The sequence below is a fragment of the Pongo abelii genome, chromosome 11, assembly GCF_028885655.2.
Source record: "Pongo abelii isolate AG06213 chromosome 11, NHGRI_mPonAbe1-v2.0_pri, whole genome shotgun sequence".
In the NCBI taxonomy this organism is placed as follows: Eukaryota; Metazoa; Chordata; class Mammalia; order Primates; family Hominidae; genus Pongo; species Pongo abelii.
The window spans coordinates 105,531,241-105,602,660 of NC_071996.2; the positions used below are offsets into that span (position 1 = coordinate 105,531,241).

Below are 71,420 nucleotides of genomic sequence, written 5' to 3' on the forward strand. Positions count from 1 at the left end.
CAAGTTCGCACCACTACCCTCCCGCTTGTGGGAGAGAGCAAGACTCCGTCTCAAAAAAAAAAAAAAAAAAAAAAAGAACAACCGATTTGTTGACAATTATGGTGAATCTGTGGTGTGGTAATCTGTGGTAGGTAGAATAATATCCCCCAAAAGATATCCATGTCCTAATGCCCAGAACCAATGAATATGTTACCTTATATGGCAAAGGGGACTTTGCAGATGGGATTAAATTAAGGATCTTGACATGGAGTGCTGAATTTTCTACGTAGGCCAAATGTTATCACAGGTTCTTATAAAAAGGAGGAAGAGCCAGGCACGGTGGCTCACGCCTGTAATCCCAGCACTTTGAGAGGCCGAAGTGGGCGGATCACCTGAGGTCGGGAGTTTGAGACCAGCCTGGCCAACATGGAGAAACCCCGTCTCCACTAAAAATACAAAATTAGCTGGGTGTGGTAAAGCATGCCTGTAATCCCAGCTACTCGGGAGGCTGAGGCAGGAGGATCGCTTGAACCTGGGAGGCGGAGGTTGCATTGAGCCGAGATTGCCGCCATTGCACTCCAGCCTGGGCAACAAGAGCGAAACTCTGTCTCAAAAAAAAAAAAAAAAAAAAAAAGGAGGAAGAGTCCGGACGCGATGGCTCACGCCTTTAATCCCAGCACTTTGGGAGGGCGATGTGGGCAGATCATGAGGTCAGGAGATTGAGACCATCCTGGCCAACATGGTGAAACCCCGTCTCTACTTAAAAAAAAAAAAATTAGCTGGATGTGGTGGCGCATGCCTGTAGTCCCAGCTACTGGGGAGGCTGAGAGAGGAAAATTGATTGAACCCAGGAGGCAGAGGTTGCAGTGAGCGGAGATCACACCGTTGGACTCCAGCGTGACGACAGAGTGAGAGTCCATCTCAAAAAAAAAAAAAAAAAGGAGGAAAAGAAGGCAAGGCAGTCAGAGTCCAAGAAGGAGCTGTGACAAAGGAAGTAGGACCATGAGCCAAGGAATGCAGGAAACTTCTCTTAGTCTGTTCAGGCTGCCATAACAAAACACCATAGACTGGATGGTTTAAACAACAGACGTTTATTTCTCACAGTTCTAGCAGCTGGGAAACCCAAGATCAAGGTGTTGACAGATTTGGTTCTTGGTGAGGACTTTCTTCTTGGCTTGCAAGCAATCGCCTTCTTGCTGTATCCTCACATGGTAGAGAAGAGCATGTGATCTCTTCCTCTTCTTATAAAGGCATGAATCCCATCATGGGAATTCTACTCTCATGACCTCATCTAAACAAAATCATCTCCCAAAAACCCTACCTCCAAATATGATAATATTGGGGATTAGGGTTTCAACATATGAATTTCAGGGAGATATAAACATTCAGTCTATAACATTCTAGAAGCTGGAAAAGCTGAGGAAATAGAGCCTGTCCTAGAGTCTCCCCACTCTAGATGCCCTGTTAACACATCTATTTTAGCTCATTGAGTCCCATGTCACACTTATGACATCTAGAAGTGTAAGGTAATAAATTTGTGTTGTTTTAAGCTATTAAATTCATGGTAATTTGTTACGGCAATAATAGGAATCCATTACACTTGTTACAGATGGTTAGACAGGCATGAGCAGGGTAGGAGAGGGCTCTCTCCTAACCCACCAGAAATGTCAGACTTCACAATTATCACATTGCCTCTCTAAAAGTGATAAATTAGCAGCAGGTCCCAGGGAGAGGCCATTTCCTGATGGTCTGCACCTGTTGTACTAAAGTGTTAATTGAATGCAGACACCAGAAACAAGGAACTTCCCTGGCATGTGCATTAAGAGACAAAATGGTGGAGTATGACCTTTGGGACACTCCACTGGAAAAGGGAAGAAAGCTTCAGATGGGCATGCATACAACTTCCTAAACACAGCGCATGTGCTCACTTCCCAAACATAAAAAGGGCAGCATGCAGCCCACCCTAAAGGAAGAATCATGGAAAAGGGGTGCAAGACACCAAAAGTGGGGCAGCCTACAAAGTCCTAGGATCACGGTTAAAGGCAGCACTTGACCTTCACATGCCTGCCTGGATCTCTTCCAAGCATACTTTCCTGTTCTACAGCCTTTTTAAACAAACTTCAGGCTAGGCACGGTGGATCACGCCTATAATCCCAGCACTTTGGGAGTCCGAAGCAGGTGGATCATGAGGTCAGGAGTTCAAGACCAGCCTGGCCAACATGGTGAAACCATGTCTCTACTAAAAATACAAAAATTAGCTGGGCGTGGAGGTCCACACCTGTAATCCCAGCTACTCGGGAGGCTGAGGCAGGAGAATTGCTTGAACCCGGGAGACACAAGTTGCAGTGAGCCGAGATCAGGCCACTGCACTCCAGCCTGGGCTACAGAGTGAGACTCTGTCTCAAACAAACAAACAAACAAACAAACTTCAACTCCTTCTCTATAATTTGCTTTGGTCTCTTTTTCTGCCTTACACCCTTCAGTCGAATTCTTTCTTTTGAGGAGGCAAGAATTGAGGTTGCTGCAGACCCATATGAATTCGCTGCCAGTAACTCAGATACCTTTTGCCAGTAACGCACTGTCCTTGCTTGTGAACATAAGTGTGTTTCCATCCAACCTGTAAAGTATACAGTGAGGCCAGGCTTGGTGGTTCACAATTGTAATCCTAGAATTTTGGGAGGCCAAGCCAGGAGGATCGCTTGAGACCAAAAGTTCCAAACCAGCCTGGGCAACTGTATTAGCCCGTTTTCATGCTGCTGATAAAGACATACCCAAGACCAGGAAGAAAAAGAGGTTTAACGCACATGTTCTCACTCATAGGTGTGAATTGAACAATGAGAACACTTGGACACAGGGTGGGGAACATCACACACTGGGGCCTGTCCTGGGGTGGGGGGATGGGAGAGGGATAGCATGGAGATATACCCAATGTAAATGACAAGTTAATGGGTGCAGCACACCAACATGGCACATGTATACATATGTAACAAACCTGCACGTTGTGCACATGTACCCTAGAAAATAATAAAAAATAAATAAATAAATAAAAAGAGGTTTAATGGACTTACAGTTCCATATAGCTGCGGAGGTCTCACACACAAGGCGGAAGGCAAGGAGGAGCAAGTCATGTCTTACATGTATGGCAGCAAGCAAAGAGAGAGCTTGTGCAGGGAAACTCCCCCTTAAAAACTCCCCCTTAAAAGACTTATTCACTATCATGAGAACAGCACCAGAAAGACCTGCCCCCCCATGATTCAATTACCTCCCACCGGGTCCATCCCACAGCACTTGGGAATTCAAGATGAGATTTGGGTGGGGACACAGCCAAACCATATCAGCAACATAGCAACATCCTGTCTCTATAAAAAATTTAAAAATTGCCAGACGTGGTGGCTCACGCCTGTAATCCCAGCACTTTGGGAGGCTGAGGCAGGCAGATCACCTGAGGTCAGTAGTTCGAGACCATCCTGCCCAACATGGCGAAACTCTGCCTCTACTAAAAATACAAAAAATTAGCCAGGCGTGATGGCAGGTGCCTATAGTCACAGCTACTGGGAAGGCTGAGGCAGGAGAATCGCTTCAACCTGGGAGGCAGAGGTTGCAGTGAGTCAAGATCATGCCACTGCACTCCAGCCTGGGTGACAAGAGTGAAACTCCATCTCAAAAATAAATAAATAAATAAATAAAAATTAGCCAGGCATGCTGATGTGACCTGTAATTCCAGCTACTCCACAGGCTGAGGTGAGAGGATCACTTGAAACCAGAAGTGAGTTCAAGTGAGCTGTGATCATGCCATTGCACTATAGCTTGGGTGACAGAGTAAAACTTCGTCTCTTAAAAAAGATATATATATATGTATATATATACAATTACTAACATATACTCATTACTCATGTCAATAATTGATATCATTTTTACAATATATAATTAACTTGTAGACGTTGAGCTTTTCTTTTCTTTTTGAGACCGAGTCTCACTCTGTCGCCAGGCTGGAGTGCAGTGGGGCGATCTTGGCTCACTGCAACCTCCACATCCCAAGTTCAAGCAATTCTCCAGCCTCAGCCTCCCAAGTAGCTGGGATTACAGGGGCATGCCACCATGCCCAGCTTATTTTTGTATTTTTAGTAGAGACGGGGTTTTACCATGTTGGCCAGGATGGTCTCAATCTCTTAACCTTATGATCCGCCCTCCTCTGCCTCCCAAAGTGCTAGGATTACATGCATGAGCCACTGCACCTGGCCCCTGAGCTTTTCTTTTTTAAAAAAATTCCCTTTTTTTCTTTTGACACACAGTCTTGCTCTGTCACCGAGGCTAGAGTGTGGGTCTTTCCCTATGTCATCATGTACTGTATTGTATAATACTCATTCAATCAGATTATGAGTTAATCTAACTAGGGGCACAACTCTTTTTTAAAATAAAGATGGGGTCTTGCTATGTTGCTCAGGCTGGTCTGAAACTCCTGGGGTCAAGCGATCCATCCAAAGCGATCCATGGGCCTCCCAAAGTGCTGGAATTACAGGCATGACCTACAGTGCCCAGCCTAGGGGCACAACTTTAAGATTAATTAATTATTTAATTTTTTAATTTTTTATTTTTTTTCAGATGGAGTTTCACTCTTGTTGCCCAGGCTGGCGTGTAATGGGCAATCTCGGCTCACTGCTGATACCTCCCCTTCTCTTAGTCTATTTATTTATTTATTTATTTATTTTGAGACGGAGTCTCGCTCTGTCGCCCAGGCTGGAGTGCAGTGGCACGATCTTGGCTCACTGCAAGCTCCACCTCCCGGGTTTGTGCCATTCTCCTGCCTCAGCCTCCAGAGTAGCTGGGACTACAGGCGCCTGCCACCACGCCCGGCTAATTTTTTTGTGTTTTTAGTACAGACGGGGTTTCACCCTGTTAGCCAGGATGGTCTCGATCTCCTGACCTCGTGATCCGTCTGCCTCGGCCTCCCAAAGTGCTGGGATTACAGGCGCGAGCCACCGTGCCTGGCCTATTTTTTCTTAGGTTTCTTAAGTATTCTTTTGTATTTTCCATGAGTCTGTGACTCATTTGAAGTACTTTTTTTTTTTTGGAAACAGGATTTCTCACTCTGTTGCCCAGGCTGGAGTGCAGTGGCCTGATCACTGCTCACTGCAGCCTAACTTCCCAGCTGAGATAGTGTCACTGCACTCCAGCCTGGCGACAGAGCGAGACTCCATCTCCAAAAAAAAACAAAAAACAAAAATTAGCCGGGCACGGTGGCACGTGCCTATAAACCCAGCTACTCAGGAGGCTGAGGCAGGAGAATTGCTTGAACCTGGGAGGCAGAGGTTGCAGTGAACCGAGATCAAGCCATTGCACTTCAGCCTGGGGCGACAAAACAATACTCCGTCGCAAAATAAAGAAAGTCTTTATTTTATGTTTATTTATGAACAAATCATTTTGCTGGATATACAATTCTAAGTTGAGTTACTCTTTTTCCTAACACTTTGAAGATATTCTTCCACTATTCTCTAAACACTATTATTGTTGTTAAGATCTCCCTTAGTCTAATGGTTTTACTTTGTACGTTGCAGGTCATCTGACTTTTCTTTCTGGCTGAATTTAAGATTTTTCTCTTTTTGATATCTTGTGGTTCTGATATAACCATTCTGTGATTATGATATTCTACAACATCCTTAGGTATGAACTTTCCCTCTGAATTGTGTTTCCTGTATCTGTGAATTTGTGTCCCAGGTTTAAGTGATCCTCCCAAGTAGCTGGGACTAAGGTGCATACCACCACACCGGCTAATTTTTAAAATTTTTTGTGAAGACAGAGTCTCACTATGTTGCCCAGGCTGGTCTTGAACTGAGCTCAAGCAAGCCTCCTGCCTCAGCCTCCCAAAGTGATGGGATTACAGGTGTAAGCCACTGTGCCCGGCTGAAGTACTTTATGTTTATCTGCAGAGTACTAATTCTCTTTTTTTGTCTATGTTTTAACTTGTTTTCTAGCAAATCTGTCGAGTTTTTATTTCAATGTTACATGTTTTATTCTAGAAGTGCAATATGATTCTTTTTCAAATATGCCAAATCATTTTCATACTTACATCTTGCTCTATTTACCTGATTTCACGTTTTTTTCTTTAAACATTTCAGATTAAGCAATGTAAAATCTATATATGATAAATTTAATATCAGAAGTTTTTGAAGAGGACCTACTGTGGTTTTTGTTCTGAATCTGTTCTTTGTTTTTGTTTCTTTATTTGTATTTGTTAATTTTTTAATGTAAGCTGATATTTGGGTTTCAATTTGTGTCAAATTTGAGGAAGTTGGCCAGTATTTTAAAGAGCTTGCTCACCACAAAACAAAAATGAGGCCGGGTGTGGTGGCTCACGCCTGTAATCCTAGCACTTTGGGGGGCCAAGGCGGGTGGATCACGAGGTCAAGAGATCGAGACCATCCTGGCTAACATGGTGAAGCCCTGTCTCTACTAAAAACACAAAAAATTAGCCGGGCATGGTGGCGGGCACCTGTGGTCCCAGCTACTCAGGAGGCTGAGGTAGGAGAATGGCGTGAACCTGGGAGGTGGAGTTTGCAGTGAGCCAAGATGGCGCCATTGCACTCCAGCCTGGGCGACAGAGCGAGACTCCGTCTCAAAGACCAAAAAAAATGAACAAATAAACAAAACATGTATTTAAAAGAAACTACCCACAAGGTAACCAAGGTTACCAAGTTAACAGCTAGTCTGTTAATAAAGGAAAAATAGCAATTTTCTCATGTGATTATTTTATCTATGAAGCCCCTCCCATATCTTCAGTTATTTGCTTTATAAAAACAGTTGTTTTTGTCTAGGAATCAGTAATTTACAGGAAAGCCCAAGGTTTTATTTAATTTGAGATATTAAAATTAGAGCCTGCTTTTGTTTCTGTTTTCTCAGGGTGCAAAGTGGGGTGTATGTGTGTTTCCCAAGTGTAGACCGTATATGCTTACCTTTGGTGGAAGTATACAGTGTCTATTTTGTTCTACATTTCTTTTTTTTTGGAGACGGAGTTTCGCTCTGGTTGCCCAGGCTGGGGTACAATAGTATGATCTCGGCTCACTGCAACCTCCACCTCCCAGGTTCAAGCGATTCTCCTGCCTCAGGCTCCCAAATAGCTGGGACTACGGCATGCACCACTAGGCCCGGCTAATTTTTGTATTTTTAGTAGAGACAGGGTTTCACCATGTTGCCCAGGCTGGTCTCGAACCCCTGATCTCAGGTGATCCACCTACCTCGGCCTCCCAGAGTGCTGGGATTACAGGCTTGAGCCACCGTGCCTGGCCCTTTTTTTTTTTTTTTTTTTTTTGAGACAGAACCTTGCTCTGTCGCCCAGGCTGGAGTGCAGTGGTGTGATCTTGGCTCACTGCAACCTCTGCCTCATGGATTCAAGCAATTCTTGTGCCTCAGCCTGCCAAATAGCTGGGATTACAGGCATGTGCCACCATACCTGGCTAATTTTTGTATTTTTAGTAGAGACAAGGTTTCACCATGGTGCCCAGGCTGGTCTCAAACTCCTAGCCTCAAGTGATCTGCCTGCCTCAGCCTCCCAAAGTGCTGAGATTACAGGCATAAGCCATCACACTGGGCCTAGTTTCTTATAATTGTTTAATATGCATAGATCTTGTTTTTCAAAAAATTCTAAGTTCCCTAAGAGCAAGTAATCTTGAAGTTGGAGCAGAGATGGTGATGTCAAAAATAGAGGCTAATTATTAGTCTGCTCAGGACCATACCATGATATGGTCGAGGGTCTGGACCTTAGCTTTACAAGCCAAGAAACTAAATTTTTATCATTAACACAGATTGATTAGTTCAGAGGAAATGGCTCATTTTGTCCAAGCTCACAAGACACCGATGAACGGGTATCACTATATTTTAGCTGGTCAGGCAGAAATGAGACTTTCTTGAGCTGCTTTACCACACAACTCACCAGACAGCATCTATGTTTTCTGGGTAGACTAGCCTCCACAGTTTTATGTTCAAATGTTCAGGAAACGGGGTCTTGCTCTTTCACTCAGCCTAGAGTGCAGTGGGGTGATCATAGCTCATTGTAGCTTCGACCTCCCCGGTCAGCCTCCCAAATAGCTGGGACTACAGGCACATGCCACCTTGCCCACCTAATTTTTTTATTTTATTTTATTTTTTTGAGATGGAGTTTCCCTGTTGTTGACCAGGCTGGAGTGCAATGGCGAGATCTCAGCTCACTGCAACCTCCGCCTCCTGGGTTCAAGCAATTCTCCTGCCTCAGTATCCCTAGTAGCTGGGATTACAGGCGGATGCCATGATGCCCAGCTAATTTTTGTATTTTTAGTAGAGACAGGGTTTCACCATGTTGGTCAAGGCTAGTTTCGAAGTCCTGACCTCAGGTGATCTGCCCGCCTCGGCCTCCCAAAGTGCTGGGATTACAGGCGTGAGCCACCACACCTGGCCTTTTTTTTTTCTGTAGAGACAGGGGTCTCACTTTGTTGCCCAGGCTGGTCCCAAACTCCTTGCTTCAAATGATCCTCCCATGTGTGCCGAAATGTTCAGGAAACTTTTTATTTATTTATTTATTTATTTATTTATTTATTTATTTATTTTGAGACGGGGTTTTGCTCTTGTTGCCCAGGCTTGAGTGTAATCAATGACATGATCTTGGTTCTCTGCAACCTCCGCCTCCTGGGTTCAAGCAATTCTCCTGCCTCAGCCTCCCGAGTAGCTGGGATTACAGGCATACGCCACCACGCCTGGCTAATTTTTGTATTTTTAATAGAGACGGGGCTTCTCCATGTTGGTCAGGCTGGTCTTGAACTCCTCACCTCAGGTGATCCGCCCGTCTCAGCCTGCCAAAGCGTTGGGATTACAGGCGTGAGCCACTGCACCCGGCCATATTCAGGAAACTTTTTTTAAATTTATTTTTATTTTATTTTTTTTTTTTTGGAGACAGAGTCTTGCTGTTTCCCAGGCTGCAGTGCAGTGGCGCAATTTCGGCTCACTGCTACCTCTGCCTCACAGGTCCAGTGATTCTCCTGCCTCAGCCTCCTGAGTAGCTGGGATTACAGGCGCCTGCCACCATGCCCGGCTAATTTTTGTATTTTTAGTAGAGATGGGGTTTCACCATCTTGGCCAGGCTGATCTTGAACTCCTGACCTCGTGATCCACCCACCTGGGCCTCCCAAAGTGCTGGGATTACAGGCGTGAGCCACTGCGCCCAGCTTCAGGAAACTTTTAAACTGAAATAGAAACTCAACTGAAACAGATACCCTTGATTTGCATAGGGCCCACAGGGTAAAGTGAGGGAAAGACATTGAGGTTCATACTAGACTGATTTGATGGCAAGAAGTCCTCGGAAAATGCTGGACTGCCCAGAAAGACAATAGCATCACGAGAAAAAACCATCATGCATCTAGTTGCATGAGCCAGACCAAACAAAAAGGCTGGCTGTTAGAACACATGGTCAGAGGTTTGAGCCTATTTCTGTCCATCTCCCAACATATTATCCTAGTAGCCTGATTTCTCCAAGCACCCATGGTCTCTGGAAAAAAGGACTCTGGCAAAAAGAAAAAACATATGACACAAGGGGCCAACAACTCTGAAAGAACAAATTAGAAGGCACAAAAGTTGATCCCCTGTTGGCTGGAAAGAGACATCAACCCATGAAGGTACCGATATAGAGAAGGTGGGCAATGGTGTGGGCAGCACCTGTGTTCAACAAAGTGGAAGCAGTCAACAGAGTAGAGGTCTGCAATACCAGCAGACACCAGAGCAAGAAAATACAGCGCTGTAGGCCAGGCATGGTGGCTCCCGCCTGTAATCGCAGCACTTTGGGAGGCTGAGGCGGGCAGATCACCTGAGGTCAGGAATTCAAAACCAGCCTGGCCAACATGGTGAAACCCTGTCTCTACAAAAACACAAAAATTAGCCAAGCATAATGGTGTGTGTCTGTAATCCCAGCTACTCTAGAGGCTGAGGCAGGAGAATTGCCTGAACTCGGGAGGTGAAAGTTCCAGTGAGCCAACATCACACCATTGCACCCCAGCCTGGGCAACACAGCGAGACTCCATCTCAAAAAAAAAAGAAAAGAAAATATAGCACTGTACGCGGCAGGTCAGTGATTGTATGATAGAAACAATTTCCATGTCCATCTTCTGGGTACTCCTAAAGGAAACTATGAGGAAGATCTTTGCATTACTTAACTTCTCTGAGAAGGAAAACAAGAGTAATAATAAGTAGAGAGATCTTTACATGTTTCTTTCACTGTTGTGTCCCTAGTGCCTGTAAGAATGCCTGGCACAGGCGGGCGTGGTGGCTCATGCCTGTAATCCCAGCACTTTGGGAGGCTGAGGTGGGCAGATCACCTGAGGTTGGGAGTTTGAGACCACCCTGATCAACATGGAGAAACCCCGTCTCTACTAAAAATACAAAATTAGCTGGGTGTGGTGGCCTGTAATCCCAGCTGCTCAGGAGGGTGAGGCAGGAGAATTGATCGAACCCAGGAGGCAGCGGTTGCAGTGAGCCGGAGATCACGCCATTGCACTCCAGCCTGGGCAACAAGAGCGAAACTCCATCTCAAACAAACAAACAAAAAAGAATGCGTGGCACAGGCTGAGTGCGGTGGCTCACGCCTGTAATCCAGCACTTTGGGAGGCCGAAGTGGGTGGATCACAAGGTCAGGAGTTCGAGACCAGCCTGACCAACATGGTGAAACCCCGTCTCTACTAAAAATGCAAAAATTAGCTGGGTGTGGTAGTGCGCACCTGTATAGTCCCAGCTACTCAGGAGGCTAGGGCAGGAGAATTCCTGAACCCGGGAGGCGGAGGTGAGCTGAGATCCTATCATTGCACTCCAGCTTGGGCGACAGAGTGAGACTCCATCTCAAAAAAAAAAAAAAAGAATGCCTGGCACAGAGTAGACACTCAAATATTTGAAAGAATGCCTGGCACAGAGTAGACACTCAAATACTTGTTGAATACATAAAAGATGTTCACCACCCAGAACATCCCCTTCTTGTTACCAGGCACATGGAAGGTGTCTAACCAAAATGGTATCTTTTGCTAATCTCAGTAGGTTCCAAAAAGTCCCTGGAGGCTCTAATAGTACCTTGAAATTATCCCACCATTCACTCATTCCATTCATCCATTCATTTACTTAGTTATTAGTCACGTTTATGGAATCTCTACTATGTGCCAGATACTAGCCTAGTACTTGTAGATTTTGCAACAAACTTTTATAGAGTTTATATTCTAGTTGTAACAGGGGTGGAGTTGGGGTGTACAGAGAGGACAGACGAACCATGTTTCTCATCCTTGTTATTTCACCATGTTAGCCACCAGTAAAATTGTAAGCCCTGGCCAGGCACAGTTGTTCACACCTGTAATCCCAGCACTTTGGGAGGCCGAGGCGGGCAGATCACCTGAGGCCGGGAGTTCGAGACCAGCCTGACCAAAATGGAGAAACCCTGTCTCTACTAAAAATACAAAATTAGCCGGGCGTGGCGGCACATACCTGTAATCCCAGCTACTCGGAAGGCTAAGGCAGAAGAATCGCTTGAACCCGGGAAGCAGGGGTTGCAGTGAGCTGAGATCATGCCATCGCACTCCAGCCTGGGCAACAAGAGCGAAACTCTGTCTCAAAAAAAAAAAAAAACTGTAAGCCCTTCTATCATCTGTACTCTCCTATATTCTCCTTCTTATATTTCTTTGTGCTATCTCCCCTTCACTCAGTACTTTAACAAAGTACTAAGACTCTTACTTCTCCCTTGCAAGAGAAAATCTCCAATTACTGGCCGGGCGCAATGGCTCACGCCTGTAATCCCAGCACTATGGGAGGCCGAGGTGGGTGGATCACGAGGTCAGGAGTTCAAGACCAGCCTGGCCAACATGGTGAAACCCCATCGCTACTAAAAATACAAAAATTAGCGGGGCGTGGTGGCAGGGGCCTATAATCCCAGCTACCCAGGAGGCAGAGGCAGAAAATTGCTTGAACCCAAGAGACAGAGGTTGCAGTGAGCCAAGATCATGCCACTGCACTGCAGCCTGGGCAACAGAGCAAGACTGCGTCTCAAAAAAAAAAAAAAAAAAAAGAAAAAGAAAATCTCCAATTACTTTATTTGGCCAAGTTACAAACCCAAAATCAGAGTCAGCTCTGAACTCCCGATTAAAGCATCATATGGAGGTGACTATGTAAATGGTAACATGCAAGGACAAGTTCTAGGAGATACCATAGCAAAGAGATTTCTCATTGAATAAGTGGTTTTATTTCATTTTGGGGACAGGATTTAAGGCTTTACATGTAAAGAAAAGAATTTTTACTTCTTGCGGACATTCATTCAATAAATTTTTAAGAATTAATTAGATTCTATTTCATGAGTAGCACAACATAACATCCTATACAGACACAAATACGTGTAAAGTAGACTCAATTCTCTAGCAGATGTCACTTCTGCTAAGGAGACTAGTCAAAAAAAATACTGTGCAGTTAAATAACACTATAAACAGACATGGTGTTTCTAACATCTCATCCACCCACACATACCCCTCTCCCAATCAGGTAATTTTCATCTCTCTTGTCTCCCTGACCACACTGGATTATAGCTGTAACTATAATCAACCATGCTTTTTTTTTTTTTCGAGACAGGGTCTTGCTTAGTAGCCCAGGCTGGAGTGCAATGGCAGGATCATAGCAGGCGTGAACCATGCACTCGGCCAATTATGCTCTTGAATTCACCCTAGGCCGGGCGTGGTAGCTCATGCCTGTAATCCCAGCACTTTGGGGGGCTGAGGCAGGCGGATCACCTGAGGTCAGGAGTTCAAGACCAGCCTGGCCAACATGGGGAAACCCCGTCTCTACTAAAAATACAAAAACTAGCTGGGCATGGTGGCGCGTGTCTGTAATCCCAGCTACTGGGGAGGCTGAGGCAGGAGAATCACTTGAGCCCAAGAGGCAGAGGCTTCAGTGAGCTGAGATGGTGACTGGGATCGCGACACCGCGCTCCAGCCTGGGCGACAGAGTGAGACTCCGTCTCAAAAAAAAAAAAAAAAAAAAGAATTCACCCTAGATTCCCTAGATTCCTCTGTCCTGTGACTTTCTGTTATTCAACCCAGGATTTTCTTTCCTCTTGATCTCAGGTTGCAGAGTTGCTACCTATTTAACGTTCCACAATCTTGAGCAGGTTGCAATTTTTTTTTTTTTTTTAGATGGAGTCTTGCTGTGTCGCCTAGGCTGGAGTGCAGTAGTGCGACCTCGGCTCACCGCACCCTCCGCCTCCTGGGTTCAAGCAATTCTCCGAGCAGGTTGCAATTTAATGATCAGGAACAATCTGCATATAGGGCCTGGGAAGTGAGTGAGGAAATTTTACTCCTGTTGGAAGACAGACTTGTGAAACAACTGGGTTATTTAATCCCAGTCCCTGAGACTGAAGGGCTTCCAGAAAAGCAAGTAACACTAAACCAAGACAGTCTAAATTCAGCCCAGCACAGTGGCTCATGCCTATAATCCCAGCACTTTGGGAAGCTGAGGTGGGTGGATCACCTGAGGTCGGGAGTTCGAGACAAGCCTGACCAGCATGGAGAAACCCCATCTCTACTAAAAATACAAAATTAGCCAGGCGTGGTGGCACATGCCTGTAATCCCAGCTACTCGGGAGGCTGAGGCAGGAGAATTGCTTGAACCCGGGAGGCAGAGGTTGCAGTAAGCAGAGATCATACCACTGCACTCCAACCTGGGCAATAAGAGTGAAACTCCGTCTCAAAAAAAAACAAAGAAGAAAAAAAGACAGTCTAAATTCATACCCTGGGGTCATTTTAACAAATGCAGCAAAAATAGGAGAGGCTTATTGAGAGAAAACTGTGCTAATAATTCATTTGGCCAGACATAAGAGAACGGCCAGGAATGCTCACAAATATAGTGACAGTAATGGTGTCATTCTGAGGCCTTTGCCTCAAGGCAGGGCTTGAAACGGGATAAAGTCTAACGGCACTAGCTGGCATTTCAAATTCTAGATGCCTGAGGCAGACTGGCACCGAGACAGCTCTTGGTTTCTCTCAAAGTGAACATATAATTCATAGAGGGTTAACAAAATAATATCGTGCAGTTTTTCCCCTTTAAATCTCTAGCGGTGGCGGGGCGCGGTGGCTCACGCCTGTAATCCCAGCACTTTGGGAGGCCGAGGTGGGAGGATCCCTTGAGGTCAGGAGTCCGAGACCAGCCTGGGCAACATTGTGAAACCCTGTCTCTACAAAAAATTAGCTGGGTGTGGTGGCACAGGCCTGTAGTCCCAGCTGCTCCGGAGGCTGAAGTGGGAGGATCGCTTGAGCCTGGGAGTTGGAGGTTGCAGTGAGCCGTGATAGTGCCACTACATTCCAGCTTGGGCAACAGCCAGACTGTCTCAAAAAAAAAAAAAAGGCCGGGCGCAGTGGGTCACGCCTGTAATCCCAGCACTTTGGGAGGCCGATGCGGGTGTATCACGAGGTCAAGAGATAGAGACAATCCTGGCCAACATGCTGAAACCCGGTCTCTACTACAAATACAAAAATTAGCTGAGCGTGGTGGTGCGTGCCTCTAGTCCCAGCTACTGGGGAGGCTGAGGCACGAGAATTTCTTTTTTCTTTTTTTTTTTTTGAGACGGAGTCTCGCTCTGTCGCCTAGGCTGGAGTGCAGTGGGATCTTGGCTCACTGCAAGCTCCGCCTCCTGGGTTCAGGCCATTCTCCTGCCTCAGCCTCCCGAGTAGCTGGGACTACAGGCGCCTGCAACCACGCCCAGCTAATTTTTTGTATTTTTAGTAGAGACGGGGTTTCACCGTGTTAGCCAGGATGGGCTCGATCTCCTGACCTTGTGATCCGCCCGCCTCGACCTCCCAAAGTGCTGGGATTACAGGCGTGAGCCACCGCGCCCGGCTAGGAGAATTTCTTGAACCCGGGAGGCGGAGATTGCAGTAAGCGGAGATTACACCACTGCACTCCAGTCTGGGCTACAGAGCGAGACTCCGTCTCAAAAAAACAAAAGAAAAAAGAAAAAAAGGCGCAAAGGCTGCGTTCAGGCCCTAGATCCCGCGATACAAACTTTCTCGGCCCGCCCCAGCCCGCTGTGGCGGGAACATTCTGGAAGTGACGGCAATCTCAGCGGCAGTCTTCGTCGGAAGTGACGTCGCTATCCCAGAATCCTTAGAGAAGGAGAAGCGCGTTCGTGCGTCCTATTCCCAGTACAGCGTGGAGGGGTTAGGCAGCGTGTCTGATTCTCTGCGGAACGGCGAGCACATTTGTGCTTTGCCCGCCGCGGCCTAGGAGGCCTTTTGGGGCCGCGTAGTCGGTGTTTTTGAACTGACTCCACAGCTCGTGGCGGGCCGTGCGGCGCCCTGACCCGGCCTGACCATGTTGGTGCTGTTTGAAACGTCTGTGGGCTACGCCATCTTTAAGGTAGGTGGGAGAGCGAGCCGTTAAAGGGGGAAGGCGGATGCTGGACAGACGAGGAGAGGGGAAGACTTAAGCACGGAACTACTCAGGGTAGCGTGGGTACCTGTTATGGCCCGGGCTCTGGGAGGAGGGAAAAGGCCTTTACACCTGAGAGCCATGTTACGTGTAACACGTGGCCCCGCCGTTTGGGGAGACCCGTTCTGCATTAGAGGATTTTCTTTCCTCCCGTTGAAGAGGTGGGCAGGAGGCGTGTTAGTTCTAACAGGTTATAGGGAATTCGGATTTTATTCTAGATGTTTTGAGGAATGATCGAAAGATTTTTTTTTTTTTTTTTTTGAGATGGAGTTTCGCTCTTGTTGCCTATGCTGGAGTGCAGTGGCGCAATCTTGGCTCACTGCAACCTCCGACTCCCGAGTTCAAGCGAGTCTCCTGCCTTGGCCTCCCAAGTAGCTGGGATTACAGGCCTCCATCCACCACCACGCCTGGCTAGTTGTTTTTGTTTGTTTGTTTGTTTGCTTTTTAGTAGAGACGGGGTTTCACCATGTTGGCCAGGCTGGTCTTGAACTCGTGACCTCAAGTGATCCACGTGCTTCGGCCTCCCAAAGTGCTGGGATTACAGGCGTGAGCCACCGTGCTCGGCCAATCGAAAGGATTTAAGCAGAGGAATGACCTGCTAATTTGTCTTAATACGGTTACTCTGCTGTGTGGAGATTAGACTCGAGGAGATAAGAACGGCAGCAAGAATACTTTTGGATTCATTTAGACAAGATGAAATTGCCTGGTATAGAGAGAAACAAATATCGATAGAAATTGTGAAGGTGGAACAGAAAGGACTGGCTAATAGATTGAATATGGGGTTTTGGTTTAAATAAGATGTTAATAAAGTTTCTTGTGGGTGAAGGACTAAAGATTTCCAGTTTGGGCTGTGGGAAGCTTGCGTTGTCTGTTAGACCTGATAATGTAGTTGTGTAGATCGGGCAGTTCAGTATTTCAAATTTGAAGCTTAGGGGAAAACATCTAGGCTGGTGATGTGAATTTGAGATTTGGTTGTTTTCGTGGGGAAAGTTTGACAAGTTCGTCAGCACTGAAATGGTTGAATGGTAAGACATTCGTATCGCAAGATGCTGTTGAGATGTTAGGAAGAATGAGTGAGATTGAGTGCCTTTTCTTGTGCCGTGCAACTCTTCTGAGCTCTGCGAATATAGCAATGAAAAATAAAGTTTTTATGTATATTCTACATATATATGTGTTGGTAGAAAGCAAAAACGCTAGGTAAAAATAAATGCAATACAATTTTAGCTGTGAACCAAAAAACCGTTTGTGGTGTGGATGCAAGAAAGTCTGGATGGGTGCAGAGTTCTCCATGTTTCACTTCCGACATTTGAAAATACGCAGTTTGCATTTGATACGTCAAATACTTGTTATTTTTAAGAAAACCAGTAAAATCATTAAAACCCAAAAGGCAGTTTTGCTTGTTTTTACCTTAATTGGAATTATCTGCAATTGCAGTATTAGTAGTTTTAAGGAACTTGTAAGTAAGCTCCTTAGTCCTCTTTAGAGCTACGAAACATGTCAATTTTACTTTTCTCCAGCTTTTTGGAATCTTATCTAAATTACCATGTAGCTATGCAGAACTCCAAATTCTCTTAGCCAATGTGGTCTGTCAGTGTCTATCGATGAATTTCACCGTTAATTGCTATAGTATACTGTCCTGTACTGGATGTTAAGAGGAGCAACTCTGCACAGTGCACTGGTTGTCTCCCATGGTAGGAAGGAATTGGCTTATCAATGGTCGGATTTCTAGACCTGGGTCCTAAAATACTCAACCATGTCTCGATGAATTACTGATTTCTGTTAATGAAACGTGTCCTCCTCCATAAAAATGTCTTTGAGTATTCCGTTGGAGTTTGCAGTGCTATTTGCAAGTTACTGTTCAAAATGATTAAATTGTGGTTTGTGTAACCTAGTACTAAAGAAATAACTAGTTAAGCTCGAATATGTTGACATTGATTAGTTTGTAATTATTGGAATTAACATTGATCATTTCTGAGTATAAAAGACATACAAATGTTCTGGAACTAGTGATGGCTGCACATTTTTGTGAGAATGCACTACTAAAAAGTGAATTGTACACTTTAAAAGGGCAAATATTAAGATATATGTAAAGTTAATATGATATATAATATGGTGAATTTTATCTCCTAAAAAAGTAGACATACAGTTCAAGGTTATTAATTTCCTTTCCCATAATCTTTCAAAATGCTAGGGTATAAAATTATATTGGTTGCCGGGCATGGTGGCTCATGCCTGTAATCCCAGCACTTCGGGAGGCCGAGGCGGGCGGATTACAAGGTCAGGAGTTCGAGACCAGCCTAACCAACATGGTGAAACCCCGTCTCTACTAAAAAAATACAAAAATTAGCTGGGTGTGGTGGTGTGCGCCTGTAATCTCAGCTACTTGGGATGCTGAGGCGGTTGCATTGCTTGAACCCGGGAAGCGGAGGTTGCGGTGAGCTGAGATCGTGCCATTGCACTCCAGCCTGGGCAATAAGAGCGAAACTCCGTCTCAAAAAAAAATTGTATGGTTGCATACAATTCATGCTTTGATGAGAATGTTTTAGGAGGTTTTTTGAAGTTTTTTTTTTTTTTTTTTTTTTTTACAATGGTTATATTGTACAGTGTAGCTGTGTAGCATAGCATTTTGTGTCACTTCATTTTCTCAAGGTTTGGAGAAAGATTTTTGATGTATATACCAAATGTCTATATAAAACCTAAGTACCGAGCAATATATTTTTTCTAACTTTATTGGGTGTACTTTACATACTGTATAACTCACCTGTAGGTTTTAATTACAATCCAGTTTTATAGTACACTTTGTTGCAAAAAGTTGTCATGCCCATTTTCAAGTTAGTCCTGCTCTAGACAATCACTGTTCAGCTTTCTTTCTGCATAATTTTTTCTAGAAGTTTCATGTAAGTGGAGTAGTATTTTAGTCTTTTGTGTTTGGCTTTTTTCACTTAGCGTAATGCTTCTGAAGCTAACCGAAGAGCTTTTTCACACTTGTTGTGTGTATGGATTTGTTTCTTTTTGAGCAGTGCACATTTTAAGCTAATTATCAGTTTTATCCTGTATTCAAACAAGTTTCATAAAACATTAACTTGCTCATATTGTCTGCGGAAGTGAAACTTAAAAGTTAGCATTAAATATTTACACAAAACATAGAGGTTGGGTGCAGTGGCTCACGCCTGTCACCCTAACACTTTGGGAGGGTGAGGCAGGAGGATTGTTTGAGCCCAGGAGTTGCAGACCAGCCTGGGCAACATGGCGGAAAAAAAATTAGCTGGGCACAGTGGTGCTTGCCTGTAGTCCCAGCTGCTGCAGGAGGCTGAGGTGGGAGGGAGGTCACGGCTGCAGTGAGCCGTGATTGAGCCTCTGCACTTTAGCCTGGACAACAGAGTGAGACCTCATCTCAAAACAAAACAAAAACCACACAAAGTCTCAAGCAATCAATCAATTAAAAATGAAAATGAGGAGGCTGGGAGTGGTGGCTCACACCTGTAATCCCAGCACTTTGGAAGGCTGGGGTGGGCAGATCATGAGGTCAGGAGTTTGAAACCAGCCTGGCCAACATAGTGAAACCCCGTCTCTACTAAAAATACAAAAATTAGCCAGGCATGGTGGCGTGTGTCGCAACATCTGTAGTCCCAGCTGAGGCAGGAGAATCACTTGAACCAGGGAGGTGGAGGTTGCAGTGAGAAGACCGCACCTCTGCACTCCAGCCTGCGTGACAGGGCAAGACACTGTCTCAAAAAAAAACAAAAAAAGTGATTAAAATTCTTAATTCCATACACCCTCACCAATATTCTGTATCAGCTGCCTAAGTATTAGATAGGATGGGATTAATCCTAAAAGGCACAACCCCCATATTTAACATCCCTAAAATTGGGATGTCTTACAATTGATGACAGGTCAATTGGGAGTGTAAAAGAATAGCATAAGCCAGGTGTGATGGCTTACGCCTGTCATCCCAGTACTTTGGGAGGCTGAGGCAGGCAGATTGCCAGACCTCAGGAGTTCAAGACCAGCCTGGGCAACAGTGAAACCCCGTCTTTACTAAAATACAACAACAACAACAAAAAATTAGCTGGGCATGGCAGCATGCTCCTGTAATCCCAGCTACTTGGGAGGCTGAGGCAGGAGAGTTGATTGAACCAGGGAGGTGGAGGTTGTAGTGAGCTGAGATCATGCCACTGTGCTCCAGCCTAGCCGACAGAGCAAGACTCTGTCTCAAAAAAAAAAAAAAAAGAATAGCATGTTAAATTTTGTGAGATAGAGTATATACAGATATTATGCATATATTTTTATTTAAAAAAAACCCAGCTGGGTCAAGCGCCATGGTTTCTGCCTGCACTCCCAGCACTTTGAGAGGCCAAGCAAGGCAAGAGGATCACTTGAGTCCAGAAGTTAGAGATCAGCCTGGGCAACAAAGCAAGCCCCTGTCTCTACAAAAAGATTTTTAAAATAGCTAGATGTGGCAGTGTGCACCTATAGTCCTAGCTACTTGGGAGGCCGAGGCAGAAGAATCGCTTGAGGCCGGGAGTTTGAGGCTGTAGTGACACAGGACCACACCACTGTACTCCAGCCTGGACAACAAAGTGAGACCCTGTCTCTGGAAAAACAACACAGCTAGTAAATTTAAAACTATACCTTGCTAATAAATAAGCATTATCTATCAAGCCCATAATATAGCACATCTACACATTAACACACAGTTCTTGTCTGGTTATGTATTATTTTCAGTAAAAGAAACACAATATTGCAAGTTGTATAAAACTTATAGTTAGATGAGTGTGACAAGATGATTTTAGGGGTTTGTTCTGATGTATACAAAAATTTTTTTTTTTTTTTTTTTTTTTGAGACGGAGTCTCGCTGTTGCCCAGGCTGGAGTGCAGTGGCGCAATCTCGGCTCACTGCAGGCTCCGCCCCCTGGGGTTCATGCCATTCTCTTGCCTCAGCCTCCTGAGTAGCTGGGACTACAGGCGCCCACCACCTCGCCTGGCTAATTTTTTGTATTTTTAGTAGAGACGGGGTTTCACCGTGTTAGCTAGGATGGTCTCGATCTCCTGACCTCGTGATCTCCGCCTGCCTCGGCCTCCCAGAGTGCTGGGATTATGCGTGAGCCACCGCACCCAGCCTGTATAAATTTAATCACATATGGTTGAATTAGATATGTTGGTAAAAATAACCCAAACTAGAAAAACTTAGAGTCACACAAAGCAGTAAACAACTACAAAGCCTAGAGTTGGTATTAACAATTTATAAACTAATAGCTCTAACTTTGTATATCATGAAGTTTTAGAATCCAAAGACATCTCACCAAGTCTCATGACTATACTGAAAACATTGATTAAAATTTTTTGAAATTGTTCAGAGAATGCAGCTAACCGTAACTGAAGTTCACTATTTTTAAGAGGACATGTATCAAATAGGGGATATGACTCATGAGTAAAATTCACATTTTTTCTAGCTGAAAAGCAAGTATATTTGAAGATAACATTTGGGTAACAAAATTGCCATATTTAAAAGATACTATCGGTCTGGCGGGATCACTCACGCCTGTAATCCCAGCACTTTGGGAGGCCGAGGTGGGTGGATCACAAGGTCAGGAGATGGAGACTATCCTGGCTAACACGGTGAAACCCCAACTCTACTAAAAATACAAAAAATTATTCAGGCGTGGTTGCAGGCGCCTGTAGTCCCAGCTACTCTGGAGGCTGAGGCAGGAGAATGGCATGAACCCAGGAGGCGGAGCTTGCAGTGAGCCGAGATCCTGCCATTGCACTCCAGCCTGAGCAACGGAGCGAGACTCCGTCTCAATAAATAAATTAATTAAAAGATACTATCACCATTCTTAAACTGAAGTTAAAATAACAAAGGAGATGTGATAAAATCAGGGCAATTCATGAGCACACAAAGGTCTTCAAAGACTATGTTATGTCAGCCAAAACCATTACTATGACAAAACCACTGTGTTCCCAACTGTAACATCTTGAAGAAAACATTGCTAATAAAGACCATCTAAATAAGAAAGTTAGAGATATTGCTACATTTTCTGTTTTACATTTGTCTCAAAGTTTTTTATTTGTCTCAAATTTTTAATCATTTCTTTTCAGCCAGGGTAATGATAAATATTTGTATACAGAAATCCATTTTAAGTTTTATCATTTTAAGTTAATTTCCATTTCTAAGTAGAAATAGTATACAAGTAGTACCACTGCAGTCTTTAGCATTGTTGTTACAATAGTACTAGCTTTAAAACAAGTCTTTATATTTTATAGATAGAAACTGAAATATTAACAGGTAAAATTAAATGTCTAGGTCTTGCTTCCAAACAATACAAGGCGGCTGGGTGTGGTGGCTCACGCCTGTAATCACAGTGCTTTGGGAGGCCGAGGCGGGTGGATCACCTGATGTCAGGAGTTCAAGACCATCCTGGCCAACTTGGTGAAACCCAGTCTCTACTAAAAATACAAAAACTAGTTGGGTGTTGTGGTGCATGCCTGTAATCCCAGCTATTCAGGAGACTGAGGCAGGAGAATCGCTTGAACCCGGGAGGCGGAGGTTGCAGTGAGCCGAGATTGCGCCACTGCACTCCAGCCTGGCGACAGAGTGAGACTCCATCTCAAAAAAAAAAAAAGCCATTTACTGTGATTCCTAAAAGTATGCATGAACATGTGTTGCACAGACATTCAAAGTCTTGGAGAATATATACCTAAATGTTGATAAGTGTATTGTTGATTAAAGTACCCTACATTTCTTGTGCATTTTAAAAATTTCTCACATCTAGATGTGTCTCACAATTGATAGTTTTAGAGAAATCCATAATACTTTCATGTTAGGATGATCATAGCAGTAAATAATGAATATAATCTATTGAAAGTAGACAAATAAAAGGTTTTTTTTTGTTTTTTGTTTTTTTGAGATGGAGTTTTTTGCTCTTGTTGCCCAGGCTGGAGGGCAATCGCGCAATCTCAGCTCACTGCAACCTCCGCCTCCGGGTTCAAGCGATTCTCCTGCCTCAGCCTCCCGAGTAGCTGGGATTACAGGCATGTGCCACCACGCCCAACTAATTTTTTTTTTTTTTTTTTTTTTTTTTTTTTTTTTTTTTGTAGAGACGGGGTTTCTCCATGTTGATCAGGCTGGTCTTGAACTCCTGACCTCAGATGATCCGCCTGCCTCGGCCTCCCAAAGTGCTGGGATTACAGATGTGAGCCACCGCGCTTGGCGCAAATAAAAGTTTTTAATGATTACAATACTTTATTGTAAAGGGATTAATGGCTCTTTTAAAAGAAAGGTTCTTGGCCAGGTGCAGTGGTGCACACCTGTAATCCCAGCTACTCAGGAGGCCGAGGCACTAGAATCTCATGAACCCAGGACGTGAAGGTTGCAGTGAGCCAGGGTTGCTCCACTGCACTCCATGCTGGGCTACAGAGCGAGACTCCATCTCAAAAAAATAGAAAGAAAGGTTCTCTGCCCTACCCCCCTAGGAACCCATAGCTCCAGCTACGGCCCAAGGCTGGGGCAGGAATATCACTTGAGGCCAGGTAGATCCTAGACTGTGAATAGCCACTGTACTACATCTGACTGGACTAGATCTGAATTCCATTCAGCTGTTAAATGGGCAATTCGAACTAGTAATTTGACCAAAAATACATGCAGGATAAGAAAACTAGTTCATTATCTTAGTGAAAGAAATAGCTTCTACCACCTTCATTTTACATGTAAAATTGTACTTGAAGAATGCAGCTGTATATGCCTCACCTGTACCATTTAAAGAAAACTATTTAAACATTTTATTACAGGTTCTAAATGAGAAGAAACTTCAAGAGGTTGATAGTTTATGGAAAGAATTTGAAACTCCAGAGAAAGCAAACAAAATGTAAGTAATCTTGAAATCAGTAATTTAGCAGTTAACATTTAGGGCTTGTTTTATTTTTTACATTTTTTCCTGATTTATATAATGTTACATTCATAGTTTTCTGTTTTGAAATCTGTTTCAGGAATAATTTTGGTATGAACCTATTTATTACAAATGTTTTACTTGGAATATAGGCCATCTCAATTAATTTGAAGGCAGTAGTCCCCCCCCCCCCTTACCCACAGGGATTATGTTCCAGAAGACCCAGTGGATACGTTAAATCTTGGATAGTACCAAATGTGATTGCTGTCAGTAGGAACACGTTTGTCTTCATGTCTTCCACACACAAATGTAATACCTTTTTTATCTTAACTAAGCACTTACCACACACAGAGGTTGTAACCTGCTTTTTGAGTTTTGCAACAGCAAAACTAGCATGAACTACTTTTTCTTTCATCACAATTTCATGGAAGATTCATTCTTAGTGTAGATTTTAAATCTTTGTTTTTTTTGTTTGTTTTTTGAGGCAGAGTTTTGCTCTGTCACCCAGGCTGGGGTACAATGGCGCAATCTCTGCTCACTGCAACCTCCCCCTCCTGGGTTCAAGCTATTCTTCTGCCTCAGCCCCCCAAGTAGTTGGGATTACAGGCGCCCACCACCATGCCCAGCTAATTTTTGTATTTTTAGTAGAGACAGGGTTTCGCCATGTTGGTCAGGTGGGTCTCAAACTCCTGACCTCAGGTGATCCGCCTGCCTCGGCCTCACAAAGTGCTGGGATTACAGGCGTGAGCCACCACACCTGGCCTAAATCTTCGTATTTGTGTGTGTATTTAAGGGACCACACTAGCATGTTCTCTTACCAGATAAGAAAACCTTGCTTAAGGTGACATTGTTGCCTGGCGTGGTGGCTCACATCTGTAATCCTAGTACTTTGGGAGACCAAGGTGGGTGGATCATTTGAGGTCAGGAGCTCGAGACCAGCCTGGCCAACATGGTGAAACCCCGTCTCTCCTAAAAACACAAAATTATCCGGGCATGGTGGCACATGCCTGTAATCCCAGCTACCGGGAGGAAGATGAGGCAGGAAAATCCCTTGAGCCTGGGAGGCGGAAGTTGCAGTGAGCCAAGATTGCGCCACTGCACTCCAGTCTGGGCGGCAGAGTGAGACCTTGTCTCCAAAAAAAAAAAAAAAAGATGACACTGTTTTAGGCAAATAGAAGACTAGTTTTCCTTCTGAAAGGGTTATATGCTTTGTTGGGTTAATCTGATTCGTCGTTGTCAATGATGTATTCTTGTTGGAACTGAATCTAAGTGATCTGACTCAATATTCGTCACTACCACTGAGACAACGATGAATCAACTATATGTTTCTTTCTGCATAATATACTACCCTGAGGCCGGGCGTGATGGCTCACACCTGTAATCCCAGCATTTTGGGAGGCCAAGGCAGGCGGATCAATTGAGCCCAGGAGTTCAAGACCAGCCTGGGCAATATAGGAAAAACCCCATCTCTACCAAAAACAAAAATTAGCTGGGTGTGGTGGTGCACACCTATAGTCCTAGCTACTTGGGAGACTGAGGCTGGAAGATCCTTTGAGCTCGGGAAGTCAGGGCTGCAGTGAGCTGTGATTGCACCACTGCATTCCAGCCTGGGTGACAGAGTGAAGTGAGACCCTGTCTCAAAAACCTAAAGGGGGCCGGGAGCGGTGGCTCACGCCTGTAATCCCAGCACTTTGGGAGGTCGAGGTGGAGACCGAGGCGGGCAGATCACGAGGTCAGGAGATCAAGACCATCCTGGCTAACACGGTGAAACCCCGTCTCTACTAAAAATACAAAAAATTAGCCGGGTGCGGTGGCGGTTGCCTGTAGTCCCAGCTACTTGGGAGGCTGAGGCAGGAGAATGGCGTGAACCTGGGAGGCGGAGTTTGCAGTGAGCCGAGATCACACCACTGCACTCCAGCCTGGGCGACAGTGAGACTCTGTCTCAAAAAAAAAAAAAAAAAAAAAAAAAAAAAAAAAAGCCAGGCATATGGCGGCACACGCCTGTAATCTCAGCTACTTGGGAGGCTGAGGCAGGAGAATTGCTTGAATCCAGGAGGCAGAGGTTGCAGTGAGCCGAGATCGCACCACTGCACTCCAGCCTGGGTGACAGAGTGAGATTCTGTCTCAAAAAAAAATATATATATATAAAGAGTTAGGATGTAACAAGAATGAGATCCGACAATAAGCTATTTTTTTTAATGGCATTTATACAGGATAGACAAATGAATATCATGAGATTCCTAAAAGGGACTCACATACTTTTTCTTGAGTCAATTCTGTGCTGTATAATAAAGTCATCTCTACAGCTTTGTGCAACAGGGGTTTGTATTAAAGCTTCAACATCTTTACTCTTGGCCAAAGTTTCCTTCAAAGCCTACAACTTTCTTTTAATAATCCAAGCATTACTAGCCTAACATTTAGAAAAACTAGTAATTGTATGAAGAATATCTAACTTCACACTCTGATACACAATGATAGGCATGTTTTATTGGTGTGTGCTTTGGAAACAGTCAAGCACTTCTTTCCAAGTTATTGTGGCTTTTGAATCAATGCACCGCCCCCAATAACATGTTTCTCTCTCTTTTTTTTTAATTCTAGAGTAAAGCTAAAACATTTTGAGAAATTTCAGGATACAGCAGAAGCATTAGCAGGTAAAGTAAAAAACTAGAAGCTTGCTTTTTTGAAAAAATTAAGTCTTAGCCATTTGTTTTTCTTGTTAAAAGGTTGTTTGCTTCAGTTGCCTGTGTTAACCTTATTCAATGTTGTCAATGATGCATTCTTATTGGAACTGAATTTAAGTGATCTGACTCATTCGTCACTACCACTGAGACAACATTGAGTTAGCTTTTTTCACCATAGGGCTGGTTTTCCCCATGTGTGAGGAGAGGTGAGAAGTGGTTAAGTTGATCTCCCTGTGGAAACCAGCAACATAATGCTGAAGCACAATTCAGTAAAAGGTGTTCTACAAGGGACCAAGGTAATGTGGTCAAGTATACAGCTCTCTCCTCATTTTAATCCAAGGGTAGAGTTGTAATCCTGAAAACAGCCAGGATTCACAGTTGAAAAATAATTTAAAAAGCTCTTCTGGGGGTATAGATTTTTAGTTCAAAAAAGCATATCAATATTTGGAGTTATACAGAAGCTGACAGAGGTGTTATTTTTAAAAGATTCAGAAGAATGGATTACTCATACTCTTAACTAGACTTCATCACGGGACAACAGAGTGATAGGGTTTTTTTTACTATAATTGACTGCAGTAGGTCTTACAGTTTTGTTTTTTTTAAGTGTTAGGGAGAACAGGAAGAGCAGATATAAAGCCCAAATCATTAAATTTTCAACTGCCTAAATTCTTTATCACAAATCAGCCGACTATTTGGCGGTGTAGTTTGAAAATGAAGGACTGTGAGGAAGAACGTGGCTTAAAGCTGGGCAAGAATATGACAGATGCAAAAAATTTTGTTAAATAACCACAGGAGAAAGGTACAGTTTTTGTCTGAAAATTCGGAATCCAACTAAACATGCTGGAACATAACAGACCACCCTAACCTTGGCAGACGGATAGGCTGAAGGAAGACCCATAGGGCCAGTTTCTTTGTTTTATAAACATAGTTCTCGGGCTGCTTCACCAACCCTTCAGTAATTAGAATTATATACAGCCATAAAAAAAACTGTGGTAATATTAACTTGGAGAATTTTTAAAAAGATATCCTGTTCATCACAGCTTTTAAGTATGGGTAAACATTTGGTAAGATTCCAAGCAAGATTGTGTTAGCTGTATTCCAACTCTGGGGGGTGTTGTTGACATAGACTGGGATATGAACAGTTCCTAATCCTGATCTCAAGTAGCCTCTTCTGAATTCCGTTTTGAATACGATCTTTAATCTGCTTGGGATATTTCTGGCCAGTCCTTATTAAACTGTATTAAATGGACAAGCCAAGCTTTTGCTCAAACAAGCAGGTTTTTACTATTAATACCTAATATATTGAGCACATACTGATTGTTAGATTTATGCTTATGATTTCATAATTGTTATTTAATTCTTGAATCCTGTGAGGGAGATAACATCATCTCTGTGTTACAGGTGATAAAACTTGAAATTTGAGCAGTATTTCCAGACTCATTTACCTAGCTTCTTTGTATTATTTAAAGTACTGTACAATAAGGCTGGGCATAGTGGCTCATGCCTGTAATCCCAGCACTTTGGGAGGCCAAGACAGGCAGATCACCTGAGGTCAGTTCGAGATCAGCCTGGACAACATGGTGAAACCTCGTCTCTACTAAAATTACAAAAATTAGCTGGGTGTGGTGGCACACACCTGTAGTCCCAGCTACTTGGGAGGCTGAGGCAGGAGAAACACTTGAACCTGGGAGACAGAGGTAGCAGTGAGCCGAGATTGTGCCACTGCATTCCAGCCTTGGCAACAGAGCGAGACTCCGTCTGAAAAATAACATAAAATTAAGTAGTGTACAGTAAATGGACAAAATGCCATAGTAGTTGAGAATTTAAAGTCAATCCTCCCCCCAGTCTAAGCTCCATGAGAGCAGAGACTGTTCTGTACTGTCAAATTCCTAGACTCTAGCAAAGTATACAGCTATAGAAGGTTTATAATAAATATTTTGGGGAAAATGAATGAAAGTAGTGAATTTTATCAGGAATGCTGTCATAGAAACATTTACAATGCGTTTTCCTATCTGTTTTCACCAGAAAGTTAAATGAGCATCAGCTAATTAAGAAAGCAGAATCCTTTCCCTGGGAATTCAGTTCTCACTGCCTGTTATAAGGCAGTTTTGACATGACAGAACCACAACTAAATGGTTGTAAATGTCACAGTGTACATTTTAAACCTCATAGCCTTAGAGTTTGATGAGACCAGGCACAGTGGCTAACACCTGTAATCCCAACACTTTGAGGGGCTAAGATGGGCAGGAATTTAAGATCAGCTTGGCCAATATAGCGAGACCCCATCTCAATTTTTTTTTTTTTTTTTTTTTTTGAGATGGAGTTTCATTCTGTCACCCAGGCTGGAGTGCAGTGGCATGATCTCGGCTCACTGCAGTCTCCACCTCCTGAGTTCAAACAATTCTCCCAGGAGGCTGGGTTCAGCCTCCCAAGTAGCTGGGATTACAGGTGGTACCACCACGTCCAGCTAATTTTTGTATTTTTTAGTAGAGATGGGGTTTTGCCTGTTGGCCAGGCTGCTCTCGAACTCCTGACCTCAGGTGATCCACCCGCCTTGGCCTCCCAAAGTGCTGGGATTACAAGCATGAGCCACCGTGCCTGGCCATCAGTTTTTTTTTTAAATAAAGAAATAGGGTCTTGTTGGGGTGTGATGTTGAATTTGTGTTAGTCTCAGACATTCATATATGCTATTTGCATTAAATGGTTTATTTTTATTCTTGATTGTGTTTTCAACTTGCAAGTCTTTTTTTTTTTTTTCTTGAGACCGATCCCCGGCTGGAGACTGATCCTCGGCTGGAGTACAGGGGCGCGATCCCGGCTCACTGCAATCTCTGCCTCCTGAGTAGCCGGGATTACAGGTGCATGCCACCACGCCCACCTAATTTTTGTATTTTTAGTAGAGATGGGGTTTCACCGTGTTGCCTAGGATGGTTGCATCTCCTGACCTCGTGACCCACTCACCTCAGCCTCCTGAAGTGCTGAGATTATCCATTTGATCATAATTCAAATGGATGTACGATCAGGAGGGAAGAGCAAGACCTGACTTACTAAGCACAAACTGCCTGACCTTAGAAATTGTTGATAGACCTTCATTCCTGCCAAGCATTTTTCTTTTTTTTTTTTTTGAGATGGAGTTTTGCTGTTGTCTCTGAGGCTGGAGTGCAATGTCACGATATCACTGCAACCTCCACCTTCTGGGTTCAAGCGATTCTCCTACCTCAGCCTCCCGAGTAGCTAGGATTACAGGCATGAGCCACCAGGGCCAGCTAATTTTTGTATTTTTAGTAGAGAGAGTGTTTCATCATGTTAGCCAGGCTGGTCTCTCGAGTCCTGACCTTAGGTGATCTGCCAGCCTCAGCCTCCCAAAGTGCTGGGATTACAGATTTGAGCCACCGCATGCAGCCCAAGCATACTTTTTATGTTTTTTGTTTTTGTTTTGTTGAGACAGGGTCTGTCACCAGGCTGCTGGAGTATAGTGGCATGATCATGACTCACTGCAGCCTCGAACTCCCTGGGCTCAGGTGATTCTCCCAGCTCAGCCTCCCCAGTAGCTGGACTACAGGCACGTGCCACCACACCCAGCTAATTTTTGTATTTGTAGTAGAGACGGGTTTTGCCATGTTGGCCAGGCTGGTGGTACACACCACCATGCCTGGGTAACCCAAGCATACTTTTACCTCAGTCAAATGTCAGATAAATTTCAGAAGGGGTATTAGTTCATGTGGGTCCAGAACAAGGGAGTATAGGTCTAAGTAAGGGTGAGAATTATAAAGTAGCCGATTTAGAACTTGCCAGAAATACCGGCGGTCTCAAAATAGAATAGGCAGCCTTTGCTACTAAGTTTTACCTTGCTGGAGGTGTACAAGTAGAGATACAAGCAAAGATAAGGCCTTCACTCAAACATGCTTATGTTGTGGCAGAACTTTGAAAATGATTACACTCATTTTTACTAGTTTTGATGATTTTAGGATATTTCAGGACAGTCTATTTGAAATTACAAAGGAAAGTGAGTCTATTTTGTCTTCCCAAAAAGATTGTTTCTAAGATTTCATGATTCTCCCTTGAGTTCGTGAGAAGATTCTTGTGAGAAGGAAAGAAACCCTGGACCTGATTTTACCCCTGGCTCTGTAGCAAAAATGAGAGTGGGAAGATCAAATGAAATTGTGAAACATGTAACTTATAAAACATACATCATTTAATTTCAGAAGTAACATTAAATTCAAGCCCTTTGAAAGGCCTATTTTATTTTTTTAAATGTCAACTAGGACAAGGTCTCAAAGTTAAAAATTTGGGAGTTAATGCTTTTGTTTTTCTTTTTCCTGAAAAGCATTCACAGCTCTGATGGAGGGCAAAATCAATAAGCAGCTGAAAAAAGTTCTGAAGAAAATAGTAAAAGAAGCCCATGAACCGCTGGCAGTAGCTGATGCTAAACTAGGAGGGGTCATAAAGGTAAAGTCACGATTTTTTTGGTCATGCCTGCTAGTCAGATCTCACAGCATACCAACTACAAAGCCTAGCCTTTGCAGTAAGTTGCTTATCATAAGTTCTCAATAGTTTTTTTTCTTTTCTCTAAGCTACATGATAATGGATTTCCCCTAACATCAGCTGAACTGAGCAAATAAGTAATACCTATTTGTTGTAGAAGATATAGAAGAACAAAAAATGATAAAAATTCGCTTTAACAAATCTGCTACCCATATATAATGTTAATGTTATATGTATATCATGCCATATTTTTGTCTAGCCACATTTTTTTTTCAACAAAAATGGGGTCCTTATATTTTTTAGAAATGTATTTATTAGAAAACTTTAGTAGGGGTGTATTGCTGGAAATGAAATAAAATGTGAGAGTGGAAAGAAAAACTAGGAAAATAGCCTCCCAAATACAGAAAGCAGAACAATTCGGGTGGGGTGTGGTGGCTCACGCCTGTAATCCCAGCACTTTGGGAGGCCAAGGTAGGAGGATCACGAGGTCAGGAGATGGAGACCATCCTGGCTAACACGGTGAAACCCCGTCTCTACTGAAAATACAAAAAATTAGCTGGGCGTGGTGGCAGGTGCCTGTAGTCCCAGCTAATCGGGAGTGCAGTGGCGCAGTCTCACAGCTCACCACAGACTTAACCTCCTGTTCTCAAGCAATCCTCCCTCTTCAGTAGCTGGGACTACAGGCACATGCCACCATGCTGGCTAATTATTTTATTTTATTTCATTTATTTGAGACAGAGTCTCGCTCTGTAGCTCTGGCTGGAGTGCAGTGGCATGATGTCGGCTCACTGCAACCTCTGCCTCGCGGGTTCAAGGGATTCCTCTGCCTTAGCCTTCCAAGTAGCTGGGATTACAGATGCCTGCCAACACGCCCTGGCCTCCCAAAGTGCTAAGATTACAGGCATGAGCCACCACGCCCAACGTGTAATTTTTTTTTTTTTTTTAAGACGAGTCTCACTCTGTCGCCAGGCTGAAGTGCATTGGCTCAATCTTGGCTCACTGCAACCTCCGCCTCCTGGGTTGAAGTGATTCTCCAGCCTCAGCCTCCCGAGTAGCTGGGACTATAGGCGCCTGCCACCACACCCGGCTAATTTTTGTATTTTTAGTAGAGACGGGGTTTCACCATGTTGGCCAAGATGGTCTCGATCTCTTGACCTTGTGATCCACCCATCTCAGCTTCCCAAAGTGCTGGGATTACAGGCGTGAGCCACCGCGCCCGGCATAACCTGTAATTTTAAAAAGAAGTTAAATAACAGGTAAAAGATCTCCTTGGGAGCGGGGAGGGATAGCATTAGGAGACATACCTAATGCTAAATGACGAGTTAATGGGTGCAGCACACTATGGCACATGTATACGTATGTAACCTGCACATTGTGCACATGTACCCTAAAACTTAAAGTATATTAAAAAAAAACCAGAAAAAGAAAAAAAAAGATCTCCTTAAACCAACTACTTGGTCAAATTAATCTTTTTATAGCTTTTAATTTATATAGCCAAGCTGTCTTCTGGAAGCTTGTATCAGTTTTTACTTCCACCAGTGATACACTCAAGTATTCTACAAACACACTGGAAATTATGCTTCTCGTCCAACTGAGAAATGCATATATTTAAATTAGTGCCCACTTTAATATTTAAGAAATAATTTCAGGCTGGGCGTGGTGGCTCATGCCTGTAATCCCAGCACTTTGGGAAGACGAGGCGGGTGGATCACTTGAGGTCAGGAGTTTGAGACCAGCCTGTACAACATGGTGAAACCCTGTCTCTACTAAAAATACAAAATTAGCTGGGATGGTGGCTCATGCCTGTAATAATCCCAGGCCGAGACAGGAGAATCGCTTGAACCTGGGAGGCGGAGGTTGTAGTGAGCCAAGATTGCGCCACTGCACTCCAGCCTGGGCGACAGAGTGATACTCTGTCTCAAAAAATAATAATAATAACTTCAGGAAAGTCTTTTTTTTTTCTTTTTTTTAATGTTCTTGTTCTTGTAGGAAAAGCTGAATCTCAGTTGTATCCATAGTCCTGTTGTTAATGAACTTATGAGAGGAATTCGTTCACAAATGGATGGATTAATCCCTGGGGTAGAACCACGTGAAATGGCAGCTATGTGTCTTGGATTGGCTCACAGGTGAGAATTACTGGAAAATAAAGTCAACTTACTTTTATTTGATAGGCACTTAACATAGCTCTGTTCTAGGAATGTTACAAATGCTCATTTGAACCACATCAGAACCTTATGAAGAAGATGATAGTAATATCCTCATTTACAGATGAAACTGAAGCCCAAGGTCAATACAGCTAGTAAGTGGTAAAGCCAGGATTTGAACCCAGGCAGTCTGGCTCCATTGTCTGGATTCTTAAAACCTTAAAACCTCATCAAAGGAATTCTCTACTCCTCTGATCTTGGATGCCCGAGTTTCTTGGGCTTTCCCTCTTTTATCTCTGCTAAGTCATGCCACTCCTCCATCTACTTAGTATTCCCCCAAATTCTCTCATCTGCTATGGTCTTATGGGATAGGTGTGTATTTGTGTTTTGATTGTTTTACTCTGATTTTAATGAGGCAAAGAGGACTAGGTACAGTGGCTTACCCCTGTAATCCCAACTCTTTGGGAGACCAGGAGTTTGAGACTAGCCTGAGCAACATAGCAAAGACGTATGTCTCTCTCTGTTTTTTTTTTTTGTTTGTTTGTTTGTTTTTTAAGGCAGATTCTCACTCTGTCTCCCAGACTGGAGTGCAGTGGCATGATCTCTGCTCACTGCAGCTCCTGCCTCCCAGGCTCAAGTGATTTTCTTGCCTCAGCCTCCCAGTAGCTAGGATTACAAGCATGCACCACTACTGCCCAGCTAATTTTTGTATTTTTAGTAGAGACAGGCTTTCACCATGTTGGCCTGGCTGATCTTGAACTCCTGACCTCAAATCATCCACCTGCCTCGGCCTTCCAAAGTGCTGGGATTATAGGCATGAGCCACCACACCCGGCCTTTTTTTTCTTTCTTTCTTTCTTTCTTTCTTTCTTTCTTTTTTTTTTTTTTTTTTTTTTTGAGACAGGGTCTCACTCTGTCACTCAGGCTGGGGTGCAGTGGTGCGATGTTGGCTCAGTGCAACCTTGACATCCTGGACTCAAACAATGCCACCTCTCAGCCTCCCAAGTAGCTGGGACTGCAAGTGTGCGCCACCATCCCTGGCTGATTTTTTTAACTTTTTGTAGAGATGGGGTTTTGCCATGCTGCCCAGGCTGGAACTCCCAGGCTTAAGTGATCCACTTGCCTTAGCCTCCCAAAGTGCCGCGAGTACAGGTGTGAGCCACCATGCCCAGTCTTCTCCCTATTTTTAATTGCATGTTAACCCTATCATGTTTAATTAGAAGTCCCTTAGAATAGGCATTATTGCTATGTTGTGATACATCTATTCATGAAAAGTGTAATACTTTGGAATTGCACTGTAGTTAACAGGGTTGTGAAGAAAATAATGGTAGGTAGTTGCTCAAAACCTGTGCAACTTTGTAATCAGTACTATCAAATAGTAATCCTAATAAAATTATTACCACAGTTCAAAAGACATCTTAAGCTCATATTAAAGAAACACTACAGGCTGGGCACGGTGGCTCACGCCTGTAATCCCAATACTTTGGGAGGCCAAGGCAGGCAGATCACAAGGTCAGGAGATCGAGACCATGGTGAAACCTCGTCTCTACTAAAAATACAAAAAATGTGGCGGGCCCCTGTAGTCCCAGCTACTCGGGAGGCTGAGGCAGGAGAATGGCGTGAACCCGGGAGGCGGAGCTTGCAGTGAGTGGAGATCGCTTCACCGCACTCCAGCCTGGGTGACAGAGCAAGACTCCGTCTCAAAACAAAACAAAAAAACACTACAATTAAAAAAGGTCTATTTTAAAATTAAAAGGTGGGCATAGATTGAAAGGGTTGAAGCTGCTAAGTTAGAGTTAAGAGCAAAAATGCACAAAGGTCAGGGAGAGCTTTGTAATAAGCATTTCTAAGAGAGAACAAATAGTGAAACTGAGTCAAAAATCCAAACTGGGATAAATCTGCATTGTGTATAGCAGTGGTTCCCTATCAAGGGCAATCAGATGTCACCTCGGTAGGCATTTGTCGATGTCCATAGACATTTTTGGTTGTCACAATTGGAGGTGGGGTGGGGTCTGCCATGAATATCTGGTGGATAAAAGTTAGGGATACTGTTAAAGGTGCTATAATGCACAGGGCAGCCCCTACAACAAGGAATTAGGCCCAAAATGTTAATTGTGCTGAGATAAACATTTATATACAGACAATATTGTTACTCCACAGCTTTCTGTTTTCAGATGTTAAGAGTCCTGCAAAGTTCTTCACTGGTAGTATAAAGCTTAATATGTGCTATAAAAAATTGCATGAACCAACATGGCTTTTTTTTTTTTTTTTTTTTTTTTTGAGGCGGAGTCTTGCTCTGTTGCCCAGGCTGGAGTACAGTGGCACGTGATCTCGGCTCACTGCAACCTCTGCCTCCCCGGTTCAAGCGATTCTCCTGCCTCAGCCTCCAGAGTAGCTGAGATTCAGGCACGCCCCACCATGCCTGGCTAATTTTTGTATTTTTAGTAGAGACAGGGTTTCGCCATGTTGGCCAGGTTGGTCTCGAACTCCTAACAGGTGATCTGCCCACCTCGGCCTTCCAAAGTGCTGGGATTACAGGTGTGAGCCACCACACCCAGTCCAATATGACTTTTATATTACACAGCTTATCCTATTTGCCATTCATACATAAACTCATTCATGTTACAGAAATACAGGTGGTAGCAGTATATATAGTTTTTTTTTTTTTTTTAATGTGTATTTTCTGGTCTCGTATGGTACATTTCTACTTAGCTGATTTTTCTTCTTAGAAAAACCAATTACAGCTCTGACTACAGGCCGATTTGAGTAAAAACAAAAACAAAAAAAACTTTAAGGTATTAATTTAAATGCTTTTCCTAGATGCTATCTTACTAATTTATTTTCCCCTTTCTTCCCAGCCTGTCTCGATACAGATTGAAGTTTAGCGCTGATAAAGTAGACACAATGATTGTTCAGGCAATTTGTAAGTATAGTACATGCAAAGTCCGATTTGTTGTTCTGTCCTTCATGCATTTTCATACTGTTGAAACTATTTTTTATGATTCTGTCTGTTGAGAAAGAGAAAGGAGGCCAGGTGCAGTGGCTCAAGCTTTTAATCCCAGCACTTTGGGAGGCCGAGGCAGGGGGATCACCTGAGGTCAGGAGTTCAAGACCAGCCTGGCCAACATGACAAAACTCTGTCTTTACTAAAAATACAAAAAAATTAAATGTGCCTGGTGGCGTGTACCTGTAATCCCAGCTACTCAGGAGGCTGAGGCAGGATAATTGCTTGAACCCAGGAGGCGGAGGTTGACTATTTGGAGATTATATGAATCACAGAATTAACATTACGTTAATTAATTCATTTGTGTTTTTCCATGAAAATGTTAAAAACATAAGTGAAATCTTTGTAGTTGTGTATTCTGCTATGACATTAAATGGTTTTTAGAAAGCTCAAAAGCTGCCGGGCACAGTGGCTCATGCCTGTAATCCCAGCACTTTGAGAGGCTGAGGCGGGAGGATCACCTGAGACCAGCCTTACCAACATGGAGAAATCCCGTCTCTACTAAAAATACAAAGTGCATGCCTGTAATCTCAGCTACTCCGGAGGCTGAGGCAGGAGAATCACTTGAACCCTGGAGGCAGAGGTTGCAGTGAGTCGATCGCGCCATTGCACTCCAGCCTGGGCAACAAGAGCAAACCTCATCTCACCAAAAAAAAAAAAAAGCTCAAAATCTTAATTGTTTTTCTATTTTAGAAATGCATTCGGCCGTGGCTCACGCCTGTAATCCCAACACTTTGAGAGGCCAAGGCTGGTGGATCACCTGAGGTCAGGAGTTCGAGACCAGGCCAACATGGTGAAACCCGATCTTTAGTAAAAAATACAAAAATTACCTGAGCATGATGGTAGGCGCCTGTAATCCCAGCTATTCAGGAGGCTGAGGCAGGAGAATCACTTGAACCTGAGAGGCGGAGGTTGCAGTGGGCCGAGATCGCACCATTTCACTCTAGCCTGGGCAACATGAGCAACACTCTGTCTCAAAAAAAAAAAAAAGTATTCGGCTGGGCGCAGTGGCTCACACCTGTAATCCTAGCATGTTGGGAGGCCAAGGCGGGTGAATTGCCTGAGCTCAGGAGTTCGAGAGCAGCCTGGCTAACATGGTGAAACCCTGTCTTTACTAAAAATACAAAAAAGTAGCCAGTCAAGGTGGCGTGTGCCTATAGTCCCAGCCACTTAGGAGGCTGAGGCAGGAGAATCACTTGAACCCAGGAAGCAGAGGTTGCCGTGAGCTGAGATCGTGCCACTGCACTCCATCCTGGGTGATGGAGTTAGACTCTGTCTCCAAAAAAAGAAAAAAAAAAAATTCGTTCAACCAGCAATTCCTTTCCTAGATTTATACCCAAAAGAATTAAAAACAGAACTGAGTTGCTTGTACACCTGTGTTCATAACAGTGTTATTTACAAAACCAAACAGTGGAAACAACCCAGATACCTTTTAACAGATGATAAACTGCATTGTGGATGCAGCTTGAATGTCCCTAATCTGAAATTCAAAATGCTCTAAAATCTAAAACTTTTTGTGCTACCACACAAATCCACAAGTGGAAAACTCCACACCTGACCACACGTCAAAACTTTGTTTTATGCACAGAATTATTTAAAATATTGTGTAAAATTACCTTCAATGTTTTGTATATAAGGTATATGTGAAATGTAGATGCATTTCCTATTTAGACTTTGAGTCCCATCCTCAACCTCATACATGTTTGCAAATACTCTGAAATACTTCTGGTCCCAAGCATTTTGGGTAACGTACACTCAGCCACTACACACAGTGGAATGTTAGTCAGCCTTAAAAAGAAATGAAATTCTGATAACATATTTCAACATGATAAACCTTCAAAATATGCTAAGTGAAATAGTCACAAAATACTGTATGATTCTGCTTATATGAAGTACCTAAAATAGGTGAACTCAGAGACAGAAGTATAGAGATAACTAGAGGTTGGGGGTAAGGTGGGAATGAGTTACTGTTTAATGGGTACAGAATTTTTCAGTTTCTGATGATAAAATTGCTTTGGCAATAGATAGTGGTAATGGTTGCATAACATCATAAGAGTACTTAATGCTACTGAATAGTACACTTGAAAATTGTTGAAGTGTTATTTTTTATTATTTTTTTTTATTTTTTGCGATGGAGTCTTGCTCTGTCGCCCAGGCTGGAATGCAGTGGCACGATCTCGGCTCACTACAACCTCCACCTCCTGTGTTCAAGTGATTCTTCTGTCTCAGCCGTCCTGAGTAGCTGGGACTACAGGTGTGCACCACCATGCCTGGCTAATTTTTGTATTTTTAGTGGAGATGGGGTTTCACCATGTTGGCCAGGCTGGTCTTGAACTTCTGACCTCGTGATCTGCCTGTCTGCTGGGATTACAGACATGAGTCACCGCACCCAGCCTGAAGTGTTAAATTTTATGTTGTGTATATTTTACCATAATAAATCCCTTTAAGTTCCTGGGTTTTTTTGTTTGTTTTTAATCTACTACAGCCTTGTTAGATGACTTGGATAAAGAACTAAACAACTACATTATGCGATGTAGAGAATGGTATGGCTGGCATTTCCCTGAATTAGGAAAAATTATTTCAGATAATTTGACATACTGCAAGTGTTTACAGAAAGTTGGTGAGTAATTTGTTCATCCTTTAAGGCATTGAAAGTAAATGAATTTGATTGCATCCTAAAACATGACGTATAGCATTTTGTTAAGCAAGATTCCCAGGGTTTTTGCAATTTCTATGTATTTGGGAAGTGTAGCAATTTAGTGTCTTAAATTTAAGAAACAAAATGAATTTTAACTTAGATTTTGATGGCCTATAACATGACATTAGTACCTAATACTAAATAGCAGTATTGCCATCTGTACTGTTAATATACAGAGGAACTTGATTGTTGTTAACGTACAGAGGAACTTGATTGATTGATGGTTTACTTGCCTTACGAATTACTGGCCCCAGCTTCAGTATAAAATTGTCTGTGACATTATTAGTCCTGTCTTTTTAAAATTTTTGCCACTTATATTCTGTAATAAGTATTGTGGCATATTTTGTCCTCTTTTTACTTTGATGATTTTTTGGAGGCAGTTGGTGGGGAGACATTTAATGTCTAAACTTAAACCCTTAAATGAGGAAAACTGTTATACTAGGTCAAACTTCTTCATTTTTTTTGTTTTGTTTAGGCATCCTTTTCATTGGCTTTCTACTTTTTCTTTTGACTGTTTGCTGGATTTTATATAATTTGTTGAAGAGTGATTCTCCCTCATCCTCTGCAAACATTCCATAGGCGATAGGAAGAACTATGCCTCTGCCAAACTTTCTGAGTTGCTGCCAGAAGAAGTTGAAGCAGAAGTGAAAGCAGCTGCAGAGATATCAATGGGAACAGAGGTTTCAGAAGAAGATATTTGCAATATTCTGCATCTTTGCACCCAGGTAAATTTTACTCCTGGAGAATCTAGTTGTGGTGTTACCAGCTCTATAGTACTAATTTTTCTGATGGCAATGATGATTTTTACACTTACTGTTGTTCACCTGATAACATAAATATGAAGGTGTTCAGTCACTACCTCATCTGATGCCATCATGATTTGTATACTTAAAAGGGGGAAATACATATTAAAAGGAAGTAATTTACAATCATCGTCTGAATAATGAATTAACCAAAAATCAATTAAGATGGCAGAGAAGGCCAGGCGCGTTGGCTCACGCCTGTAATCCCTGCACTTTGGAAGGCCGTTTCGGAGATTCACCTGAGGTCAGGAGTTCGAGACCAGCCTGACCAATATGATGAAACCCCATCTCTACTAAAAATGCAAAAATTAGCTGTGTGTGGTGGCGTACACCTGTAATCCCAGCTACTCGGGAGGCTGAGACAGGAGAATCGCTTGAACCAGGGAGGGGGAGGTTGCAGTGAGCCGAGATGGCACCATTGCATCCAGCCTGGGCAACAAGAGCAAAACACCATCTCAAAAAAAAAAAAAAAAAGATGGCAGACAATTATGGATTGAGCTTTTTAATTCTGAGTTTTATTTCTATATCTTGTGATTTTTTTTTCTTTCAGATTTGAAGATAGCCATATAGGAATTAAAAAGAGCATGATACAAATGTTTATTGCTTAGAATCTTTTTTTTTTTGAGACAGAGTCTCACCCTGTAGCCCAGGCTGGAGTACAGTGGCACGTTCTTAGGCTCACTGCTACCTCCGCCTCCCAGGTCCCAGTTCAAGCAGTTCTCCTGCCTCAGCCTCCCAAGTAGCTGGGATTACAGGCACGTGCAACCATGCCCAGCTAATTTTTGTATTTTTCGTAGAGACGGGGGTTTCACCATGTTGGCCAGGATGATCTTGAACTCCTGACCTCGTGATCCACCCGCCTCAACCTCCCAAAGTGCTGGAATTACAGGTGTGAGTCACTGTGCCTGGGCTGCTTAGAATCTTTTAAAAATACAGTTATGTTGACTAAGATTTTCAGGCAATGGACTAAGTGGTTTACATACATTACATAACGAAGTCCTCACTACAGCCATTTTATAGAAAACTGATGTTAGGATCACGAGGTCAAGACCATACTGGCCACCATGGTGAAACCCTGTCTCTACTAAAAATACAAAAAATTAGCTGGGCATGGTGGCGGGTGCTTATAGTCCCAGCTACTCCAGAGGCTGAGGCAGGAGAATCACTTGAGCCCAGGAGGCGGAGACTGCAGTGAGCTGAGATTGCGCCACTGCACTCCAGCCTGGGAAAAAAAAAAATAAAGAAAAAAAGGAAACTGATGTTAGGCATAGGTGATGTACCCAGTACCCAGGGTTGTGTAACTGCTCTTTCATAATTGAGGGCTCCGGTGTTTTAGACAGGAATTTTTACTGTTTTTACTCATATGATATTTATGACTTAACTTTATTCCTTATACTAGGTGATTGAAATCTCTGAATATCGAACCCAGCTCTATGAATATCTACAAAATCGAATGATGGCCATTGCACCCAATGTTACAGTCATGGTTGGGGAATTAGTTGGAGCACGGCTTATTGCTCATGCAGGTGATGGTTTTAATGTAATTTGTAAATATGAGTGTTTGAAGTATTTTCTGGTTAGGATTTTGTTTACATCTTTAAACCACAGCTATTAAAGAAATTTTAGCAAACACAAAAGTAGATGGTATGTGGGAGATCACTAAGGGCCAAGTGTTCAATGATGATTTCTATTTGTTTGCCTGATTTCCTTTTGGATAATGAAGGCATCTGTAGTCACTACCTCTTCTGAGACACTTGTGGTCCATTGTTAGAAGTTTGTTAGGGTTAATTAGAACAATCAGATGAATGCAGGAGGATAAAACAGTTAACATTTTCATAATAAAAACTCACTAGACCTAGATTTGAATACAGTTTTAAGAAATCACTGTAGAGGATTTGTGCCCTCGATTGATTACCTTAGTTTCACTATTGAGTGTGTGATTGTAATATATTTGACTTTCAAAAATATTTTCAACAACTGATTTATAATAAAACTTTGTATATGTGTATGGCAGTATTATAAGGATGATATGCTATAATTAAAATGCTATGTAATTGAATACCTACAAATACAATGAAGTACTGATTCATCATTTTTGTGTTACTTGGAGACATTGTTATAATCCATCAAAAAAGATCTTATATATCATCTGCATCAGAGTGTTTAAAATGGCATAACTCCTTTTTTTTTGTTTGAGACAGAGTTTCACTCTGTTGCACTGGCTGGAGTGCAGTGGCTCACTGCAACCTCTGCCTCCCAGGTTCAAGCAATTCTCCTGCCTCAGCCTCCCAAGTTGCTGGGATTACAGGCATGCGCTGCCACCATGCCTGGCTAATTTTTATATTTTTAGTTGAGACAGGGTTTTTGCCACGTTGGCCAGGCTGGTCTCAAACTCCTGACCTCAGGTGATCTGCGCACCTCAGCCTCCCAAAGTTTGGGATTACAGGCGTGAGCCACTGCGCCCAGCCTGGCGTAACTCCTTTAGCTGCATCATTAATCAAAGATTTCATTCAAATGCCCTCAGCTATAAGATCAGATGATTTCATTGTCTCCACCCATTTTCATAGGTATAGCTAAACTTGTAGCAGTAAGCAATGGCAGGGGTTAATAGAAGTATGTATTTGTTGCCCAGGCGTGGTGGCTCACGCCTGTAATCCCAACACTTTGAGAAGCTGAGGTGGGTGGGTCACCTGAGGTCAGGAGTTCGAGACCAGCCTGGCCAACACGGTAAAACCCCATCTCTATTAATAACACAAAAATTACCCAACCTTGGTGGCATGAACCTGTAATCCCAGCTACTCGGGAGGCTGAGGTAGGAGAATCGCTTGAACCCGGGAGGTGGAGGTTGCAGTGAGCCAAGATTGTGACATTGCACTCCAGCCTGGATGACAAGAGTGAAACTCCATCTCAAAAAAAAAAAAAAAGAACTATGTATTTGTTACACTTTTAAAACTATGTCTAGTGCTTAAGTTCATAGCATTAATAGAGTCTGTTTTCTGACAGGAAATATTCTATACAGCATATCCAACTAAGCAGCATGTTGATAACAATAGTCCCTAGCTATTTATGGGGATGTATTCTAAGCTCCCCCCTCCAAGGATGTTTGAAACAGAGGAGAGTACTAAATCCTATACTGTATATGCTGTTTTTTCCTAAACATACATATCTATAATAAAGCTTAATTTATAAATTAGGTACAGTAGGATATCAACAACAGTCATAATAGAACAGTTATAACACTATGCCAGCGGGGCCAGGTGCGGTGGCTCACGCCTGTAATCCCAGCACTATGGGAAGCCGAGGAGGGTGGATCACAAGGTCAGGAGTTCAAGATCAGCCTGGCCAAGATGGTGAAACCCCATCTCTACTAAAAATACAAAAAAAAATTAGCTGGGTGTGGTGGTGGGCGCCTGTAATCCCAGCTACTCGGAGGCTGAGGCAGAGAATTGCTTAAACCCAGGAGGCGGAGGATGCAGTGAGTCAAGATCGCGCCACTGCACTCCAGCCTGCGCAACAGAGCGAAACTCTATCTCAAAAAAAAAAAAATGCGAGCGTAACTATTTTTGTGCATTGGTTAGTTGAATATAAGCACTGCAGTACTGCACAATGGAGAGGGCTACGAAAGTGACTAATGGGTAGATAGGGATGATTCATGTCCTGGGGGGAGCTAAGTGGGATAGCAAGAGATTTAAAACTTAGGAACTATTTATTTCTGGAATTTCCTTTTTAATATTTTCAGACTGCAGTTAACCACAGGTAATTGAAATCACACAAAGTGAAACCACAGGTAGGGGACTATTAATAGATACTTCTAGGAATATCTCTTCCTAATGTGTTTATTTGTAGGCTTTTTCATATCTAAAGCAATAGAATATTTGATACTCACAATCTCAGAAAGCAGGGACCAGATTAGTGTTCGTGTGTGTGACATTTATGTCACTCCTGTAGTATACTAATGGAATTTAGAATAGTACTACCATCTCTCAGGTGAATAGAAACATTGAACTTAATAAGCTTAACCTTCAGTTTGTCCTAGGCATTCATTGCAAACCTGCTTGTGCTAATGAAAGTATTACAAATGAAACATAAAGATTTTTACAGAATTCTGGATTATAGAATTCTATATTATATGTGATTTTTATTATGGTGGCTATAATAATTCTATAGGTCTTTTGTTTTAGTACGTGGAACATTCATATATTTGGAGGTGCATTCTTTGTAACTTTTTTCTTTTGTAGGTTCTCTTTTAAATTTGGCCAAGCATGCAGCTTCTACCGTTCAGATTCTTGGAGCAGAAAAGGCACTTTTCAGAGCCCTGAAATCTAGACGGGATACCCCTAAGTACGGTCTTATTTATCATGCTTCACTCGTGGGCCAGACAAGTCCCAAACACAAAGGAAAGGTGTGTTATAGGGTTTTGCTTTGTTTTTGAGGTTGGACTTTTTCATTTTTTACAACCCATTTATCTTGTACTCTGTAGTACACATTAAATCTTCTATTGTCTCTTTCTTGTTAGAGAATGGTGAGTTATTTAAATAAAAAGCACTTTGTGTACACTGAAGGATAAGGTTAGAAGAAACTGTTATTGGTTGAATTAAAGCCAGTTTCTTCCATTGTGTTAGTATTTTTTTTCCCCTAGAATCTCCCTGTGGTTGGCACACTGAAAATATTATCTCTGGCAGGAAAAAAAAAACTAACATTTACGAATCATAAAAAATAGCATATGCATTATGCTAAAACACTTTGACAGAATTCACGAAGCTTTTTTTTTTTTTTTTTTTTTTGAGACGGAGTCCTGCTCTGTCGCCAGGCTAGAGTGCAGTGGCTTGATCTCGGCTCACTGCAACCTCCAACTCCCTGGTTCAAGCGATTCTCCTATCTCCCTGCCTCAGCCTTCTGAGTAGCTGGGATTACGTGCACGCGCCACCACGCCCGGCTAATTTTTGTATTTTTAATAGAGATGGGTTTCACCATGTTGGCCAGGCTGGTCTCAAACTACTGACCTCCTGATCCACCCACGTCAGCTTCCCAGAGTGCTGGGATTACAGGTGTGAGCACCCGTGCCTGTCCTAAATCTTTAGTAGCCTTGTGAGATGTAGGTATCTCTATCTTACAGATGAGGAAACTGAGACTTAGGGAAGTTAAGTACTTTCAATGTTTTTGAAGGATGTGTCGTTTAACAGAACTAAACTGAAAATTGATAAAATTTAGAGCAGAGTGGTGGAGGAAAATAAAGGGTTTGATAAAAATGTTAATTAGGTTGAAAAAGAACTCACGCTTTTTTTTTTTTTTTTTTTTTTTTTTTTTTGAGATGGAGTCTCACTCTGTCGCCTAGGCTGGAGTGCAGTGGCGCCATCCTGGCTCACTGCAAGCTCTGCCTCCCAGGTTCACGCCATTCTCCTGCCTCAGCCTCCCGTGTAGCTGGGACTACAGGTGCCCGCCACCACGCCCGGCTAATTTTTTGTATTTTTAGTAGAGACGGGGTTTCACCGTGTTAGCCAGGATGGTCTCCATCTCCTGACCTCGTGATCCCCCCACCTCGGCCTCCCAAAGTGCTGAGATTACAGGCGTGAGCCACCGCGCCCGGCCAGAACCCACACATATTTAAGATTGTTACGAGGAAAAAGATGCACTTGTTTTCAGTGACCTTGAAGCACAGAACTAATGTCACTGAGTAGAAACTGAAGTTTATTAAAAAAAAAAAAAAAAACCTAGTTTGAGCTAATGTTTGACATGAATTGCTGTAAAATCTTTTCAGCCACAGAAGTGTTGGTGGTGATATATGGCCATTAGATTGTGGCAAAGGTTGAAATACGATGGATGATTTGAATTGTATGATTCATAATAGTTTTATAACTCCTGATTTTAAAACATCCAAGTTATTGAGGATTTTACATCTGAACATGGAATATAGTTCTTCATGTTTTTCTATTAGATTTCTCGAATGCTGGCAGCCAAAACTGTTTTGGCTATCCGTTATGATGCTTTTGGTGAGGATTCAAGTTCTGCAATGGGAGTTGAGAACAGAGCCAAATTAGAGGCCAGGTTGAGAACTTTGGAAGACAGAGGGGTAAGAACCACATCATGCCTATTCCAGAAGTATTACTTGTCAAAAGTTAATAAACTGAGTAAATTTATTAACTTCATCTGCTAAACACTTTTATGATACTTGCTAGTATGTCTAAAGTATTCTTTTTGTGCCTACTGTTAACAATTGCTATTATTTACCAAGAATTGATGTATCCAACTGCATTTGCCATTAGGATATGCTGTTCAAAATAACAAAACAAAAAATAGCAGAAATCGCTGTTTGCTGGCCCACTGATTCACTATAGACTGTATAGTGTATTATAAAGAGATTATGACTTAGAATTATATTTAATTTTTCCTTAGATAAGAAAAATAAGTGGAACAGGAAAGGCATTAGCAAAAACAGAAAAATATGAACACAAAAGGTGAGTAGTACATTTAAGTGAGGATGGGGTGAATAGTTTTTTTAAATGTTAATTATTGACAGTAATTTTTTATTGTAAACTTCACCTTGATGTGCCCATAGTTTTTTTCAAATTTATTTATTTGACAAAAATTGTGTATGTTTATTATGTACATGTTGTTTTGGAAAATGTGCACATTGAGGAATGATTAAGTCAAGCTCATTAACATGCATTGTCTTATGTACTTTTTTTTGTGGTGAGGACACCTTAAAATCTACTTAGCAATTTTCAAGAATATAATACATTGTTAGCTGTAGTTAATCATGTTGTGCACCCCTAATTTTTTTCCATGCCATTTAGTTTTCCGCATTAACTTCTGCTAGTTTTCGTTCATATACATACTTAATTTATTCATTTCCAGATATTGATAGTAAATTTTTTTAATCTAAAGTTCCTCTATAATATGTTCTTTATCAAAAAGTTCACTCAGCCGGGCACAGTGGCTCATGCCTGTAATCCCAGCACTTTGGGTGGCTAAGGTGGGCAGATCACCTGAGGTCAGGAGCTCAACACAGGCCTGGCCAACATGGTGAAACCCCATCTCTACTAAAAATACAAAAAATTAACTGGGTGTGGTGGCGGGCGCCTGGCTGAGGCAGGAGAATTGCTTGAAACCCGGGAGGCAGAGAGTGCAGTGAGCTGAGATCGCACCCCTGCACTCCAGCCTGGGCAACAAGAGCAAAACTCCGTCTCAAAAAAAGTTCATTCAGAGTTAATCCCTACAGAAACCTATTTTGTAAAAAGTATAAAGACAGAAAACAAGTCTAAAAATGGCTGAGGCATGATAAAGCATTCAAACTTAACTATCAGATTAACAAAAGATTTGTATGTGGAGGTGTATTTGGGTTATTATTTGAGGCAATGCTCAATGCTGGTGAGGTTGTGTTGATGGAGGTAGAATGTGGTATAGCTATTCTAGGAAGCCATTTCACAGTATGTATCAAGATTCTTCAAAATGTTCCTAGTCATTAACCCAATAAATTATACTTTCAGGAGTCATAATCCTTCAAGATTTTTTTTTTTTTTTTTTTGAGATAGAGTCTCTCTCTGTTGCCAGGCTGGAGTGCAGTGGCATGATCCCGGCTCACTGCAAGCTCTGACTCCCCAGTTCAAGTTATGCTCCTGCCTCAGCCTCCCGAGTAGCTAGGATTACAGGCATACACCACCACATCCAGCTAATTTTTGTATTTTTAGTAGAGTCGGGGTTTCATCATGTTGGCCAGGATGGTCTCGATCTCCTGACCTCGTGATCTGCCCGCCTCGGCCTCCCAAAGTGCTGGGATTACAGGCATGAGCCACAGCACCCAGCCTCCTTCAAGAATTTTAATAGTAAAATCTTATAAGTGGATGAGGAGAGTAGTATATAGAACATTACCAATTATAAATACATATTTAAGTATAATTTAGTGTTTTCTGGAAAGAAATCAAATGTGTTTCTGTGGGCGTTCATATTTTCTTTTTTGTGAATTTTCCAAGCTTTCTACAATAGCCATACATTCTGCAATATTTACAGTCTATAACTTACTATCTCTATTGACAAACATGGGTCTTTGTTTCTTAAATTATAAATGTCTTTAACCTATAAAAATTAAATAGTCATGCAGCTTACAAGTCTGCTTAAAAAACAGAACATTTTTTAGCTTGTTTTGAACCAATTTTTTTAATGTTCCTGTGCAATTAGTGCTTTTTACTTTAAACATATGCACTTATAGCATCAGTTCACATTTTAGGCACTCATTTCAGTATTTTCTTTCTGCCTACATTACAACAAAAGCAAATGTTGGGTTCTAAGGAATCTTTTCCATGTGTATGTATTTGTATCCTTTCTTGTTCTTGTGATCTTGTGATGAAGAATTCTATACTAAGCTTGGTTTAGATTTTTTGTTCTGTTTTTTTTTTTTTTCATTGCGCAGTGTTCTGAAAGTTGGATTGGTTCAGTTTTCACTTTCTAGTTAGGTGTGAAGACGTTTTCTCCTTTCATTTCCCCCATGCTGATTGAGTGTTTTCCTGTACCATAGTAACTACATTGATTACTAAATCAGAATTCATTTAGCTCACCACTTCTCTTGAATGTGATTGACCTACTTGAAAAATATTAATACCTTTAACTTTTGGAAACTATTAGTCTTCATAAACTACCCCAAAGCCACTAAAATGAAACAACATTGTGTGCTTATGTAAGTATTATCTAATGGCATTTTCTTTATCTCTTGAGAATTATTTCAGTTCCAGATACTTGTAGAGATTTTCTAAAACTTTTTGGGTCTTTCAGTGAAGTGAAGACTTATGATCCTTCTGGTGACTCCACACTTCCAACCTGTTCTAAAAAACGCAAAATAGAACAGGTAGATAAAGAGGATGAAATTACTGAAAAGAAAGCCAAAAAAGCCAAGATTAAAGTTAAAGGTTAGTTTGAATTTTTTTTTAACACAACTTAAACTCATTTCTTTAGAACTGTGGATTTTGTGAGTCTTAAAAGTACATGCCATCGCACTTCATTATAAAACTGCTCATTGAACGCTAATGGTGTTTTAATAATGCCATTATGTTCTCTGGGAATATTTATGATATTGTTAAATTTATCAGACTGCACAGAGGAAATGTGAGAAGTTTAGTCAAATTAGGTATTTTACTAAGAGTTCCAAAACTTCAGTTTCTCCTACGTGAACTATTTTGAGAATTAAGAGAAAAAAGGAATGTGTTTTCTAAATTGGTTGTTGAAAATTTTTTGTTTTATAGTTAAGAATGAATATAGAATTGATGGAACAGTGATTTTCTTCATTGTTTCTCTTACACGGAGCAGATTAGAATAATACATACTGGTAGCCTGCCGTCATAGTTACAATATCTAATAGGTGCTCACCAGATAACTAGGCTGTCTTGTGAAGTTGATAAGCAGGCGCCCCATTATTAGTTACACCTGGGTTTATTGAACACCTACTAGCAAGTCTAGCAAAAGAGTAAAGCATTAACACAATGATTGCTTTACCTTGGTTTCTAAGTAGCTTAGTGGTCAAAAGTATATGATCTACAAATGTGGATAGTATACTTGATAGAGAAAACAAACAATTTATTTTACTTTTATGCTTCTTTTTATTGAAAAGTAAGGAGATCCCTAAACCCATTAGTAGCATTTGAGGCACCAAACTCTGTCCTTTGTATCCTCAATTGTGTATCCAATAAGCTTTTCCAATTTATTTGTCAATTTTTCATCCCACAATTTCCCCCCTCTTTTTTTACCCCCAAGACAGAATCTTGCTCTGTCACCCATGCTGGAGTGCAGTGGCGTGATCTCGGCTCACTGCAACCTTCGCCTCCCAGGTTCAAGCAATTTTCCTGCCTCAGCCTCTTGAGTAGCTGTGATTACAGGCACACACCACAACGCCCAGCTAATTTTTTTATTTTTAGCAGAGACAGGGTTTCACCATGTTGGCCAGCCTGGTCTCAAACTCCTGACCTTGTGATCCACCCACTTCGGCCTCCCAAAGTGCTGGGATTACAGACGTGAGCCATCACGCCCAGTCCTCCCCCATTTTCTATGTGTGACAATTCCAGTTGCTTTGGCCATCAAGCTTGACTTTTTTCTCATAACTCAATCTAGTCTGACAGCAAATCCTCTCAGTTCCACTTGAAAATATGTAGTAGCCACAGTGGAACCACCACTAGCTTTTTAAATCTAAATTTGTTCCAGCCATACTGGCCTGCTTGCTATTTCCTGAACCTACTATCCATCCACTTATCCCACCTGCCCTCCAAAACGCCTTACGACTTAAGCATCTGCTCTACTCTACCTGGACTATTTTCCCTCAAGATACATGTATCATTCATTCACTCCCTCACCTCTTCTAGGAGTTTGCCGACCATTCTGCCTAAAACGGCCATATATACTGCCCTTTTCCAACATTCCCCTTCCTGCTTTATTTTTATTCTTACCACTTTAATATCTATTACGTAATGTATCATTTATGTCTCTCCACTCTGCCACTAAAATAAAAAAGATTCATAGGGAAACGAATATTTTTGCCTCTTGTGCCTTGCTCGAATTGTTTAGTACAGAGTCTGACATGAATATTATTATATTATTTGGTCGCTGAATTGCTTGATTTCTCTCTTTTTCTTTTTCTTTCTTTTTTTTTTTGAGACAGAGTCTCCCTCTGTCACCCAGGCTGAAGTGCAGTGGCGTGATCTTGGCTGACTGCAGCCTCCGCCTCCTGGGTTCAAGCGATTCTCCTGCTTCAGCCTCCTGAGTAACTGGGATTACAGGCATGCGCCACCACGCCTGGTTAACTTTTTTGTATTTTCATTAGAGACAGGATTTCACGGTGTTGGCCAGGCTGGTCTTGATCTCCTGACCTCAAGTGATCCTCCTGCCTCAGCCTCCCAAAGTGCTGAGATTACAGGCGTGAGCCACTGCACCCAGCTGGTCACTGAATGTCTAATGATAGCTATGTGTTGAGTCCTTATTGTAATGTGTGCTAAGCATTATACTTAGTGCTTTCTATGCATCATCTTTTTAAATCTCAGTAACAATCCAGTAAGATAAGACATTCTTAAGTTTTATAGATATGGAGTTTTACCAAGGGTAAATACAATTTTTCAGGGTTGCAGTAGGTAGATTAAACCCAGGCCTTCTGACTTCAGAGTGCAAGCTCTTAACCATTTCTAACATAATTGACTCTCTTCCCAATAATGATTGGAGATCAGATGACCTTTGTTTTAATCCTGATTTTTATACATGACTTCATGATCGTGAGAAAATTGCTCTGAGCTCTATCATTCGTTAAAGTTAGTGGTAGGTTTGGAGAACCTTCCCAATTATAAAATAAACAAACATTGGTTAGTTGATGAGAATGACAGAAAAAAACTAGGACTCAAACGTTTTTGGAAGGAGTGAGATCTGATACAGTGTTAATTTGTTGTGCCTTTACACTTACCCTATTCAGTTGAAGAAGAGGAAGAAGAAGAAAAAGTGGCAGAAGAAGAAGAAACATCTGTGAAGAAGAAGAAGAAAAAGGGTAAAAAGAAACACATTAAGGAAGAACCACTTTCTGAGGAAGAACCATGTACCAGTACAGCAATTGCTGTATGTTTGTTTTTAATTATCGGTGTTCACTTGGAGGGGCCAGTTCTCTATATTTCAATCTATTTTCTATATCAGAAATGAGCAGGCATTTTAAAAAATGGTTTTCATTGATGGGGAGGTAAGTGAAATGGCTTTGTTGTATTTATATTATAAAAGGCCATTTCCCAAATCTAGAATTTATTACTAAAAATCAAGTTTGCATTGAGGGGAAGAGTATGATTTGCTGAAGCTCACTTTTTTTATAGGTGGGGTTTTTATATTTTCAATTTTAATCTTTTCCCTAAATTTGTTTTCAAGGGAAACAGATTAATTTTGCGTTTTATAAAGAAAAGTGATTACTCACCCATACAATTACAGCTCTTTCAAAGCATTCTTGTTGGCTATTTTCAGAGTCCAGAGAAAAAGAAGAAAAAGAAAAAAAAGAGAGATAACGAGGATTAACAGAAAGGAATTACAGTTACATCACCCGGACACATCATGCTTAAGATTCAACTGGGAGCATACCAGGGATGCTCTCTAACGTAATCAAGGGAAGGTTCAGTAAAACAAAGTTTATCATCTATAACTTCAAACCTATTTGTGTCTTGACATCAACTCTGTTAACCTTATATCATCATTTCTTAGAGTCTTTGATATACAAATAAAATTTTCTTTGTATTTTAAGACAATTTTGCGATCTCTCTATATCTTACGTAGAGAATCTTTGGCTCTTTCTATAGTTTGCCGTGTGATGATTATTGTTTTGATAATTATAACTGAAAAGTGAGAGTTGTTTTGAAATTTAATCTTTTGGAAGGCAGTGATTAAGTGGACCAATTCAAGACCCCACTCTAATGTGTTTCTTTTGCCTTTTTGGACTACTTTTTATTTTCCACCTATAATCTTTCTACCTCTCTTTATTTAAATAAAGATTTGTTTCTTATTCAAATTTTAAAATTAGGTGAGCAAAACTTTTTAGTTCAAAAGGGTGGGAGACAGTATCCCTCCCTTTACTGTTTGCAGTTCTAAAAGGCATACCAAAATAATTCTTAAAACCCTGATTTGTTTTTAAAGTAGTCAACCTGAAGTGACTTTTTTAAAGGTTGTACAAAGTGATCATAAAGAATGGAGAATAGAGAAAAAATAAGAAAAAAAAAAGTGCCAGTGGGAATGAGGTATAAAGTAGGACAATAGAATGGCAAAGAGAAACCTTTATTTCTGAGTGGTAGTGTTTAATATGCAAACAGAAGCCTGGTAGGCCACCTTATAGTCATGACAGTCACGAGTTTTACAGCACTGTTGCGTATTGCCAGTTTGTGTATGTCATAGACATCATACTAAAGCCCAATTCAGTAAAAGCTGTTGGTGGATGGAAACTAGAATGACTATGGTTTTTTAGTTCCACCTCTGCTTTTCAAGTCAACAGCCCCTCTTTGGTTTCCTCATTTGTAAATCACAGATAATGGTCAATTTTACCTCTCCCAACTGGTTTGTAGAAAATGACATAAACTTTCAGAGATGTTACTAGGCTTCAAATTTAATTTGCTTGAAGTAAATGTTGATAAAATACATGCAGCCATCCCTAGACAAAATTACATAATAAAGCTGGTTATCTTGCTCCCAGGAGAACACTGTCATTTTCGCATCACCCATTTGTACCGCAGATACATTCCTAATTTAAGACGAAACAGACTTAGTTTATGACCGACTTTTGATGAAAATGGCCTAACCACCTACCCAGCTGTATACACTCAAAAGGTTTACATGCAAAACAAGGTAGGTTTTTGAGAAACCTAAATAATAAGCTTCTAGTTATTTGAATAGTCTTCTGCAGGCCCAGAGAAAGCATAGTTAAATCATACAGCAACCACCTGTCATGAGGGCTGAAGGTTTAACTATTTAAAAAACTAACCAAAAGGTAGGTTCTTGTTCTACTTGGTACTATTGAAGCACTTCTAATGAAGAGCCTTGTGAACTTAGTTTGAAATCGGAAACTCGGGTGAATTTTATATGCCTAGTTTTGATTAGTAAATTTGAAGAATTTCTGTGGCTGCACCACAAAACTTTGCTGAAAACCTACTGATTCCCCATTTCTCTTCAAAAATGTAAATTTCTATCTTCCAGTTTAAACTCCTGTATCTGTCCATTGCCTTCTGGCCCCTCAGCACGATTACAAGGCCCTTGAGTGAGCTGTCCTCTCTCCTCCAACTTTGGCGCTCTGTTCCAGGGCTGATTAGAAAAGATTTATTTGCTGCCCGTGAAGGGTTCTCTGTTCCATCTGTTGCTTCTCTATGGCCATTTTCAGACTTGGCTCAGGCTCATCCTTTATCCCAGCTGTACCCTTTAGGATAACATGGAGTAGGGCCAAATGTCTCAAACCCTAATTAGTGTACATAGGAATTATCTAGAGACCTTGCTTGATAAAATGCAAATCTGATGCTCTATTAGTGCCACCAGAGCAAAAAAAAAAAAAAAAAAAAAATGCAGGTCTGGGTTGGAGCCCAAGATTTCCTCATTTTTCACAAGCTCAGGTGGTGTTAGATGAGGGTCCGTGTGCATGGTAGCAAAGTACTAAGATAAATTACTTAAACTCTCAGAACCTGTTTGCTTATCCAAAACTGGATTTCTCTGAGAATTAAGTGAGATAATGCTTGTGAAGAGGTTTATGTGGTAAAGTCAAGATTTAAATGCTAGCTATTTGGGAGGCTGAAGCAGGAGGATCGCTTGAATCCAGGAGGTTGGGGCTGCAGTGAGCCATGGTCACACCACAGCACTGCAGTCCAGGTGACAGAGCAAAACCCTGTCTCTTAAAAAAATTTTAAAAGAAGTGAAGCTGACTTTTGAACAATAAGGGACTAGGGGGACTGACCCCCTGCACAGTTGAAAATTTTGCATATGACTTAATGATTCCCTCAAAACTTAACTGCTAACAGCCTACTGTTGACTAGAAGCTTTACCAGTAACAAAGTCAAAACACATTATGTTATGTATTACTGTATTCTTACCATAAGCTAGAGAAAAAAGTGTTGAGAAAATACTGTTCATTCAGTGGAAGTGGATGATCATAAAGATCTTCATACTTGTTTTCAGTCGAGTAGGCTGAGAAGAGGAGGTGTTAGTCATGCTGTCTCGGGTGGCAGAGGCAGAAGAAAATCTGTATGTGTCAAGGGTCAGCTGTAAATTAGAATAGTTCCTAAAACATCTGGAGAACTTTTTAAACAGTAAATTTCTGATTTAGTGGGTGTAGGGTAGAGCCCAAGAATTTCCATTTGTTATAGATTCCAGTTGATGGTTGGGGGACAGCACCTGGACCACTGTACTGCAAGGACTCCCTTGCCTAGCCAACTAAAACCTAACTTAAATTCATGGTCAAGAAGTCAGGCCTGCCCATTTTGGTAACCTGAAAAGCACCAGAAAGCCAGTGTCAGGCCTCAGTTGTGCTGTTGCACTGTAGGTAATTGAGGAGCCCCAGAGGGTTAGACAATCGGGTCAATGCTCTTCCTACATAGATAATGCAAGCTTGAATGGGTACAAGAAATAATTATTAGCATTGTTTCCTGGCCATAAGAATTTGCTTTTGAAGGAACGAACTTAATTGCTGATACTGCAAGTGTTCTGTGTATGATTAGTATTAAAAGGGAAAAAACTTAGTCATTTTTTTTCTTCTTTTTTTGAAACGGAGTTTCGCTCTTGTTGCCCAGGCTGGAGTGCGATGACGCCATCTTGGCTCACTGCAACCTCTGCCTCCAGGGTTCAAGCGATTCTCCTGCTTCAGCCTCCTGAGTAGCTGGGATTACAGGCATGCACAACCACGCCCGGCTAATTTTGTATTTTTGGGAGAGATGGGGTTTCACCATGTTGGTCAGGCTGGTCTCAAACTCCTTACCTCAGGTGATCCACCTGCCTCAGCCTCCCAAAGTGCTGGGATTACAGCCATGAGCCACTGGGCCTGGCCCCATTGTGTTGTTTATTAAAGTTTGTGAGAACAATACCAGAATTAAAGCACCACACAACATACAGCAAAAAGTGTACATGCAATGCAAAATCATCTGAAAAATATCAGTGAGAAGATAAATTCATGCCCTAGTCCCAACATTGTGCATGTGGCTGAGCACTTAGTCTTACTTTAATTAGCTAAAATTTTAAGGAGTCTGATATGACTAGTTGAAAGAGAAAGTTACCAATTTAGCATCATTAAATTTTTATTTATACTAGACTCACCATATCTTCATATCCAAGTGCTTCTATTTAGTATTTTTGAGTACTTCCAGATTTTTTTTGTAGGCTGCAGTGAATGCCTTTGAACATTTATTTATCTTCATGTATTTGCATTTCCATAGGATAATTTTTAGATATAGAATTACTATGTCAAAGGGGATATAAGTGTAAAATAATGTCAGTTTGCCTCCAAAAGAATGTCATAATTTACACTCCTACACTCCAGTAGCATTAAGAGAAAGCTCCTATGTCAGGAACCGTCTCATAATCATCTTTTTATTAGCATCTATTCCAGTCCCCTGCTCACTAGCAGTTTTTCATATAGTAGTAAACAGTGTTTTAAAATATTAATTTGAACTTACTGGCTTTAAACCTGGATAATTTTCCTCTCACAATTCTGTGGTCCATGATGTATAAGAAGATTGCATTTATCAGTACAGCATTGAAATCATCTTCCAGATTATACGCTCCCACCTAGCCTTGTGCTGCTAACCCAAAGGGTATTTGTTTAAATAGAGAAATACTTATCTTTTTAAAGATGGGGGTCTCACTATGTTGCCCTGATCTTGAAATCCTGGCCTCAAGTGATCCTCCTACCTCAGCCTCTGGAGTAGCTGGGACTACATGCACAAGCCACTGCACCCAGCTGTTGGAACATTTTAGTAGCCTGAAGATAATTGGAATCTTGTCATTGGAAAAAATAAATAGTTTGAGTCTAGCAGTGGGTTGTGCTTGCTACCCCTGTGGAGATAGGTTGGAGCAGCAGCTCACTAGAGGTTTCTCACGAAGCCTGGAGACCCGAGGCTGGTATCTGCTACTTTGATTTAAACCAAGCCCCCAAACCTGGCAAGGCACCAAGCAGTAGCTTTGGAAGTGGCTGCCTGGAAATTCCTGGCCTACAGTGTTGAGACAAAGGGCCCCTAGTATTTCAGCTGGTCAAGACATCCCTTTGCATACCAACTCATGTCATAGCAGCAAATGCAGCCTTCAAAGTTGGAAGGTAAACTGTTGTTAGGCTAGCTGGGAATGTATCCTGTATAAAAGTAACCAAAGCTGAACAAGCTCTCATAAAAACTACAGCCCTTGATTACTCAAAGTGTCACAATACTTGAGAGCTAATGGCTGTAAATGAGACAACAAGGAGCATGACATCACATTTGTCAAAAATTTGATCTGTTGTCAGGGCAATAGGAGATTTTAGAGTTAAAAGGAATCCAGGAAATCACCTATATACAATGAAGACTCAGACCCAGAGACCTTTATACATGCACCCAGCGTGCTGGTGTATTCCAAAGACATTAGGCCTGCTCTTTTCTTTTAGAAAGCAATTTTACTTTTTCTTTTTTTTGAGACGGAGTTTCACTCTTGTTACCCAGGCTGGAGTGCAATGGCGCGATCTCGGCTCACTGCAACCTCCGCCTCCCAGGTTCAAGCGATTCTCCTGCCTCATCCTCCCTAGTAGCTGGGATTACAGGCATGTGCCACTACACCCAGCTAATTTTGTATTTTCAGTAGAGGTGGGGTTTCTCCATGTTGGTCAGGCTGGTCTCGAACTCCCAACCTTAGGTGATCCACCCACCTCAGCCTCCCAAAGTGCTGGGATTACCGGCATGAGCCACGGCGCCCGGCTGAAAGCAATTTCTTTTATTGAAAGTTTACACATTTAATTCAGCGTTGGTCTTTTAGGTTTCAGTTTACAGAAAAAGCATCATAGGAAACAATCAGATCCAAAATGTGCAACGTTAAAGTCGAATAATTAAGAACGCAGGGGAAAGAGCCAGGCGAGGTGGTTCACGCCTGTAATCCCAACACTTTGGGAGGCCGAAGCGGGTGGATCACTTGGGGTCAGGAGTTCAAGACCAGCCTGGCCAACATGGCAAAACCCTGTCTCTACTAAAAATACAAAAATTAGCCGGGCGTTGTGGCACACGCCCAAAATCCCAGCTACTTGGGAGGCTGAGGCAGGAGAATTGCTTGAACCCGGGAAGCGAAGGTTGCAGTGAGCCGAGATCACACCACTGCACTCCAGCCTGGGCGATACAGTGAGACTCCCATCTCAGAAAAAAAAAAAAAGTGCGGGAGAGGGGCAGGCCTATTGGCTCATGCCTGTAATCCCAGCACTTTGGGAGGCCAAGGTGGGCGGATCACTTGAGACCAGGAGCTCCAGACCAGCCTGGGCAACATGATGAAACCCCTTCTGTAAAAAAAAAAAAAAAAAAAAGAGAAAGTTAACCAGCCATTGTAGTGTGCGTCTGTAGTCCCAGCTCCTTGGAAGGCTGAGGTGGGAGGATCACCTGAGACCAGGAAGTTTTGAGGCTGCAGTGACCTGAGACTGCACCACTGCACTCTATCCTGAGTGAAAAGGGAAGACCCTGTCTTTAAAAATAATAATAAATAATAAAAATAAATAAATGGTGCGGGGATTTCATCGTGATTGCTTCTTAGGAATTACATCCTGAGAATTAACGGTGGCATGGGGGATAAGAGACTACTGGTTTCATTATATCTTAGTAGCAGTCGTCTCAGTCTCTAAACTATGTGTATGGATTGCTTAGATTAAAAAACTATTTTTAAAAAATTATTCTTAAGCCGGGAGCGGTGGCTCACGCCTGTAATCCCAGCACTTTGGGAGGCCAAGGCAGGCGGATCACGATGTCAGGAGATCGAGACCATCCTGGCTAACACGGTGAAACCTCGTCTCTACTAAAAATACAAAAAATTAGCTGGGCGTGGTGGCGGGCGCCTGTAGTCCCAGCTACTTGGGAGGCTGAGGCAGGAGAATGGCGTGAACCCGGGAGGCGGAGCTTGCAGTGAGCCGAGATCGTGCCGCTGTACTCCAGCCTGGGCGACAGAGCGAGACTCCGTTTCAAAAAATATATAAAAAAATAAAATTCTTAAAAAAAATTATTCTTAAACATGGGTATGAAGAAGAGGGGCTGTTTAGATCAGAGGTGAGCAAAGGACAGCTTGAGATTCAAATCCAGCCCATAGCCTGTTTTTGCAAGTAAAGTTTTATCGGAAAACAGCCATGCCCATTCCTTTAAGCTCTGTCTATGTCCGTACTGTTTATGGCTATATGCTTCAACAGCACAATTAGGTATTAAAAAGGACTATGGCCTGCAAAGCCTGAAATATTTACTATCTAGTCCTTTACTGGAAAAATTTTCTGACCGCTGTTTTGGATTAAAAGGAATTTAAAGGCTCAAGTGCAATGTATGAACCTTGATTTATCCTGATTTCAAAACATGAAAGACATAAAAGATGTTCTGGGAACAGTTAGGGAAGTTCTAATATAAACTGGATATTACATGACTTTAGTGAATTATAATTACTTTTAGATGTGATTAGGCTGCTAGGGTTATGTAGGATAATGTCCTTAGTTTTCTTTTTGTTTTTTTTTTTTTTTGAAATGGAGTCTCACTCTGACGCCCAGGCTAGAGTGCAGTGGTGCGACCTTGGCTCACTGCAACCTCAGCCTCCTGAGTAGCTGGGATTACAGGCGTGTGCCACTATGCCCTAATTTTTGTATTTTTACTAGTGACAGGTTTTCACCATGTTGGTCAGGCTGGTCTCAAACTCCTGACCTCATGATCCGCCCACCTCGGCTTCCCAAAGTGCTGGGATTACAGGTGTGAGCCACTGCGCCGGCTGTCCTTAGGTTTTGTTTGAGATGGAGTTTCACTTTTGTTGCCCAGGCTGGAATGCAATGACGCCATCTCAGCTCTCCACAACCTTTGTCTCCCGGGTTCAAGCGATTCTCCTGCCTCAGCCTCCCGAGTAGCTGGGACTACAGGTGCCCACCACCATGCTCAGCTAATTTTGTATTTTTTAGTAGAGACGGGGTTTCTCCATGTTGGTCAGGCTGGTCTTGAACTCCTGACCTCAGGTAATCCACCCACTGGCCTCCCAAAGTGCTTGGATTACAGGCATGAGCCACCGCACCCAGTCCGTCCTTAGTTTTTAAAGATGCAAGCTGCTGGGAGGAAGTATCCTGATGTCTGTAATTTGTTTTGCAGTGCTTCGGCAGAGATTATGAACATAAATAGATGAAGCAAATACAGCAAAATGTTAACAGTTGTTGAAATATGTGGTGGGGGTATATGAATGATCATCATACTATTTTCTCCCTTTTTATTCCTGAATGCTTGAAATGATCATAAAGTCTTATTTTTTAAAGCAGAAACATGCTATTTATTTTGCTTTAATTCTGAGTTCTTTCTGAAAACTTCCAAGATCCTTGCAAAGTTCTTGCCAGCAAGTATTTGGGACACCCACTATGAGCCAGGCACTTGTGAGCAGGGAGAACTCAAAGAAAAAGATGCAGTAGCTGATGACCTCAGAGAATTCACAAAGTGAACCTCAGACCTCAAACGCTCCTGATGAAGAAGGCATGTTCTCATTTAAATAAATGACTGAGGAAGGGGGAATGCGGGGAAGCAGCAGTTAGAGATTGCCATAGAAGATGAGAATTATGGAAATTAGGAAGACAGAAGCTGTGAAGTCGAATTTGAGTTTATGAAACAGAAATCATTCCTCTCCCTTTCTCTACTAACCACCAAATACTACACATTTGAAGAAAGTAGAAAACAGCCGAAAGAGCTGAGTGGGGTGGCACTTGCCTATAGTTTCAGCTACTCAGGAGGGTGAGGCAGGAGGGTCATTTGTGCCCAGGGGTTCTAGTCTAACCTGGTCAACCTAGCAAAAACCCTGTCTCTTGAAAACAAAAAACAAAAAAGCAGCAAAGCCCCACCCCTTGGCAGGTAATAGAGTTGGGACTACAGCTGCATCCCGTTGTAACCCCATCTTCCCACCCCAAAATTGCCCTTCCACATCCTTTAAGCTTTGGCAATTTAGTACTCACCTGGAGAGCTTTTCTGTGCCACACAAGTGTAAGGAGGTAGTCATGTGCCTTCCCAGGGCCTCATAAAACTGCCTCTTAACCTGAGCCAAGAAGCAGGGAGGGCTTGGTTTCTAGCAAGGGTAAATGTGCCTGACTCCAGGAAAAGAATCAGTCAGACAACAAATACATCTATTTATAGCCTAAAATCTGCTGGGCCAGCAACATACTAATAACCAGCTGGGCATGATGGAGAGGCCACAAGCCGACTGTCAGGATGGGAAGAGCCCTGCACTACTGGTCAGAGAAAATATACGTGAAAGTGCTGCATAAGCCAAATGGCACTATTTAAAATATGCTTGCTGTTAAAAGCTGATTTCACTACTTACTAGTTCATGTCCTTAGACAAGTCAGCCTTGCCCTTTCAGTCTCAGTTTCTTCAGCTATAAAATGATAATAATTTTTTGTTTATCTTGTAGAGCTCTTAGAAACTCAGATTTAAAAAATGCACAGGCCAAGCGCGGTGGCTCATGCCTGTAATCCCAGCACTCTAGGAGGCCGAGGCGAGTGGATCACTTGAGGTCAGGAGTTCAAAACCAGTGTGGCCAACATGGCGAAACTCTGTCTCTACTAAAAATACAAAAACTAGCCAGGTGTGGTGGCACAGCCCTGTAATCCCAGCTACTCAGGAGGCTGAGGCAGGAGAATCGCTTGAACCTTGGACTCAGGGGTTGCAGTGAGCCGAGATGGCGCCACTGCACTCCAGCCTGGGCAACAGAGTGAGACTCTGACTCAAAAAAAAGCACAAATTCCTTGTAAACTGATCAAATATATTGTATTATTATTACTCGAAATTTATTCTACATAAAAAAATAAGATGCAAGAATGTACCAGCCTCATTTTCTCTTAATTTTGTGCACACAGCTAGCTAGAATATTCCTCAGCCTTTCTTGCAGTTAGGTATGGCCATGGGATGAGCTCTATCCAACGAAAGGGTAGTGGGTGGCAGTGATTACATCACTAGGGGGCCTGTTCCATAAAACTCCCCCAGTACACTCCTCAATGCCTTATCCCCCCATTCTGTCTCTGAGTGGCAGATATCATGACCTTGGAAGTTATTTGTTAAAGATAGAGAAGTTACAAGATAGAAGAAACCTGGGATGCTGAATCACCAGTACTGTCAAGGACAGCTACCGACAGATGAAGAACACCTGTTTTGGACTTCATAGACAAAGAATAAACTTTTGTAATGTTTAGGCAATTATATTAGGTTGAACCACATGAAACTGCCAATATTGGACTGGTTTTGACCTATAAAAATCATTCCATATGGTACAACCTAATAGACATTTTGCTTTGTTTCCTCTAAAATGAAAATCTTAGGCCAGGTGCGGTGGCTCACGCCTGTAATCCCAGCACTTTGGGAGGCCGAGGCAGGTGGATCACGAGGTCAGGAGATCGAGACCATCCTGGCTAACATGGTGAAACCTCGTCTCTACTAAAAATACAAAAAATTAGCCAGGCATGGTGGCGGGCGCCTGTAATCCCAGCTACTCGGGAGGCTGAGGCAGGAGAATGGCATGAACTCAGGAGGCAGAGCTTGCAGTGAGCTGAGATCATGCCACTGCACCCCAGCCTGGGCAACAGAGCAAGATTCCATCTCAAAAAAAAAAAAAGAAAGAAAAAGAAAATCTTAGAGGAAAAAAAAGGTTTTTTTTGTTTTGTTTGTTTGTGTTTTTTTTTTTGCTGGAGTGCAGTGGCACAATCATGGCTCACTGCAGCCTCAATCTCCCCTGGCTCAAGTGATCCTCCTACCTCAGACTCCCTAGTTGCTGGAACTACATGCACACGCCACCATGCCCAGCTAATTTTTGTATTTTTTGTTGAGATGGAGTTTTGCCATGTTGCCCAGGCTGGTCTCAAACTTCTGGGCTCAAGCAATTCACCCACCCTGGCCTCCCAAAGTGCTGGGATTACAGGTGTGTGTGAGCCACTGCGCCTGGCCTTTTTTTTGAGACAGGGTCTCCTTCTGTTGCCCAGGCTGGAGTGCAGTGGCGTGATCTCGACTCACTTTAGTCTCAACCTCCTAGTCTCAAGTGATCCTCCCACCTCACCCTCCCTAGTAGCTGGGACCACAGGTGTGCAGCACCACACCCAGCTAATTTTTATATTTTTTTGTGGAGATGGGATCTCCCTATGTGGCCCAAGCTAGTCTCAAACTCCTGGGTTCAAGCGATCCTCTCAAAGGGTGGGGATTACAGGCATGAGCCACTGCGCCCGGCCTGAGGAAATCTTTTCAACAGCCACATTTTCAAAAGTGAGAAGGGAAATTAGTATTCTTGAGCTCATAGATCAGAGATTGTAAACTGTCTGCCTTTGGTCCACATTTGGGTGTAAAAATATTTTATTTGCTCCACAAAATGTTAGCCCACATAGTTTTAAACAATTGAATTCATTGCTGAATCCAATATATCTTGCTGTGATACAGTCAAAAATATTTTTCTTTTTCTTTGTTTTTTTGACCTTTGGAATTAACATAGCAAAACAAAAACCTAAAACCAAACTAAACAAAGCAAAAAGAACAAATCTACTTTAATAAACAAAGAATTAAACTGTTTAGGCCTTAAAAGAGAGAGATCAGTTTATAATTATGGGATGAGTAACATGAAATTCAGAAAACAAAATAAATTGATAAAATTGACCACATTACTCTTGTATGGCAAAAATACTGTAAAATAGTCAAAATATAACAGATACTTTCTTTAATATGTAAAGAGATTAAACAAGGTAATAAGAAAAAATGAAAATTACAAATAGCAGGCAGCTCAAGAAGAAAAGGTAGGGCCGGGCGCAGTGCCTCATGCCTGTAATCCCAGCACTTTGGGAGGCTGAGGTGGGCGGATCACCTGAGGTTAGGAGTTCAGGACCAGCCTGGCCAACATGGTGAAACCCCGTCTCTACTAAAAATACAAAAAATTAGCTGGATGTGGTGGCAGACACCTGTAATCCCAGCTACTTGGGAGGCTGAGGCAGGAGAATCGCTTGAACCTGGGAGGCGGAGGTTACAGTGAGCCGAGATTGAGCCACTGCACTCTAGCCTGGGCAATAAGAGCAAAACTCCGTCTCAAAAAAAAATAAAAGAAGAAGAAGAAAAGGTATACAGGCCAGGTGTGGTGGAATACGCCTGTATTCCCAGCTACTCAGGAGGCTAAGGCAGGAGGACCCCCTTGAGTCCAGGAGATTGAGGCTACAGTGAGCTATGATAGCGCCACTGTACTCCAGCTTGGACAACAGAGCAAGTCTGTCTCTGAAATAGAAAGGAAAAAAGGTATACAGATCATCAATAAACATAAGAACAACTTTGCCAAATTACCAAAATTAAGTAATAATAATACCCAGTGTTGGCCAGAGTGTAGGGAAACAGACATACATTGTAGGTGAGAGTATAAATTTGTGGAAGCTTTTGGAAGGATATTTTGCTAATAGCTAGAGTAAAAATGCTAACCAGGCAATTATACTGCTAGTTTAATATAGGAATCTAGTCATAAAAGTCACTAAGATATAGGTACAAGAATGTTCTTTATAGCATTGTTTATATATATGTATGTATATATAAATCTCATAAATGGGGCTAGTAAATAATCCTATTTCCAAAAAATTCAGCAATTAAAATGCAAAAATATTTCCTGGATAGACTATTTAGTGGGAAAAGCAAAGTGCAGAACAGTGTGAAACCATCTGTGTAAAATTTTTGAAAGGATATGTATGTTTTTCTTTTTTTCTTCCCCTTCTTGTTCCATATACAAGAAGCTATCAGGCTGGTTCACACCTATAATCTCAGGACTTTGGGAGGCCAAGGCAGGCAGAGTACTTTAGCCCAGGAGTTCAAGACCAGCCTGGCCAAAATGGTGAAACACTGTCTCTACTAAAAATGCAAAAAATTAGCTGGGCATGATGGCTCACTCCTGTAGTCCCAGCTACTTGGGAGGTTGAGGTGGGAGAATCACTTGAGCTTCAGAAGTTGAGGCTCCAGTGAGCCATGATTGCACCACTGCACTCCAGCCTGGGCAACAGGAGTGAGACCCTGTCTTAAACAAAACCAAACAAACAAACAAAAGCTATTAACAAGTTCCCACCTTTGGGGCAAGGGATTAGAGATTTGGGGATCAGAGAATGGGGAGGAAGATGTGAAGATGTTTGCTTTTCATTTCTTTCTGTATTGTTACATTTTTATATATTTTTTTCCTTTTGAGGCAGGGTCTGGCACTGTTACCCAGGCTGGAGTGTGTGGCACGAGCTCACCTCTGCTTCCCGGGCTCAAGTGAGCCTCCCATCTCAGACTCCCTGGTAGCTGGGACTACAGGCAGGCACCACCAAGCCTGGCTAATTTTTCTATTTTTTGTAGAGACAGTTTCACCATGCTGCCCAGGCTGGTCTCGAACTCCTGAGTTCAAGCAATACACCTGTCTTGGCCTCCCAAAGTGCTGGGATTACAGGCATGAACCATCATGCCCGGCCTGTTTCATTTTTTAAAAACCATGTGCCTGGCAGGGTACGGTGGCTCACGCCTGTAATCCCAGCACTTTGGGAAGCTGAGGCGGGTGGATCACTTTTGGTTGGGAGTTCGAGACCAGCCTGACCAACATGGAGAAACCCCATCTCTACTAAAAAATACAAAATTAGCTGGGCGTGGTGGTGCATGCCTGTAGTCCCAGCTACTCACGAGGCTGAAGCAGGAGAATCTCTTGAACCCGGGAGGTGGAGGTTGGGGTGAGCCAAGATTGCGCCATTGCACTCCAGCCTGAGCAACAAGAGCAAAACTCCGTCTCAAAAAAAAAAAAAAGTGCCTGTGTTATTTTCACATGTATTATTTTCAAGCTTTAAAAATGTAAAATAAATGAAGCTATAGGTAAAAACTACCATAATACATTTTATCTAAAGCTAGGATACTGGTTATTTGTTTTGTTGTTTGTTTTTTTCCTCGAAGAAATCATGAGGTATATATATAGTTCTGTGGCTTCACCACTGTAATCCCCAAGACTTTTCCAGTAGGGAACAAAGTAGAAAGTGTAAAGTATAAATGAACACATTGAGATTCATCAGTTCCCTGCACATAGCTCTCCCTTAGCCCCAATTACTATTCTTTCTACTTCAGGCTAAGAAATCACCCCATGGTTTTGAAAGTATTAAGCTATCATTTTATAGCAAAAGAACTAGAATCACAGTAGAGTTATAGAGACAGAATTATAATTCCAGCTTCCACCTGTTTACTCTCTATTAGAGAAATGTAATGTTGTGAAATGGTAGATTGGAGACCAGAGTGTTGTATTATAGCAGGCTTAAGTTAATGCCAGTGATCTGGCTTGATCTTAAATGAACTGTAATGATTTGAAAAAAAGCACAAATTTTAAGATTTTGCTATTCCTTCTCTCCTTGTTCTAGATCATTTTTCTCTTTTTTATAGTCTTCCTTAGAGCTTTCCTCAATCTCTTGTCAGTTCTTGGAATTGAGTTTTCTTACTTCTTCCTAAATCACAGATGTTTTCCCACCCTGTGAAATCTAGGGACTGGCTGGCCAGAGTGTTACCGCAATTGTGTTATTCTGGAGGAAATCCTTTCTTTATCTGCCAGGAATTTCTGGCTCCAAACCGGGGAAAAAAAATTTGGTGCACTGCCAGGTAATTGCCTTCTTCCTTTTCCCTTTAGCCGTCTGCAGGCGACTAGCTGGAGCCCAGGGGTAAAACCACAGCCTCCAGGGTTGGGAGGGAGCAACTTTTAGGGATCCTGAAGGTTAAGGCCAATCACTTCTCCTCCATACAGACAGGACCTCATTTAAACCACAACCTAGGCTTTGTTAGTGCCTTCCAAAAGGAGAACTCATCTAAACTCTGTTGATCATGAATCTCAGTGTTAAAAAGCACTATCATAAAATTTTTTCTTTCATCTACACCAGAGGTTGGCAAACTTTTTTGCAAAAGACCAGTTAATTAATATTTTAGTCTTCACTGACTATATGATCTCTATCGTGACTGCTTAACTCTTCCAAAATACCAAACAAATGCGTGTGGCTGTCTTCCAATAAAACTTTCTTTATGGACACTGAAAGTTGAATTTCATTTTATTTTCCCATGTCATGCAATATTATTCTTTTTTCCCCCATCCATATATAAGTAGAAAAACCATTCTTAGTTCATAGGCAGTATAAAAACAGGTAGCAGGCTTTATATAGTTTGTTGGCCCCTGATCTTAACAACTGGTTTTTTTTTTTTTTTTTTTTTTCTGAGACGGAGTCTTGCTTTGTCACCAAGGCTGGAGTGCAGTGGCACGATCTCAGCTCACTGCAACCTCTGCTTCCCAGGTTCAAGTAATTCTCCTGCCTCATCCTCCCTAGTAGCTGGGACTACAGGCGTGCACCACCAAACCTGACCAATTTTTTTTGTATTTTTAGTAGAGATTGGGTTTCGCCATGTTGGCCAGGCTCATCTCGAACTCCTGAACTCAGGTGATCCGCCCGCCTCAGCCTTCCAAAATTCTGGGATTACAGGCATGCGCCACCATGCCCGGCCAACAATTGGTTTTCAAACTGTGTTTTGGCAAGCCCTCTGAGGAGAGAGCTCTCTGGGCTAGGGAATCCCAGTCTTCCAGTACCCCTTTTTTCTGTTTTATATATTGTCCTTTCAAATTTTGTTTCAAGGGTTCTATAACCAAAAGTTTAAAAGTCACTAACCTAGGCAGAATCCCTTCTTTTGCAACTTTAGCCCATTGACTTTTGGTTTTCCCTCAGTGCAGGTGGAGAAGAGCTGGCTATTTAACTCATTTTTTTTTTTTTTTTTTTTTTTTGAGATGGAGTCATACTCTGTCGCTCAGGCTGGAGTGCAATGGCACGATCTCTGCTCACTGCAACCTCCACCCCCTGGGTTCAAGCAGTTCTGCCTCAGCCTTCTGAGTAGCTGGGATTACAGGCACCCACCACCGCACCTGGCTAACTTTTTGTATTTTTAGTAGAGATGGGGTTTCACCATGTTGGTCAGGCTGGTCTGGAACTCCTGACCTCGTGATCCACCCACCTTGGCCTCCCAAAGTGCTGGGATTACAAGCGTGAGCCACCGTACCCTGGCTATTTAACTCATCTTATAGGCCTCTCAAGGAATTAATTAAATAATTGAAAGCTTAATCTTAAATAAGCCTTATCCTTTCGTATACTTCATAAGTCTGCCATATTTTTCCAATCCTTTAATTTGTATTTATGACCCTTCTCTCCAAAATCCTACAGATTTGCACACAGTGAAATAATACTCCAGATGGAAGAGTACCTTTCTGTGTATCGCAGCATCTTTCCCTTATTATTCAGGGTTACCAGCAGCACCATGGCCAGAGGGAGTGTCCAGATAGTGCTAGAAGAGAGGCAAAAGGCAAGGCCAAGTCTGATGTGAGGATTAAGAGAGTCGCTAAGTGGGGAAAAAAAAAGTCCTGAGGTCAGAATCCAGGAAAATCTTGAATGGACAGGAAGCAAAGTGGGATATAGATGAGGGCAAGCAATTTAGGAGAGACGCTATGAGCAACACAGGGGTGCCTCAGGATAATCTCCCATGCCTCCTTTGTAGACAAATAATATATTTTTGTTTGTTTATTTGTTTTTTGGTGGGTTTTTTTTGTTTGTTTTTTGTTTTTTTTTTTAAATGGAGTCTCACTCTGTCTGCCAGGCTGGAGTGCAATGGTGCAATCTTGGCTCACTGCAACCTCCGCCTCATGGGTTCAAGCTATTCTCCTGCCTCAGCCTCCAAAGTAGCTGGGATTACAGGTGCACACCACCACACCTGGATAATTTTTTTGTATTTTTAGTAGAGACGAGGTTTCACTGTGTTGGCCAGGCTGGTCTCAAACTCCTGACCTCAAGTGATCCACCCGCCTCAGCCTCCCAAAGTGCTGGGATTTACAGGCATGAGCCACCGCACACGGCCTTTTTGGTGTTTTTTTTGTCTGTTTGTTTTTGAGACAGGGTCTCACTCTGTCACCCAGGCTAGAGTGCAGTGGTGTGATCATGGCTCACTGCAGCCATGACTTCCCAGGTTCAAGTGATCCTCCCGCCTCAGCCTCCCAAGTAGCTGGGACTACAGGCACTTGCCACCATGCCCAGCTAATTTTTTGTATTTTCAGTAGAGACGAGTTTTCACTATGTTGCCAAGGCTAGTCTTGAACTCCTGGGCTCAGGCAATCCACCCACCTTGACCTCCCAAAGTGCTGCAATTTACAGGTGTGAGCCACTGCACCCAGCCTGTATGTTTGTTTCTTGTTTTTGAGACAGGGGTCTTGCTGTATTTCCCAGGATACAGTGCTGAGTTACTCAGACTGGTCTCGAACTCCTGGCCTCAAGCAATCCTCCTGCCTCAGCCTCCTAAAGCCCTGAGAGTACAGGCTTGAACCACCATGCCCAGCCAATACATTTTAGTCATAGCAAATATTTATATTAAAAGAGAATTAAAATCACCCATAATTCTACCACTCAGAGATAATTACTATTAAAAATTTGGTGTATGTCCTTCCAGAATTTTCCTCTATGATCATATATAAAACATTATTATTATTATTATTATTATTATTATTTGAGATGGAGTATCACTCTGTCGCCCAGGCTGGAGTGCAATGGCACGATCTTGGCTCACTGCAGCCTCTGCCTCCCAGGTTCCAGCAATTCTCCTGCCTCAGCCTCCTGAGTAGCTGGGATTACAGGCACACACCACCACGCCTGGCTAGTTTTTGTATTTTTAGTAGAGATGGGGTTTCACACTGTTGGCCAGGCTGGTCTGGAACTCCTGACCTCAGGTGATCCACCCACCTCGGCCACCCAAAATGCTGAGATTACAGGAATGAGCCACCACGCCCGGTCCGTATATAAAACATTTGTATACACAGTATTGTCACTTTTATGTCCCATGGACAACTCAAACACACTATGTGCCAAAAAAATAAAATTTTCCATCTTCCCTAAACCTGTTTCACTGTCACCTACTGTTTACTTCAAAACCTAGGAGTTCATGACCCTCCATCTCCCTCACCACCATCCCATGGATCACTAAGTCTCCTTGTTAGCTCTTCTCTTCCAGAAATCATACTAGTCACACTCTGACCCATTCTTTCTAAGACTGAAGTCTAGCACTTAAGAAAATATAAAACAGGCTGTGTGCAGTGGCTCACGCCTATAATCCCAGCACTTTGGGAGGCCAAGGTGGGAGGATTGCTTGAGCCCAGGAGTTCAAGACCAGCCTGAACAACATAGTAGGACCCCATGTCTACAAAAAATTAAAAAATCAGCAGGGCATGGTGGTGTGTGCCTGTGTACCCAGCTACTTAGGAGACTGAGGCAGGAGGATCAATTGAGCCCAGGAGGCTGAGGCTGCAGAGAGCCATGATTGTGCCACTGCACTCCAACCTGGGCAACAGATTGAGACCCTGTCTCAAAAAAAGAAAAAGAAAATATGAAACATGTTTATTTCAAGAGTCTACATTTGCATAACTAAAAACTGGGCTCCCCAGTGCAGGGTGCCCAGTGTCTCTGTCAGCTAATATTGTACTACCTGCTGGACACCTGAAAGTTGTCATTTTCAGGGAAACCAATAAAAACAGGTGTGAAGTCATGTTTAGTCATTTTGAAATCAGGTGTCTATGTTCGAGGGTTGAATTCTAGAGGCCTCCAGAAATAAAAGGGGTACAGCTTAGCTCCGAAATGAGTTGGTTACAGAGGTGTCCAAATATAATGATGGTGAATATGCCTTGTAATTTAGAATCTAAGGAAGGGTTATTTGGAAGTGGGTAATTAGTCTCAACTAACATTGGTGCCACTTCTCCTTACAGTCTGAGGAAACTGTGGAGGGAGAAGGTACTCCCAGATGACAGATCCACTCTCACTCTGCTATACTAATGATAACCGGTAACATTTATTGAGCACTTGGTGTGTACTAGGCATAGTGCTAAGAGTGCTCGTTCTTTCTTTTATTCCTCACAACACCACTGTAAATTGAGGCATGTGCAAAACAAGAGGACAGAGAGGCTTAGCAAAGTTAGCTACTTTGTCTAAGGTCACTTAGCTAGAAAGTGCAAGAGCTGGGATTGGAACTACGACCGTGCAACTTCAGAGTCCTAGTTCTTAAGGCATTCAGTCTTTGCTGCCTATAACCACGACTCCACAGTAAGAACCAGGGTCAGAGAGAAGAGGAGGTGACCCGGGAGGATGATCCATCATAGTCTTGTGGAAGGTAGGGGCCTGAGAATGAACCCACTCCAAAGGGAGTAAAACTCCTAGTCCAAACTGTGCCCCCAAAGCTTCTGTGTTTGAACGAAGGCCTGAAACATACATTTACAATAGAGTGAGCCAGTTTGGACTGTTGAAGAGGCTCTGAGTAGGGAGTTAGCTACCCTGAAGAATAAGGCCAGAAATTTGCCAGTTACCAAATTTCTGAGTGTCCAATGCTGTCGGGGCAAGTTCTTCACCTGCTGCTCATCTCCTAATTTAGCCATCCATATGCACAGTTAACAGAAACCTTTGGATTCCAAAAAAACACTGTTATTATATAGTATTCACTTCAACAACCTATTACCCTTGCAAGCTTCCAAATGACTGAAGATTTTACACTCACTCAGCAATTATTTACAATCATTTACTGATTCTGTCTCCCAGACACTGTGTCAGATGCTGGAGATGTAGTGGTGAACAGGAAAACCAGAGTCCTTGTTTTCATGGCGTAAAGGGGAGAAAGTAGATGGTATTTGACTAATTTACAAAGTGTAAGGAATGACATGGTGGGAAAGTATATGAGTCTACACAAATACCTAGCAAAGAGACTTTCCAACTCAGAGGTCAGGGAATGTCTCCTTGAGAAAATTACTTTTAAGTTTAGACTTGAAGAAAATAGGCCTTTGCCTATTGATGGGGTAGGTAATATTAATAGAAGGTGAAGAATCAGCTGGGCACAGTGGCTCATGCCTGTAATCTCAGCACTTTGGGAGGCCAGGGCACACAGATTGTGTGAGCTCAGGAGTTTGAGACTAGCCTGGGCAACACAGTGAAACACCCATCACTACAAAAAAATTTAAAAATAATTAGCTGGGCAGGGTGATGTGTACCTGTGGTCTCAGCTACTCGGGAGACTGAAGTGGGAGGATCCCTTAAACCCAGGAGGTCGAGGCTACAGTAAGCCAAGATCACACCACTGCATTCCAGCCTGGGTAACAGAGTGAGACCCTGTCTCGATAAAAAGGAAAAGAAAAGAAAAGAAAAAGTGTGAGCAATCTAGATGGAAGGAAAGTAGTCTTGGAGGTGGAGAAACTGCCAGAGAAGAAGAAGAGTGAGATCAGCAGTTTGAAAGGAAAATGGGATTCAGGCAGAGTTTTTTTGTGGTGTGTGTGTGTGTGTGTGTGTGTGTGTGTGTGTGTGTGTGTGTGTGTTTTAATTTGAATTGGGGTCTTGCTCTGTTGCCCAGACAGGAGAACAATGGTGCTATCATAGCTCACTACAGCCTCGAACTCCTGGCTTAAGTGATCCTCCTGCCTCAGCCTGCCATGAACTGGGACCATAGGTGCCCCCTAGACAAAGGTTTTTGTCGATGGTTTTGTTTTACAAAATGGGAGAGGTTTGAGCATGCTCATGTCTAATGGGAAGGAGCCAGTTGAGA

At 42.4% G+C, this 71,420-nt stretch overlaps 1 protein-coding gene and 4 non-coding genes across 8 annotated transcripts; all 5 read left to right on the plus strand.

Annotated features, from left to right (window-relative positions):
• Positions 1-14,657: 14,657 nt before the first annotated feature.
• On the plus strand, positions 14,658-51,386 carry NOP58 (NOP58 ribonucleoprotein). Of its 4 annotated transcripts, none has more exons than XM_024243547.3 (15): positions 14,658-15,369; positions 23,230-23,306; positions 25,926-25,978; positions 30,336-30,457; positions 32,483-32,619; positions 35,495-35,559; positions 38,126-38,260; positions 38,918-39,063; positions 40,541-40,667; positions 43,380-43,543; positions 45,077-45,211; positions 45,535-45,596; positions 47,908-48,041; positions 50,579-50,718; positions 51,109-51,386. In XM_024243547.3, exons 1-15 carry the CDS (start codon positions 15,325-15,327, stop codon positions 51,157-51,159), a joined length of 1,593 nt encoding a protein of 530 aa, XP_024099315.1. In that variant the 5' UTR covers positions 14,658-15,324; the 3' UTR covers positions 51,160-51,386. The 4 variants fall into 4 exon arrangements, with proteins under 4 accessions (XP_024099315.1, XP_063569037.1, XP_063569038.1 ...); XM_024243549.3 differs by lacking the exon at positions 14,658-15,369 and adding an exon at positions 26,187-26,304 and having other exon boundaries at positions 23,250-23,306; XM_063712967.1 differs by lacking the exons at positions 50,579-50,718; positions 51,109-51,386 and adding an exon at positions 47,761-47,812.
• LOC112132489 (small nucleolar RNA SNORD70) lies at positions 24,554-24,641 on the plus strand. The gene has a single exon (XR_002914255.2). It is a non-coding gene; the product is annotated as a small nucleolar RNA SNORD70 (small nucleolar RNA).
• Positions 26,083-26,167, plus strand: LOC112132488 (small nucleolar RNA SNORD70). Its single transcript, XR_002914254.1, has one exon. It is a non-coding gene; the product is annotated as a small nucleolar RNA SNORD70 (small nucleolar RNA).
• Positions 39,125-39,214, plus strand: LOC112132495 (small nucleolar RNA SNORD11B). Its single transcript, XR_002914260.2, has one exon. It is a non-coding gene; the product is annotated as a small nucleolar RNA SNORD11B (small nucleolar RNA).
• LOC112132494 (small nucleolar RNA SNORD11) lies at positions 40,812-40,895 on the plus strand. Its single transcript, XR_002914259.1, has one exon. It is a non-coding gene; the product is annotated as a small nucleolar RNA SNORD11 (small nucleolar RNA).
• Positions 51,387-71,420: the final 20,034 nt, after the last annotated feature.

Excerpts from the sequence above, each read along its gene's own strand:
- NOP58 (XM_024243547.3), top strand. The coding sequence starts at position 15,325 with ATGTTGGTGCTGTTTGAAACGTCTGTGGGCTACGCCATCTTTAAG. Across the intron at positions 25,979-30,335 it reads TACAGCAGAAGCATTAGCAG|CATTCACAGCTCTGATGGAG; the intron begins GTAAAGTAAAAA and ends TTTCCTGAAAAG. Across the intron at positions 39,064-40,540 it reads TTCTGCATCTTTGCACCCAG|GTGATTGAAATCTCTGAATA; the intron begins GTAAATTTTACT and ends TCCTTATACTAG.